Source organism: Taudactylus pleione, unplaced genomic scaffold (assembly GCF_031769625.1).
Source record: "Taudactylus pleione unplaced genomic scaffold, aTauple2 ptg000842l, whole genome shotgun sequence".
Classification (NCBI taxonomy): domain Eukaryota; kingdom Metazoa; phylum Chordata; class Amphibia; order Anura; family Myobatrachidae; genus Taudactylus; species Taudactylus pleione.
The window spans coordinates 4,905,443-4,977,531 of record NW_028285244.1 but is presented as its reverse complement, the minus strand read 5'-3'; the positions used below and the strand labels follow the sequence as shown (position 1 = coordinate 4,977,531).

The 72,089-nt window shown below is 43.7% G+C and overlaps 1 protein-coding gene across 1 annotated transcript; it reads left to right on the top strand.

Annotated features, from left to right (window-relative positions):
- Nucleotides 1-14,258: 14,258 nt before the first annotated feature.
- LOC148474492 (palmitoyltransferase ZDHHC20-like) lies at nt 14,259-68,326 on the top strand. Its single transcript, XM_088458586.1, has 11 exons — nt 14,259-14,364; nt 24,018-24,044; nt 27,621-27,715; nt 29,201-29,323; nt 32,097-32,164; nt 36,402-36,434; nt 36,528-36,648; nt 44,470-44,602; nt 47,607-47,733; nt 53,153-53,242; nt 68,244-68,326. Exons 1-11 carry the CDS (start codon nt 14,259-14,261, stop codon nt 68,287-68,289), a joined length of 969 nt encoding a protein of 322 aa, XP_088314712.1. The 3' UTR covers nt 68,290-68,326.
- Nucleotides 68,327-72,089: the final 3,763 nt, after the last annotated feature.

The window sequence follows — 72,089 nt, the reverse complement described above, 5'->3', positions numbered from 1 at the left end:
TATTAGAAAACAAAAGGTGGAGAAAGAGCGCCTCCTATTGCAATATTATTACGCATCAGTAACCTTCACCAGATGTGGTCACCCTCTTTGTGCATGGGGGTGTACCTTATTAAGTGGAATACACCACTTAAATATCAGCATGAACAACCAAGGGAGTCCTCAAGTTTTAGTTTCTGGAAACCACTCGATATCTCACTTTCCATAGCTGGTAGATTACTGTGACCCTTGTATCCATCCCAGCTGTGTCACCCTTGGATACCACAGTCATAGTAATCTAACATCTATGGAAAGTGAGAGGGGCGGAGGGTAACACCTTGAGCTACCACACGGGGTGACACCAACCCTAGTGACGCCTCTGCCATGGACATCAGCATGCACAGGCACATTAGTAATGACAGGTTCATCAGAATTATCAGAGTATTATGCTTGTGTTTGTTTGTGGTACCAGGGTCAGGTAGATGTCTACTTGAGTAGTGGGAGGTGTATATGGAAAGCTGGCAGGCCTGAGGAGACCTCTTGACAAAAGAAATAGATGCTTCCCTTACCAGGAATTGTCAGAGAGATGCCCAATAGACCACCAGGGACGTCAGTGTTGTAGATGGTATGATGTATGTAGCAGAGAAGAGTGTAGCAGTAGATTTACCAGGCTGAACTGGGTTGTTACTTGATAATAATAAAAGCACTCTTCTTACTTGGTTCTGTAGTCCAGGACACTTGAGTTTCAGATCTTGGCAGAAGTATTTACCAGACCTGGACTGGGTTTTCTCTGTAGTCTGGGATGACAGGACCAGACACAGACAAAACACCGGAATAGATGGTAGCTTTTGAATCTGGCACGGAACCAAGGAAGCAGGAAGGGCTGATATACCTGAGCAGACAGGTGGATTATTTGCACAGGTGTAGCACAGCTTCAGCACACTGGAACAAGCTGCAACTTGAGATTTTTATTATTATTATATTAGTACATTTCATTTATAGGGCGCCACAAGAGGTCCGCAGCGCCGTACATACAGTAAAGGGTACACAGAACATTACATTACAATATAGTAACTAAATTATAAAAAGAGCACAAGTAACAATTAGCAACACAATTCTCCATACACAGTACAGCTGGGAAGGTGAAGGCTGTCATAGAAGTGCTAGAGAAGAAGTCTGTGAGACAGTGGGGAGGAGGACCCTGCTCCTAGGAGCTTACAATCTAGGGGAGGGGGAGACGGACAGATGACACGAGGCATGAGTATGTAGAGGGGGACCTGAGTGCAGTAAGTAGGTGAGGTAGAGATGGCTGAGGCAGAAGGGAGAGAGACTTGGTGACGGTTATGTGGTGCAAGGGTATACTTTGAGGAACAGGTGGGTTTTCAGTGCACGTTTGAAGCTCTGCAAGGTCGGGGAGAGCCTAATCGAGCGAGGGAGCTCATTCCAGTGAAGGGGGGCTGCACGGGCGAGATGATGATTACATAGGAATAGAATGGCATAGATAAGTAGTGCAGTAATAACAAACAGAACTGCACCAGCAGGATAACAATGACAGAAAACTGAGCACAGCTAAGCTTCACTCAGTAAGGACTGAGCTAGACATTGTACTGGCAATGTATGAGACTCAGCAGTTGGAATACAGGACCTCAATCAGAGTTGGTCGTTGCGGCCGCACGGTCGTACGCCACCGATGTTCGCTAAACTGCGCATGCGTAAAGTTCGCATTGCGCGTGCGCAAACTAGCTGCTACGATCAGAAATTTCTCTCTCCTTGAACACAGCCAGGTCGGTAGTTTGAGTGACAGGATGAGGCGTTTGTGGGTGGTAACGGGAAGGTGCTTGAAAACGGGGGAGTGGAGATCCGAATGCAGGCGTGCCTAATTATGCGAACGGCGTTTAATGGGAGTGCATAATTAACAAAGTAATGTCATGGCGCACATGACATGGGTGGTTTGTACACTGACCTGATCGTAATGCTTAAGAGAGGGTAATGTCAACCTTAAACTCTACGACCAGTTCCGATGGTTCCCGATGCTCGCGATTAATCCTTATATCCCAGGAGATGACGTGTGTGGTGAACGAGAAGGGGGCGTTATTTAGTCTTACGGCCGCTTCTTACCCTCAGTCGTTCAGCTAACGATCTCATCTTAGGACCGCAACTTATGATCGCTTCATTTGCATATCCGGCCCCTTTCCCCTACGACCGTGCGGCCGCAACAACCGACTCTGAATGAGGTCCACAGTGCATCCGGAAAGTATTCACAACGCTTCACTTTTTCCACATATTGTTATGTTACAGCCTTATTCCAAAATGGAATAAATTGATTTTTGTCCTCAAAATTCTACATACAGTACCCCATAATGACAACATGTTAAAAGTTTTTTTTTGCGATTTTTGCAAATTTAATTAAAAAAAAAAAAGAAAAGAAATCACACTTACATAAGTATTCACAACCTTTGCTCAATACTTTCTTGATGCACCTTTGGCAGCAATTACAGCCTCAAGTCTTTTTGAATATGATGCCACAAGCTTGGCACTCCTATCTTCCTCTTTGCAGCACCTCTCAAGCTCCATCAGGTTGGATGGTAAGAGTCGGTGCACAGCCATTTTCAGATCTCTCCAGAGATGTTCAATTGGATTCAAGTCTGGGCTCTGGCTGGGCCACTCAATTGCATTCACAGAGTTGTCCTGAAGCCACTCCTTTGATATCTTGGCTGTGTGCTTAGGGTCGTTGTCCTGCTGAAAGATGAACCGTCACCCCAGTCTGAGGTCAAGAGCGCTCTGGAGCAGTTTTCATCCAGGATGTCTCTGTACATTGCTGCATTCATCTTTCCCTCTATCCTGACTAGTCTCCCAGTTCCTGCTACTGAAAAACATCCCCACAGCATGATGATGCCACCACCATGCTTCACTGTAGGGATGGTATTGGCCTGATGATGAGCAGTGCCCGGTTTCCTCCAAAAATAACACCTGGCATTCACGCCAAAGAGTTCAATCTTTGTCTCTCATGGTCTGAAACTCCTTCAGGTGCATTTTGGCAAACTCCAGGAGGGCTGCCATGTGCTTTTTACTAAGGAGTGAATTCTGTCTGGCCACTCTACCATACAGGCCTGATTGGTGGATTGCTGCAGAGATGGTTGTCCTTCTGGAAGGTGCTCCTCTCTCCACAAACGAGTGCTGTAGCTCTGACAGAGTGACCATCGGGTTCTTGGTCACCTCCGAACTTCTTCCATTTATGGATGATGGAGACCACTGTGCTCATTGGGACCATCAAAGCAGCAGATATTTTTCTGTACCCTTCTCCAGATTTGTGCCTCGAGACAATCCTATCTCGGAGGTCTATAGACAATTCCTTGGACTTCATGCTTGGTTTGTGCTCTGACATGCACTGTCAAGTGTGGGACCTTATAAAGACAGGTGTATGCCTTTCAAAATCATGTCCAATCAACTGAATTTACCACAGGTGAACTCCAAACAAACTGTAGGAACATCTCAAGGATGATCAGTGCAAACAGGATGCTCCTGAGCTCAATTTTGAGCTTCATGGCAAAGGCCGTGAATACTTATGTACATGTGATTTCTTAGTGTTTTTTTTTTTTTAAAAGCAAAAATCGCAAAAAACATTTTGCACATTGTCATTATGGGGTATTGTGTGTAGAATTTTGAGGACAAAAATGAATTTAGACCATTTTGAAATAAGGCTGTAACAAAACAAAATGTGAAAAAAAAAGTGAAGCGTTGTGAATACTTTCTGGATGCACTGTATATACCCGGGGTTAGCCATGATTGGATGAGAAGCATCAGATGGTTCCGGCTGTTTAAAATTAGCTAGTGATTGGCTGGATCGATCAGGTGACTGGGACAGCAGTTCTCTGTGACTGGCTGACCGAGCTGCGGCCTAGCAGGCCACAAGCGATGGAGCCTGTGTCTCACTGGGATGACAGGGGACGCCTGGACCGAGTTCAGGGAGCAGCTGGCTGGCCACACCCAGCGGCAGGGGCAACAAGCCCGGGTTGTGACACAGGTACATTGACATGAGCAGGAACATCAGCATTGCGAGCAGTAGTTTTATGAGAAAAGACCAACAAAACATCACAAGGAAGCCAGTCTCTGTGATCCCTTCTCCTTTGTTTCTTAGATTTAGGAGCCTTTACCCAAGACAGTAACAAATCATGGGAGAAGGGAAATGTCTCTCCAAGGGTTGCTGCAAGCACCTGTTCCTCCAGAAATGAGGCCACTTAGGACCTATTAGCACAGGGGTTGGTAACCAAGGACACACACTCACACGTACTGTAGTTTGGCAGTCTTTCCCCTGATTATCAAAGGGGCCATGGCAACAGGAAAGGCCAGAACATCTCCATGCACACAACAGATACGGACTAGTTGTTGGAGCAACAACAACTCTGGGGACAACAAATCCCTTTGTATCAGCGTAGTAGCAGAGCTAGAGTCCACCAAGCCCTCGACCAGTTTATTCATGACTTGCACAAATACCTGTATTCTAGGTGGAAGAGGGCAGGTCTCTACAGCTGTAAAGACACCAGAAAAAAAGCAATCCATTTGTGGACTCGCCCATTTTTGATGCCCACCTTGGCCATATGAGGAAAAACTTGAGCTGGAGTTATTGGGGAAGTCCTCAACTCTGGACCTCCAACTTCTGAAAAACGGGGGGCCATCACCTTCCCTATAGAATGACTTATAGGCCAAAAACCCTCTTTACATGAAGAGAAGGGTGAAGCTGTGGGCCTCAGTTTTCCAGAGCCATCATCTGCGAGGGGTACTGGTGCCTATCTGAATCCATACGTGGGGCACCTTATCCCGAGACAACTCCCGCTGGAGACAGACAGGGAAACTCCAGCATAATTAAAAAAGAAAGGTTCTCCATACCATCCTGTGTCAGCAAGGCATTTTCTACTAGCCGGACAGCTGAATCCAAATTCTGAACTTGATACAGCCGGACCCAGCGAGCAACTTTGGCAGGGAGAGTTCCAGAGTGACCAACTCTACCAGCCTGGCAGAATTATGTTGGTCCGGCTGCAGACATTTAACTGCGAGATTGGCCAGTTTCTGGCCCAGGAAGGCGTGGCCTTCCATCAGGATCATCGGACACAGACCTGAATTTCCACTGGTGCGCTTCTGAATAGGAGCCAAACCGATCCGCTATGGCAGCCTTCACTTGGTCATATATTTCATCTTCCAGGGAGAAGGCTGCATATGCAGCTTGGGCCTCCCCATTAGCAGAGGGGCAATCTGTATGGCCCAGGAATCTTCGGACCATGCTTGCAAGGTAGCACCCCTTTCAAAAGTGGTAAGAAAGGCCTCAAAATCATCTGAGGCCTGCATTGTGGTGCGTACTGGAGCAGTTACCACTGCTTGCTGCTGTTTAAAGATGTCCAACATTTGTTGCAAATGGTGGTCTCTTTAGGATCCCTGGCACAAGACCCATTTTATCCCACTTCTGACACTACAATGTAGCAGGTAAGTTCCAGACAACCAATGGGAGACTGAATGTTGCAAACAAGTAAGCTTTTATTCCAGGCTTGAAAAGGCATAGCCAGTGTAATGGCTTCTTATACACTGCAAACACAGTTCAGGCACCTAATTACCTGTAGGTGGAACCAACACAAAGTAAGCTGGATTAGTACATCACTACACCTGTGTGCAAGCTGTTGGTTCCAATGGTATGTAGTCAGGAAGCCGGCGGTTGAAATGCCGACCGCCGGCTTCCCGACTGTGAAATCCTGGCATGGGATTAACGATAGGCATCTAAATACCGACGCCTATCATCAGCCCTACACCGAACGTAGGTAAGCCGGGTGTCGGGGCCTGTTAGCCACGCGGGGGGAGGGGGGGGTTAGGGTTAGGCCCACCCTGGGGGAGGTTAGGGGTAGGCATCTCGCTGGGGGGCTTAGGTTTAGGTACCCCTGGGGGAAGGTTAGGGTTAGGCACTAGGGGGAGAGGTTAGGGTTAGGCACCCCTAAGGGAGGGTTAGAGGGGGGGAGCGGGGAGGGTTATGATACTTACCAGGCACCGTCAGGATCTTCATCTGCCAAACTTCCGGCGTCTGTATTTAATCCACCGGGTTTAGGTCCGGCGGTATGTCATACCGAATCTGGTTCCAATATGCTCGTCAGTCTAGTGGCCCCAACACTTGCAGACTTTTAAGCTGCTGTGACAAACCCCAAACCTCCACTATCCAAACAACAACCACCCCTCATGAAACTGAACACAGACCCCAAAGCCTCCAGCAAATAGACACACAACTCTACCACAGAGAGACCAACCTCACCCCTCAAATATTATAAATATACCCCACCCATTCACTCAGTGGAGTCCAGAAACACCCCAAAATTGTTACACCAACAGATAACACCCACTCCTGTCCCTTTAACAAATGTGATAATAGTAATTACCACCATACAATAACACAGCAATATAACTAAGCATAGAAAGTGCCCAGTGCCCCCAACCTACAGCAGCCATCACCCTTTACCCCCTGCAGACCTCTTCACACAGGATTATGCCCCCTCATCCACATCCCACAAAAACAAATAACACCCAAGGTGTAATGCAGGTCAGCCCATGCACCCCCTTCTATAAAAGTCACTGCCCCAAATACATTCATCACACTCATGGATGGCTGAGATTGAACCCCCTGACCTGGTTGGCTGGTACGGTTCCATATATGACATATAGATCAGCTTTAGCTGGCTCGCTGGGCTGTGCCCCATGGGGCTCCTACTGCAAGTGCCCCTCCTCTCTGGGGTTCTCCGCAAGGGTTATCCGGGCTGACAGTCAAGAGCAGAACTAATAATGAAACATAAAGCAATACTGAGTATATTGCATGATGTAAAGAAAGTGATTACAGGCTCGCCCACCAAGCCCTGATGTCATAGGAAAGAAAATAAACAGCCTCTACTATATGGGGGGAAAGTAGCCCACTCTACCCATGTACATCACTATCACTAGTGCTGTCATTACACCATAACTTGCCTACTCTCCAGGGGAGTCTCCCATGATGCGATTAGTACTGAATCGCGCCATCCTGGTCCAGCCCCCTGCTTTACAATGCCGGTAATATCGGCAGAGCCGCCATCAGGGGGGGACTGCCGGGACTTGAGTCCCGGGCCCGGACGCTGGCAGAACGGGGGGGGGTGAACCGGCTCCTACTACTCGGGCACAGCCAGCCGCTAATACTGGCCGCCGCCGCAGACCTGGTCCTCTTTAAGTAAATGATGGAGCGCCCGCTCGGGCCGCTCCTCCAGCCGGGCACACAGAGACCTGCCGTCCCCTATGTACAATAAAGACTGTAGTCAGCGCTAGTGACGTCATGACGTCACGTTGAGCTGCTGAGGTGAGAGGTCGGAGGAGCCGCGTTGATTGAGGAGCAGCGTCTGCCGGGGGATGCGAATAGAAGAAGTCAGAAGGAAGAACTCAGAGCCTTCTTCAAGGAAAAAGGTAAGTAAGTCAGAAAATGTTGGGCAGGGCAGAAGGCAGAGCAGTGATTTGGTCTAGTCCAGTCATATTTATTAAACCCAGGGAGAAACAGAATTTAGAAAAAGCTGGGCAGGGCACTGGTCTGGTTACAGTCCTATTTAATAAACCAGGTGGAAAATATACATATGTGTATATACTGTGTGTATGTATATATATATATATATATATATATATATGTTGTATATATATATATATATATGTGTGTGTGTGTGTGTATGTATGTGTCTATATATATATACAATGTGTGCGTGTGTGTGTATATAAATATATATATATATATAATAGTATGTAAGCCCTCCTTTCTGTACTATATGGCTGATCCCACACCCTCTGCTGCTCCGACCGGGCACCTCCTACCTGGATGGGGCTGCCAGAATGTCGGTAAGTATGCCTTACACGCTCCTCCATGCCTGTGAATGCAGAGAGTGAGGTATTAGGACTGGTCTGTGAGTTGTCGAAGCTGGATAATTGGCTGAGACAAGATCAGTTTAAAATGAGACCGCAAGACGCTATTTTGCAAATGGCCCCTAAGCGCCATTTTAGATAAACTCACACTTTAGTACATGTGGCGATATTACTATTAGCATCATGCGATTGTATCTGTGACCGTCGACATAAGTTACGGTGATTCATCAAAAGCCCATTTCATGACTTTACGTAGTTTGGGTGCTCTGGATAAAGGGCCTGATTCAGAGCCGGACGCTATTTGCGGACGCTCGTTCTGAAAAAGGGGCCATATATTTAAATAGAGCGCTCGCTCTTTGCGATCTGTTGACGCCTCTATGTCTGAACGTGCAAACAAAACATGCGCTCGCTATTTTGTAAAGACGCCCCCTGGCCACTCGCATCATACGTCATCTCCGCTATTTATTAGATTAATCGAGTACATCGAAAGGCGTATGGACTGCTCGCTATTCTTGTAGTAGCATTTTCCTACCGCAATCATGCGAGCAGTTCAGACTAAAAGACAATCAAGTGACGTGGTCGATGACGCTGCTTTAATTATGCACTCCCATTAAACGCCCGTTTTGACCGTTTGGCACGCCTGCGTTCGGATCTCCACTACCCGTTTTCAAGCACCTTCCCCTGTTACCACCCACAAACGCCTCATCCTGTCACTTAAATTAGCAGGCATTCGCTATTTTGCGAGCACACAATTTCCGACCACACTGACAAGGTTGGCGCATGCGCATTACGACCCATACACATGCGCAGATGTGCGAACATCGCTCGGAGCGAACGAGCGGCCGCTTACGAGCAGCTCTGAATCAGGCCCAAAGTGTGTATATTATTATAATTCCCCTAAAGGATATATTTCAGAAATGGCTGTACAGTATGTCAAAATTGGATTGCATTAGCTAAACAGAGCAAATGGCACGTGACAACTAGCTTGTGAAGACAAGCTTCATGGACATAACGTCTGCTCTCACTCCAGGTGGCCCTGCTCGAATACAGCAAGAGGGTCGTTTGTAGCACCTTACATTAGCAGGCTTCCTACAATAAAATACCTTCAAAGCCAAGAGTGTTATCTGAGGTTCAGGTCTTGTAGCTGTGCTAATTTGCATTCACACAGGCCCTGGGAGAACAAAGACCAGTATTTTGGAGCCTGAAAAGGGTGGGGGCTGCTGGGGCATGAGCAAGTCATGGAACTATAAGGCTCAGCATTCCACACTGCTAGGTGTTCACTTAGTTTAAGTGAGATTTAAGTGCACCATTTCTCATACACACATTAATACGCACAATTGCGCTGTTAACTAGTTGCATATTAGCGAATGCATAAGATCCTGTATGAAAACGCTGTTTATTAGCTTCATGCGCACGCATCTGCCCCAAGTTAACTAGCGTCTTTACATCACACCCTGCATACTTACACATTACATATTCACATAAAAGGTTTAATAAGCTTTAAAGTATAAGATTTAAGTTTGTTCATTTAGCATAAATGCTGTGAAATAAAGATTATTTGGTAACTAAGGTTTTATACATGATAATAAGAAAATATTTGGAACACCAGCGCTGAATAATGCTTTTTCCTCTGATATTTCTTATTCCCTTTGTCTTCTACTCCTACCGCTACAGTGAAATAACCATCCGGAGGAAAGAAGCAGCCTCATATGCTTTCCGTCACATCCCTAGTCTGCAGCGTGGATGTGTACTGACGCGGCTTTACCTTCCTACCGGAGCGGTGAATATCTTTTTTGAAGAAACCACTTTCGGTTTTCATTTATGTATTCTGAATTAAAGTATGCTGATTTACACACCTGGAGTGGATGCCTATTAAGTCTGGGACTTTGACAGATATCTGGGACTCTACACTCCGAGGTTCTCAAAATCAAAAGAAACCTTGAGGTGAACTCGAGAAAGAATAAAAAGTAAGTCTCAGTGGAATAGAAAAGTATCCATATTTCCACCACTTTGTATCCAGCTTTAAGTATAAAAGAAACCTTTTGTGACAAGCGTGATAGAAACAGAATGTAAGTGTTGTCGCAACGGGGGGATGGTTTCAGCATATGTTGTGGTTCCACACAAAGATACCTTTATATATACATCGGTTAGGATATACATGTAAGTGGATTTTCAATTGAGAAGAAAGGAGTAGAAGACAAAGGGAATAAGAAATATCAGAGGAAAAAGCATTATTCAGCGCTGGTGTTCCAAATATTTTCTTATTATTCTATACACAGAGTATTGGGTGTACTCATATCTGGAATTGTACTGCAGCTGTTTGGTGTTTATAGAGGCGCAGAGTGTGATACTTTGTCTTATTAAGAGTTCTTTATACATGATAAGTAAGCCGTGATTGGTATTGTACTGATGCGTACTCTTTCAACAGTATTCCGGTACCATCAGTGTGGAGATCGCATCATGCATTCTCAACTTATGGACCGCAGAGACTTCAAGCAACAAAATGTACATTATATGAACAACTGTTAGGATGTTGCATGAGGCAGGAAACCAGAGACCCCCAGTTGTTAGAGGCTGGGTTGTGTCTATTTGAATCAACCTGTTAAATGCCTTGTAACATATGCCCTCTCCTTTAGGACCAATGGTATTAGTAACAAAGTTCTCTATTGTGTTGTTTATTTCTGGGGGGTATAAATATGTATGCTCTGACCCTGGGTTCCTAGTTTTTGTGCTGAATGCTGATTGACGAGGGGTTTCTTGCTGATGCCTAACATCTGGACCAGAGAGCGCGGCGTATGTATAATTGTACTTGGGTCTGTATAATCTCTTTGCGCTAAGATTATATGAGGATCATAGTGTGTAACTGTTGTACTTTTACTTGAATAATACTTTGTGCTTTGGAATCACAGATTCTAGGTCTGGAGTCTGTATTTACTGTATGACTGCGTACGCAAATTAGTGTCATCATTAGAGGTTTATAGGTAGGATATTATAAGGTATAGGCAGGGGTATATAGAGGTTCAAAGGCAGTATCCTTAGAGTGCAGAAAGAAGGATATCAAGATGTACCTGTGAGTGCAAAGAGAGGTGTATTAGAGTGTGCCTGTGAGTGCAAAGAGAAGGGTCTCTCTCCATCTCCGCTGACCTCTCACCCAGCCGAGCCTCAATCCCTCTCAGTTGCAAAGGCAGTGAATGCTCGGTAGGATCATGACATCAGAGGGAGCCTCCCAGGACATGCTCAACGAGAGGGGGGGGGGGGGTGGGGAAGTAGATGGAGAGCAGGGGACTGAGGGATGGGAGGAGCCAGCCAACAGGCGGCCCCACAGGTACGTCGGCCCACTCGGAATCTTCCAGGTGAGACCTATGCCACTCCACCCCTGACTCCAAGGGGTAAATTTACTAAGATTTGTGTTTGACTTCTAAACCAAATCGCTGGACATCGCCGAACATTTTAGACTCAAGATCACAAATTTACTAAGCAGCGTATTGGATTGTCTATTTTGATTTGATTTCAGAAATGTGCGAGATCAGTCGAATTGCCTCATTTACAATAGACTTTGCTGAGAAATAGTAGCATGAATCCGCTTACAGGGCCTGATTCAGCATGGATCGCAATTGCAACTGCGTACAAAGACCGGTCGATGGTGCGTAGTGCGTATGCGTCGATGGTGCATTATGCATATGCATCGCAGTGTGCGTGCGTGAGTTAGCATTGCGATAGCTCTGCGATCACGCACGCAGTAAGAATTCCATTGCAGAGTGAGTGACGGGACATCAGCCTTTGGGGGTGGTGACGTGGGAGTGATCGGAGAAACGCAGGCATGCCATTATTTGCCACTGCGACGGCATATGCAGCTTGTGTACTCACTGCTTGCGACGAGAGTTGTAATTTCTGAGACAGGTCTGGGCTGCTGTAATTGTGCGTGAGGGGTCGATGTTACTCGATGGTACCGATGTATACACAGGTTGCAAATAGTATATTTTCGCAGCAGATCTGCATGCGTAATCCCAGCTGCGATCCGTAGTGAATGAGGCCCACAGATTCAAAGCACTGCACAGATTAGTATAATCTGTGCAGGCTTTTGTGTGTAAAGTAGTAATGGAAGGGTTAATGTAAAAAAAAAAAAAAAAAATGTATGTGGGGTCCCCCACCAAAAAAAAGCATAACCAGCTCTGAGCTTGGTCTGGTACTGAAAAAATATGAGATATGGTAAGAACTTATCCTTGTTATCTCTATTTCTACGAAGTCCATAGGGTTCCACAGGATACCTTGGGTATAGGTGTGACGTCAGGACTGACTGTCCATGCTGTTCATCCAGATGTGCAGCCACAGCTGCATGAAGAAAAAGCTTCAGGGGCTCTTCTAGCCCCCACTCCAACAGGTGCACCCGACTCCGGCCGGGCACCAAACTAAACTGAGGTGCCTTGGCTCGGGGGCGGGGTATAGGAGGGGGACCCTAGTGCATCCTGGGAGGCTGAAAGCTTAACTCTATGGTGCCCGATGACTGACGTCACACCTATACCCAAGGTATCCTGTGGATACCTATGGACCCTGAAGTAGAAATCAGGGGTAAAACTATGGTGTGGTCCCCGTTTTTCCAGTAACCAGCACCAGGCTGACCCAGGCACACTGTGTGAGGCCCACCTGCCATAATGTAAGACTGGCCCCATACTTGTAAGCTCAGGGCTGGAAATCATTGGAAAGTGGGGACCACAAAAATAAATTGGGGTCTCCACTTCAGGGGGTCTATCAACTCTGGGCTGAAGCCCAGGGCTCTTCCTCACATGTACTCACCTGTATGTAGATTTATATGCATTTTCAATGCTCCCACCCTTTGCGTGCTGAGGGCCTGGTGCAGTAAGGATCGCTATCGCGTTCGCAGATGCATATTCATACAGAACGCAGCTGCAAAAATATGATAATGCTTCCAAAAGCACCGCCGATATAAAGACACCCACTGCGGCTTTCTCACATCCGTTCACTGTCGATCTACTGTGTAAACATCGGTAACATTGACGCACATCAACCACTCTCACAGCATTTACACCAGGTCTGACCAGCCAAAGACTCTGCAAGTCTCTACGCACACACTGAGCTCTCTGCGTCCAAGCAACTGCGTTCAAAACAGACATGCCTGCGTTTTTCAGACCACTCCCCAGTCACCAACCCCAAACACTCACAGTCTGTCACTCACTCTGCGATGGATTCCTCCGTGCATGCATAGCCACGGGGCAATCGTAGCACACGCGCTTTGCGGCTTATACACATGCGCAATGGCTAACGATCGATCAATCTGCGTACATAGTTGCATTTGCGATCACTGCTGAATCAGGCCCTTAGGTTGCTATTCATCATCTGTATCTGCTCCAGGGGCAGAACTATGGGAGACAATGGAGGCGCCTGCCGCCGGGTTCCAGCTCTGAAGGGGCACCGCCTCCATTGTCCACAACATATTCTCCCCAGTTAGGGCTGTAACTATGTACCCAGAGCATACAGTCATGGCCGCCCAATACATGGCACCCTTTCCCGGCACCTAAGAAGCCACCATTCACTAGTGGAGAGCTTCATTTCAGACCATCAGCTGCTGCCTTCGTCTGTCTATAGCCTGTCTGCATGCGAATTGCACAGTGTCAATTGTACTCTGTGACGGGGGGGCATCACATTATAACTTGCCTCCGGGCGTCTGGGATGAACTTACGCCACTGATCTGCTCTATTACGAAGTGTAACAGACACTCCTCTAAACAGGCGTATTTACACTAATGTCCAACACTCCACCGGTCCCCCCCCCCTGTTCCAATGCCTATGGGTGGGGGCCACCACAATTTAGTTTGTCCGAGGCCCCACAGGACTTAATCACTTAATCTGGTCCTTTTGGAATTTCTGTTTTCATTTAGCAAGAATTTAATTGTCCAGACCAGAGACAGTGAACTCCAGGCCTGCTGCAGTGCAGGCACACCTGGCCATTTATTAGTAAATGAAAAGTATGTTTATATAATTGTAATTTATTACATAAGAGAGTGGGTGTTGCACACAAGCGGAATCATGCTCTTCTCGATAATAAACAATTGGGGAGGCGTGCTAGGGTCTGTTGACGGGTCCTAATACCTCAAAGGCACTAGACACGCCTCTAAAGTAACAAACCCCTGTTTAAAATGGCTTTGATCTGCTAACTTTAAAGTGTAATTACAGTGCCAGTGTCAGTGCCCATAGGCAGTATATAAAGCAGGCTGCCTTTATTCTATGGAGAACAAATCTGAACACCGGCCCAGCCGGCCAGATCTCTGTGACATCACAAAGTGGGTGTGGCCGAGGTCACATACAGCCAGTGCCAGTGATAGCAACTGCTCAGTCAGTAGTTGTTGCTGACAGCTGCGGATCATGGCTCGGCTCCTCCTCCCGCGGCTGCTCCGCTGGATGCCTGTTCTACTTATGTGCCTGGTAGTGTGCTGGTTCTACTACGCCTATGTATATGAGCTGTGCATCTGTAAGTACTGTGCTCCCTGCTGTCCCTACACTGGTACCGGACTCGTGTGTTACATGTGAGTGTGTGTGCAGTACACTGAGTGTGTGTGAATAGTGCAAAGCATTTTCATATGTGTTGATTTGTGTGTATAGTGCATGGTATGTATATGTGTACAGTAGAGTGCATAATATATGTTGTATGAAGTGTGTGTGTCTGTGTAGTACAGTACACACCTCTGAGGGATTTATGGGGCATATTTATTAATTATTGCTGTTATTCGCAACAATAAGAAATTAAGATTTGCAAAAATGTATAAAAAATATGCATGCAGGGACAGATACTCCTAAAGGGCCGCGTCCCTGCTATGTGTTAGATTAGCGATCGCTTCACATCTCTAGCAGGACTCCGCAGCGCTACTACGCATGCACGGTGGCCATTGCCAGGGAGGGTTCCTACGGATCTCTCTCCCAGTATTTTCTGTGGAGTATATCCAACAGGCTACAGCAGCTAACACTATCTGAAGGCTTGTTAACTCCGACAACCTAATAGGCCTCACAGGGGCTGCTTCTTCTATCGGGAATGGAGGGACCATGGCAGAAATCTGAAATATCTCCTTCTTACATACTGCGGATCCTTGATATTTACGGGTACCAGTGCTTAAAGTGGCCATAGAAAGATGGTGGAACTCACCCCTCACCGGCCTTTAACCCCCCCTCCAACGTGGGTGCTACACCCCCAGTCACCCAAGCATAGGGACGAAGGGACAGAGAGAGCAAGGTGATCAAATACAGTCCGAGAAGGGAGATCATATACAGGGGTGGTTGTACAGTGGTCAATGGGTGTTCACATATAAGGGGACAGAGGCCCTGATTCAGAGCTGGACGCTCTGACAGAGCGCTCGCTCTGAATCAGGGCCGTCCCTACTCCTTTTTGGAGCGGCCTCCTGGCCGCCCGCATAGCTGTGGGTGACCACCCACAGCTATAGCGAGCGGCCAAAATGATGGTCGCGATAGGGTCTCGCTGCTGCAAGCCCTGGAGTGCTTTTGGCTCTATCAGAGCCAAAATTACTCCCACTGACATCACTAGTGATGTCAGTGGGGCCGGCCCCAGACGGTAGGCGTTCCCATGGGAACGCCTCCGTCTGGGCAGCCCCGCCCCTGGCACGCCCACCAAAGGGGGCGTGCTGTCAATCACCATCGACAGCACGCCCCCTTTGATGCGAGACCCATAACGACGGCTTGGCCGTCGTTATTCGGGTCTCGTGCATGCGCACGACGGAGCCACCTCCGTCGTGCGCATGCGCACTTGGGCAACATCGACCGCTTGCGAACGCTCGCGAGCGGGTCTGAATCAGGCCCAGAGGGAGCAGGGAAATCACATACAGAGAGGGTGGAGGATACAGTGAAGGGGAGCATTGTAACCTTATCACCTAGGTGTGTAGTGGGGTCAGTCACAATAAACAGCATTATGCTTCCCCCCTCATTATGCTACACAGTAATAATAATGCCCCTTATACATTATGCTCCCCTCTCCTCCCTAGCAGCCTCTTACCTAGCGAGCCGCTCTCTCAGGTCGGGCCTCCCCCCCGCACCCGCATCAGCAGGCAGCCGCTGCAGCACCGGGACTTCAGCCTAATGCCGCTGTCACTGCAATCTGTCGCCGGTCGCAAGCCAATCAGAGGTCGCGGACCAGCAGCCGCTGCTGATTGGTTGCAGGTCCTTGAACTCTGATTGCTTCACGACCGGCACCTATTTCAATGACAGGAGCGCTGTCCAGTGTCTCTCTCTGCTGTGCGGCTGTCTCGGGTCCCCGGAGGCAGGCGGTCAGGGATTGACCTGCCGCAGCACAGCGCTTCCCCTGGGACCCAGACCTTTCCTAAGGTGAGTCCCGATCACTGAATTTGTGACTGGGCAAGGAGTGCGCGCAGAGGTGGGGCAGCCAGAGAGAAGCCAGGTAGTGTCCTTCTTAATCAGGCAGCCGCAGCTGCCTGTACTTAGCTGCTGTGGCCGGGCAAGGTGGGCGGATAATTACAAGTGACGGAACGCAGTTCCGCCCCGTTCCGGCCCACTTTAACCCCTGACGGGTACCCTCCGAGAACGGGTGTTTTTGAGACATATCCCACGAATATTATTTGATAAATAGGCACCTACAGATGTGAACTCCTCATACAACTAGTCAATACAGCGTGAGACACCCAGCACGACTGAGCCGCATCCAGCAGTGTAGCGTACCGACTACCGAGCTTTTCTTTACATTTTGCATTTTACTCATATTGCAAACACAGCAAAACACCACTCAGTGTACTACAGACCCTGGGCTGTGACTTTGACCGCACAAGCAGAGCCGTAATTAGACTTTTGGTGCCCTGTGCCAGAAAGAGCATTGGCACCCCCCTATTTTTCAAATAGGGACATAAGAAGCTCACCCAAAAATAGGCCAAAGCCTTATGGAGAAGGTCCAGGGAGGAGATAGGGGCGGCCAGGAGATTCTGGGGATAAAAGCGGAATCTACAAGTGAGAATGATAATAAACATAAAATTGACAGGCCCAAATAGCGCCCCCTGCCCTGCGGCCCTGTGCCATGGCACTACCCTAGTTATGGCCCCGCGCACAGGAATTAGTTTTAAACTCGTTTAAAGTCGCAGATGAAGCATAAACTTGGCGTGAGAAAAAGCTGTGGCCTCTGCATTGCAGCACTTTGTATACAGATTCAGACACACACAGATGTACAAATGTTGCACATCAAATTGATCAGTACAGTCTAGATAAGTAGTTTTGTCGCTTCCAGTTGTGTTATTTGCGTAAATAAGATGCACAGTTTCAGTGAAAAAGATGCCAGGGTGACCGTGTCGCCCTGACCTGACGCGTGAGAGGGGCTGTTTGGCGAGACTGAAGCTATGGTGTATGGGGACACACCTGTTTGCGTGCATACAACATATGAGTGTTGTGTGTGTACAAATTGTACGTTGCATTTGTATTTAGTTCATATTTGCCTACTCTTCTGGCCTGGAGGCTCCTGAATTTGGATGGTGCTTCCGGGAAAAGCGGAATCGCTGCCTACCCCCTGACCAATCCCCACACACATACACTCCCCTGCAGCATGGGGGGTGGGTGACGCGATTTGCGTTGAATCGCATCATTATGACCCCGCCCCCTTCTTCATAAATACCTTCATTATGTAGCAGAGGTGGGTACACGACGATGCAATCTCTCGGTCACGTCCACGCTCCATCGCTAATGACCAGAAATGTCCCCACCCACACCCCCTATGCTGCGCCACTCCCCCTGCTATGCCCACCAGAATGTCAGCAAGTATGATTTTGTTTTGTATTTAGTAGGTGTACTTATGAGGTATGTACTTAGTAGGTGTACTTCTTATAAGGTATGTACTTAGTAGGTGTACTTCTTATGAGGTATGTAGTTAGTAGGTGTACTTCTTATGAGGTATGTAGTTAGTAGGTGTACTTCTTATGAGGTATGTACTTAGTAGGTGTACTTCTTATAAGGTATGTACTTAGTAGGTGTACTTCTTATGAGGTATGTAGTTAGTAGGTGTACTTCTTATGAGGTATGTACTTAGTAGGTGTACGTCTTATGAGGTATGTACTTAGTAGGTGTACGTCTTATGAGGTATGTACTTAGTAGGTGTACTTCTTATGAGGTATGTACTTAGTAGGTGTACTTCTTATGAGGTATGTACTTAGTAGGTGTACGTCTTATGAGGTATGTACTTAGTAGGTGTACGTCTTATGAGGTATGTACTTAGTAGGTGTACTTCTTATGAGGTATGTACTTAGTAGGTGTACTTCTTATGAGGTATGTACTTAGTAGGTGTACTTCTTATGAGGTATGTACTTAGTAGGTGTACTTCTTATGAGGTATGTACTTAGTAGGTGTACGTCTTATGAGGTATGTACTTAGTAGGTGTACGTCTTATGAGGTATGTACTTAGTAGGTGTACGTCTTATGAGGTATGTACTTAGTAGGTGTACGTCTTATGAGGTATGTACTTAGTAGGTGTACTTCTTATGAGGTATGTACTTAGTAGGTGTACTTCTTATGAGGTATGTACTTAGTAGGTGTACTTCTTATGAGGTATGTACTTAGTAGGTGTACTTCTTATGAGGTATGTACTTAGTAGGTGTACGTCTTATGAGGTATGTACTTAGTAGGTGTACGTCTTATGAGGTATGTACTTAGTAGGTGTACGTCTTATGAGGTATGTACTTAGTAGGTGTACTTCTTATAACGTATGTACTTAGTAGGTGTACGTCTTATAAGGTATGTACTTAGTAGGTGTACGTCTTATGAGGTATGTACTTAGTAGGTGTACTTCTTATAAGGTATGTACTTAGTAGGTGTACTTCTTATGAGGTATGTACTTAGTAGGTGTACTTCTTATAAGGTATGTACTTAGTAGGTGTACGTCTTATAAGGTATGTACTTAGTAGGTGTACGTCTTATAAGGTATGTACTTAGTAGGTGTACGTCTTATAAGGTATGTACTTAGTAGGTGTACTTCTTATGAGGTATGTACTTAGTAGGTGTACTTCTTATAAGGTATGTACTTAGTAGGTGTACTTCTTATGAGGTATGTACTTAGTAGGTGTACTTCTTATAAGGTATGTACTTAGTAGGTGTACGTCTTATAAGGTATGTACTTAGTAGGTGTACTTCTTATGAGGTATGTACTTAGTAGGTGTACTTCTTATGAGGTATGTACTTAGTAGGTGTACGTCTTATGAGGTATGTACTTAGTAGGTGTACGTCTTATGAGGTATGTACTTAGTAGGTGTACGTCTTATGAGGTATGTACTTAGTAGGTGTACTTCTTATGAGGTATGTACTTAGTAGGTGTACTTCTTATGAGGTATGTACTTAGTAGGTGTACTTCTTATGAGGTATGTACTTAGTAGGTGTACGTCTTATGAGGTATGTACTTAGTAGGTGTACGTCTTATGAGGTATGTACTTAGTAGGTGTACTTCTTATGAGGTATGTACTTAGTAGGTGTACTTCTTATGAGGTATGTACTTAGTAGGTGTACTTCTTATGAGGTATGTACTTAGTAGGTGTACGTCTTATGAGGTATGTACTTAGTAGGTGTACTTATGAGGTATGTACTTAGTAGGTGTACTTCTTATGAGGTATGTACTTAGTAGGTGTACTTCTTATGAGGTATGTACTTAGTAGGTGTACGTCTTATAAGGTATGTACTTAGTAGGTGTACTTCTTATAAGGTATGTACTTAGTAGGTGTACGTCTTATGAGGTATGTACTTAGTAGGTGTACGTCTTATAAGGTATGTACTTAGTAGGTGTACTTCTTATGAGGTATGTACTTAGTAGGTGTACTTCTTATAAGGTATGTACTTAGTAGGTGTACGTCTTATGAGGTATGTACTTAGTAGGTGTACTTCTTATAAGGTATGTACTTAGTAGGTGTACTTCTTATAAGGTATGTACTTAGTAGGTGTACGTCTTATAAGGTATGTACTTAGTAGGTGTACTTCTTATAAGGTATGTACTTAGTAGGTGTACGTCTTATGAGGTATGTACTTAGTGGGTGTACTTCTTATGAGGTATGTACTTAGTGGGTGTACTTCTTATGAGGTATGTACTTAGTAGGTGTACTTCTTATAAGGTATGTACTTAGTAGGTGTACGTCTTATGAGGTATGTACTTAGTAGGTGTACTTATGAGGTATGTACTTAGTAGGTGTACTTCTTATGAGGTATGTACTTAGTAGGTGTACGTCTTATGAGGTATGTACTTAGTAGGTGTACGTCTTATGAGGTATGTACTTAGTAGGTGTACGTCTTATGAGGTATGTACTTAGTAGGTGTACGTCTTATGAGGTATGTACTTAGTAGGTGTACGTCTTATGAGGTATGTACTTAGTAGGTGTACTTCTTATGAGGTATGTACTTAGTAGGTGTACGTCTTATGAGGTATGTACTTAGTAGGTGTACTTCTTATGAGGTATGTACTTAGTAGGTGTACTTCTTATGAGGTATGTACTTAGTAGGTGTACGTCTTATGAGGTATGTACTTAGTAGGTGTACGTCTTATGAGGTATGTACTTAGTAGGTGTACTTCTTATGAGGTATGTACTTAGTAGGTGTACGTCTTATGAGGTATGTACTTAGTAGGTGTACGTCTTATGAGGTATGTACTTAGTAGGTGTACTTCTTATGAGGTATGTACTTAGTAGGTGTACTTCTTATGAGGTATGTACTTAGTAGGTGTACGTCTTATGAGGTATGTACTTAGTAGGTGTACGTCTTATGAGGTATGTACTTAGTAGGTGTACGTCTTATGAGGTATGTACTTAGTAGGTGTACTTCTTATGAGGTATGTACTTAGTAGGTGTACTTCTTATGAGGTATGTACTTAGTAGGTGTACGTCTTATGAGGTATGTACTTAGTAGGTGTACGTCTTATGAGGTATGTACTTAGTAGGTGTACTTCTTATGAGGTATGTACTTAGTAGGTGTACTTCTTATGAGGTATGTACTTAGTAGGTGTACGTCTTATGAGGTATGTACTTAGTAGGTGTACGTCTTATGAGGTATGTACTTAGTAGGTGTACGTCTTATGAGGTATGTACTTAGTAGGTGTACGTCTTATGAGGTATGTACTTAGTAGGTGTACGTCTTATGAGGTATGTACTTAGTAGGTGTACGTCTTATGAGGTATGTACTTAGTAGGTGTACGTCTTATGAGGTATGTACTTAGTAGGTGTACTTCTTATGAGGTATGTATTTAGTAGGTGTACTTCTTATGAGGTATGTACTTAGTAGGTGTACTTCTTATGAGGTATGTACTTAGTAGGTGTACTTCTTATGAGGTATGTACTTAGTAGGTGTACGTCTTATGAGGTATGTACTTAGTAGGTGTACTTCTTATGAGGTATGTACTTAGTAGGTGTACTTCTTATGAGGTATGTACTTAGTAGGTGTACGTCTTATGAGGTATGTACTTAGTAGGTGTACTTCTTATGAGGTATGTACTTAGTAGGTGTACGTCTTATGAGGTATGTACTTAGTAGGTGTACGTCTTATGAGGTATGTACTTAGTAGGTGTACGTCTTATGAGGTATGTACTTAGTAGGTGTACTTATGAGGTATGTACTTAGTAGGTGTACTTCTTATGAGGTATGTACTTAGTAGGTGTACTTCTTATGAGGTATGTACTTAGTAGGTGTACGTCTTATAAGGTATGTACTTAGTAGGTGTACTTCTTATAAGGTATGTACTTAGTAGGTGTACTTCTTATAAGGTATGTACTTAGTAGGTGTACGTCTTATAAGGTATGTACTTAGTAGGTGTACGTCTTATGAGGTATGTACTTAGTAGGTGTACTTCTTATGAGGTATGTACTTAGTAGGTGTACTTCTTATGAGGTATGTACTTAGTAGGTGTACGTCTTATGAGGTATGTACTTAGTAGGTGTACGTCTTATGAGGTATGTACTTAGTAGGTGTACGTCTTATGAGGTATGTACTTAGTAGGTGTACTTCTTATGAGGTATGTACTTAGTAGGTGTACTTCTTATGAGGTATGTACTTAGTAGGTGTACGTCTTATGAGGTATGTACTTAGTAGGTGTACTTCTTATGAGGTATGTACTTAGTAGGTGTACTTCTTATGAGGTATGTACTTAGTAGGTGTACGTCTTATGAGGTATGTACTTAGTAGGTGTACGTCTTATGAGGTATGTACTTAGTAGGTGTACTTCTTATGAGGTATGTACTTAGTAGGTGTACGTCTTATGAGGTATGTACTTAGTAGGTGTACGTCTTATGAGGTATGTACTTAGTAGGTGTACTTCTTATGAGTTATGTACTTAGTAGGTGTACTTCTTATGAGTTATGTACTTAGTAGGTGTACTTCTTATGAGGTATGTACTTAGTAGGTGTACGTCTTATGAGGTATGTACTTAGTAGGTGTACGTCTTATGAGGTATGTACTTAGTAGGTGTACGTCTTATGAGGTATGTACTTAGTAGGTGTACTTCTTATGAGGTATGTACTTAGTAGGTGTACTTCTTATGAGGTATGTACTTAGTAGGTGTACGTCTTATGAGGTATGTTCTTAGTAGGTGTACGTCTTATGAGGTATGTACTTAGTAGGTGTACTTCTTATGAGGTATGTACTTAGTAGGTGTACGTCTTATGAGGTATGTACTTAGTAGGTGTACGACTTATGAGGTATGTACTTAGTAGGTGTACGTCTTATGAGGTATGTACTTAGTAGGTGTACTTCTTATGAGGTATGTACTTAGTAGGTGTACTTCTTATGAGGTATGTACTTAGTAGGTGTACTTCTTATGAGGTATGTACTTAGTAGGTGTACGTCTTATGAGGTATGTACTTAGTAGGTGTACTTCTTATGAGGTATGTACTTAGTAGGTGTACTTCTTATGAGGTATGTACTTAGTAGGTGTACGTCTTATGAGGTATGTACTTAGTAGGTGTACTTCTTATGAGGTATGTACTTAGTAGGTGTACTTCTTATGAGGTATGTACTTAGTAGGTGTACGTCTTATGAGGTATGTACTTAGTAGGTGTACGTCTTATGAGGTATGTACTTAGTAGGTGTACGTCTTATGAGTTATGTACTTAGTAGGTGTACGTCTTATGAGGTATGTACTTAGTAGGTGTACGTCTTATGAGGTATGTACTTAGTAGGTGTACGTCTTATGAGGTATGTACTTAGTAGGTGTACGTCTTATGAGGTATGTGTGTAGTGTGCTTCTCCTGGCTGGCTTTACTCTAGTGAGAGATGCAGATTTGACTGCTGGATTATAGAGGACTAATGTTTAAAGCCCCTTAAAAAAAAAATACAGCATGGACAATCTAATAAATGAAAGTTGTCTGGCGGCGGCCATCACCTGTAAAATATACAGTCACATAATTTCAGATTAATACGCTCTTTACTATTATCAGCTATAGAGTGTATCCATGTTTTAGGTCATTATAAGTAATTTTTTAAATGTACGCGAACAAACTGCAAACATTGGCCCTCATTCAGAGCCGTTCGCTATTTGCGGTCGTTCGTTTAAAAACAAGGGGTGGCTATTCAAATGATCCGTACGCACATTGCAGTCTGTTCACACCTCTAAGTCTGAACGAGCGAGCAAAACATACGCTCGTTTATTTGATAAAAACGCCCCCTGGCCGCACGCATCCTACGTCATGTCCGCTATTTATTAGATTAATCGAGTACATCGACCAGCGTATGAACTGCTCGCTATTCTTGTGGTTGGTGTTTGCTACCACAAATTTGCGTGCAGTTCTGGCTATAAAATAACCCAGTGACGTGGTCAATGACGCTGCTGTTTTAAATATACACACCCATAAAACGCCCGTTTTGACCTTTAAGCACGCCTGCGTTCGGATCTCCACTCCCCATTTTCAAACACCTTCCCCTGTTACCACCCACATACGCCTCATTCTGTCACTCAAAATAGCAGGCACTCGCTATATAGCGTACAAAGGATTTTCGGCCGCACTGACTGGTTCGTTCATGCGTACTAAAAAGCGTATGCATGCGCAGATGTGCAATCATCGCTCGGAACGAGCGTACTGCCGCTAACGAGCGGCTCTGAATGAGGGCCATTGGTTTATACTACAGATAGTAATATAAGATTATTTTTGTCTTCCTTTTACTACAGTGACAGTAAAATTAGAAATTGAAAAAGGTAAGTTTTCTTTTTATTTAATTACAGAGCTGGTAAGGTCAGTATGATGTTTTGTATTGTGTAAAATAGTAGATAAGGAATAAAAACACATTTTGTCCTCAAATGAAATAAATAATTATAAAAATGTCTGCAAAAAAACAAATAATAACAGTGACTACACACAAAGCAGAGAGCAGATTAGGGAGAAGGTGCATCCAGCCTTGGAGAGAGGATGAATGACAGAAGCTGATTAGTTGCTTTTGGCAACTTCACTTAGGGCCTGATTCAGAGCCGCTCGTAAGCGGCAGTACGCTCGTTCCGAGCGATGTTCGCACTTCTGCGCATGCGTACGGTTTATAATACGCATGCGTGAACCAGTCAGTGCGGCCGAAAATCGTTTGTTCGCTATATAGCGAATGCCTGCTACTTTGAGTGACAGGATGAGGCGTATGTGGGTGGTAACAGGGGAAGGTGCTTGAAAACGGGGAGTGGAATTAAGAACGCAGGCGTGCCAAAAGGTCAAAACGGGCGTTTTATGGGTGTGCATAATTACAACAGCAGCGTCATTGACCACGTCACTGGGTTATTTTATAGCCAGAACTGCTCGCAATATAGTGGTAGCAAAAACCAACCACAAGAATAGCGAGCAGCTCATACGCTGTTCGATGTACTCGAATAATCTAATAAATAGCGGAAATGACGTATGATGCGAGCGGCCAGGGGGCGTATTTTTCAAATAAACGTCCGCAAGTTTTGTTCGCTCGTTCAGACATGGAGGCGTCAACAGACCGCAAAGAGCGAACGGATCATTTGAATAGCCACCCCCTTTTTCTGAACGAGCGAGCGCTAATTGCGTCCGGCTCTGAATCAGGCCCTTAATCCTCCAAGGCTTGATACTTCTCTCCTTAGGACTAAAGGAGGTTAAGCACTGAGGCCCCCATTTATTGCAATGCTATCTGGGCATGACATTACCGCCCATGATCGCATTGTAATATGCGACCCTAGCACCCGGATATATAATCCGGCACACACAGCGACATGGACCCCGAAAGGAGCCCGTCCCTGCGATGTGCCCAGAGAGCTGCCCGGGCTGCTGCACATGCACGGCTGCCATTGCTGGGGGAGGATTCCCGAGAACCCTCCGCTGGCTAATTGGGCGCGCTGTAGTCCATAGACTACAGCGGCTAACGCCATCTTAAGATGGCATTCGCTGCGGGAGCCAATATCTGGAATGCATCGCATTCCGGATGTTGGTAAATTTGGCAGCATTGCATCCCCCATAGAAACCTATGGGGGAAGCTGCTGCCTGAGGAAATGGAGGGATCACAGCAGGTATCGGCAGGGACGCCGAGAGGGGGGGAGCGGGTAAATATTAACCTGGCCCGGGCTTGCTGGAGGGGCCGGGTAATTTGTACCCGCTCCCCCCCTCTCGGCGCCCCTACCTATACCTGCTGTGATCTCTCCATTTCCTCAGGCAGCAGCTTCCCCCATAGGTTTCCCCCCTCCTTTCTACATCACAGCAGCCCAGCACACACTGCTGTGTGCTGGGTTGCAGTGGGAGACTGCTCGCAGCTGCTGTGTAGCAGCTGGAGCAGTCTCCAATGCCTATGGAGGGAGCAGTCACGCTGATCGCGCTCCCCATTGGCTGTGTGTCGGGCTGAGGGGCTCACAGCGCCCCCTCCCAGCACTTCGCGCCGCTGCTAAAATGTTTTTTCTTCAGTTTATTTTCCATAAGGGAAAATGCCACAATTAGGTCACACCCCCTGTCACCCGGGCCCGGCGCGGCTCTTGGCGGCCCTGGGTATCGGAGATATCTGCTGCGCTCCCTCCTTCATACATCTGGGGTAAACTTTATATTTGAGGATTATACCTCATATATACAATGATAAAAGGGCATCAGGGAATGGGGTAATAAAAAATTTGGGTAAGAAAAAATCTTTAGCTTAAAGTAGATTTTATGGCAGTCAAGAGGGAATGGTCCAGCACAAAGATAGTATGATCTGTAATATTTATGTCTATGAATATGTAATAGTCGTACACACGTGCACTGGTATATGTACATGCCCACAGACAATGAGACATTTCTTTGTTTATGTGATTCAGAAAAAGAATAGATCTGCAGTTATTCAACTTAAACCCCAAAGTGCCAAATTATGTCTTTTGGGGACGATTCAATTTTTTGGGCGCCCAAACGCAATGTGCGCCCAACGGAGCAATTCAATTGTTGCTCCGTTTGGGCGCCCGTGACGCATTTGTGCACACAAAAGCACGGAGTTTAGCCGTGTATAGCAGCTAACCCCATCTAAAGTCCTGCTTTGGATTCCCAAATAGCCGATTTATCGCACATTTCTGCATCGCCACCTCAGTAGACCACGAGCATAAATTTGTCTAACCACGCCTATGTGCGCGCAAATGGAGCAGCAAGTGAATTGCTCCGCCGAGTATCCATTAGTTTAGGCACTCTATAAAACAATTAAATCACCCCCTTTATTGCTCAGGATTATGGGGGTCATTCAGAGTTGGTCGCAAGCGTTGAGCGCTCGCAAACCGACTCGATATTGTCCCACTGGGCATGCGCACGATGGAGCCGGTTCTAGAGACGGACGCTCCGTCGCTAGGGGTCTCTCAGCAGACGTTTGGGAGGCGGGCAGGTGGCGTGCCTGCCCAAATGGAGGCGTTCCCGCCGAAACCCTTGCCGTTTGGGGGCGGCCCCACTGACATCAGCAGTGATGTCAGTGGGGAGCTTCCTGCTCGATCAGAGCATGAAGCTCCCTGGGGCTTACGAGTGCCCAGACCCAACCTTAGGGTCTAGTCGTAAGCCCCGATGGTCGCGATGGTCTTGACCATCGCGACCATCACCCATGTCGGTCGCTAGAGCTGTGGGTATTAACCCACAGCTTAGCGATCGACAAGGAGGCGTTCGTCCAGGATGCAAGTGGCCATCCTGATTCAGTGCGACCACTTACAACTAACGACCGCCTCTGAATGAGGTCCTATGTCCAAAAGGTAAGGATTATGAAAGTCTGTGGCCTTTTTCATTGGGGTTTGGTACACATACATCCATAGGCTACATTGTGGCATCTTCTTAGTGCATCATATATTGTCATAAATGAATATTCCCGTCTCTATCACTCTCTGAGATATGAAGTTTTCTAATTAATACCTGAACATTTAGGCCAGTCAGACTGTGATCCTGACCACAAAGAGCGTTTGTGACCGATGTCTCAGTTTGTGTTGCAATGTCCCATTTCCCCACATATAAAGCTAGAGACGATTACAGGCATTTGGTTACTCTGAAAGAAACTTATTGAAAAGATAATTACCCAAAGCCACAGAAATGCACTTACCCTAACATGGAGATGGCATAAAAATAACTGAGCTCAGTTCATGGTTGACGGTGAGCAAAGGCAGCAAGCTGAGGGTCTCTCTAGGTTTTGGTGGGACTATAAAGCTGCCAGGGATTCTGTAACTTATAGTCCCACAACAGTTGTAGCGTTCCAGGTTTTTCAGGTCTAATGAGTTTATATAAAAAAAATAAAGAAACAGGAATAATCTGTGATAATTTGCCATGTACTAACTTTTGATTTACTATTCCAGTTGCCGACTTGGTGTTCTTTCATCTGTTTTTTACAATGCTTGCGTGGTCGTATTGGACGACGGTATTTACCCGTCCAGCTAACCCACCCAAACAGGTAAATACAAAGTACAATGTACCTCTTTTATTATATATTAACGCCGTGTATGCTGCATGGTGCATATGACATGTTATGTAGAAACGACTGGCGAGATAAGACATTAGCCTTCAAAACTGAACCCTACGACATGGCAAGGGATTTTAATAGCATTCATATGTGGTTGAAGTGCATTTGTAAATACCTGTTCTTTATTTGTGTCTATGAGAAGACCGCTAAATGCATGGATAACACCAGTGGGTATGTTCCCAATGCTTTTCCATCAAAACGAACGGAATCTTAAATGGTGTTGACAAATATTAGCTCCTTTAGATGGAACGAGCAGCATCAAAGCAGCCTGACACAGCTAACACCCAAACCAAACCAAAAATGTGAGTGGGTACAGGGTCACTGGAAATAATGGGTTCCGATACTTTACTTCTCCTTTGTGAGCCGGGCGTATTACTGTTCATGCGCAGTCTGCTGACTAAGGATACCTCTCAGGTACCATTTGCAGACGTTAGTCTATGGGCTACTACAACTGTCGCCATTTGGACATGGCGTTAGCTACCGGGGTCAAGCTCCGGAATGCGAAGCTAAATTCGGCAAATAGGCAGCTATAAAAAATGGGGGATCCCCCTAGATACATTCAGAAGATACTTAATATTTGAGGGTACCCCCCAAATGAGTGAGTTCAGGGGATATCCTGCAAATATTAATAGGCCCCTGTGTCATCTGTCAGCAACTCTTCCTATATGACATGTGATAGTACTTAGGGGGTGATGTATCAAGCAGTGAAAAGAGTAGAGAGGAGGACCAATGGAGAAGTTGCCATAGCAACCAATCAGCTTTGAGGTAGCATTTATCAAGTACATTCTATAAAATGATACTGAAGGTAGAAGCTGATTGGTTGCTATGGGCATCTTCCACTTGTCCACTTCCTCATTTTTTTCACTGCTTGATACATTAACCCCTTGGGGCTCTATTCATCATCACTTAATTTCTACAAAAGCAGGTGAAAATTAATATTCATCAAAAGGGTAAAGCAGGAGATATCACCTGCTTGCCGGAATGGCCCGCCGTCCCCATACACTAGTATGGGGACAGAATTCATCCAGCTCACAAATTACAATATTTTCGTGGGCTTGATTGCGGGAGCATTCGCCATCTTCAAATGCAAGTGCTCCCGCTACCTGCTCCTTCCCTATGAGAAGGAGTCCCAGTCGCTAAGAGGGATCCTTTTATTTCCCTCCATTCCTGTCCGGCTCCTTCCACCGGACATTGGACATACAGGTCACGCATGCACACTTTTCTCACTACTCTGGATAAGCTGTCTCCGCGCCCGAGTAATGATGAATTGCTCCAGGGCTCGTGTCGAGTAGGAACTTAAATTATCGGCGTCCGATAATTAACATATTGAATAGAGCCTTTATTCTATGTTAGTCACACAGTAGTGTTTGCTCTCACCAGCCATCTCCCTAATGTTATCCTGTGTCTCTCCTTTAGTTTCTGTTACCCCTGTATGACAAGGAGCTGTACCAGAAGGAGGAACGGCAGGAATACAAGCAGGATATTCTCACACAAGCTGTTAAATGCATGCCCATCAATATCATAGCAGGTACAGTAGGGGCAGAGTCGGATTACACAGTGCCCGGGGCCCCCTCTCTTAGGGATCCCTCCAGCTTTGATTACAGCTGTAGTTGTGCGAGCTGTAGAAATTGAAAGGGAGAGGGGTCAGGGGGCGGGGCTACACAGCACTGTGTACTCTGTGCCATCAGCTGCTTGGGAGAGAGGAGGCAGGAGCAGCTGCAGACAGTGGGCCTAAATTAGCCTTGGATACTACGCTGATTTGGTTGCAGCTGTCCGATGGTTTCTAACTGCAGCGTAGCTGTAGTGTGCATGTGCCGAGATGCTGCTTTGGCTTCAAGTCACAGTGTGGGGGAAGCTGCAGTCTAATTTACAGGCCATTTGGGGTAGCTGACTATAAGGAAAGTCTAAAATGCTGGTGTATTGACACTTTACTTGTGGTGGGAAATCTGAGCAACCTATAGGTTGCTCAGATGTCCGATGTTTACTGCGATGTTGCCATTGATGATGCGATGCTGCGTTTTTGGACACAGGTAGTGGATCAGAGTAGCGGAAGGTGGGCATCTCATTACATCACCTTCAGCATTATCATAATTTTTTTGTGCTTCGCTGTGGCCGAAGACGCATCACTGACATCACTTGCTTCCACCTCTGAATCCGGCCCAGTGTGCAAAGTCATTATGTAAGATAAGGAGGGAGGACACAATATGTATATGTGTATAAGTGTGTGACCATATGTATGTGTGTGACTGATTGATGTACAGTATGTGTATGACTATGTGTGTGATAGTATGTATATACAGTATGTGTATAAGTGTGTGACTGTGTGTGTGACTATATGTATGTGTATAAGTGTGTGACTGTATGGCAAACTTGCCAACTTACAGGCTACTCCCTCCGGGAAACCAGGTTGGCTTAGCAGAAGAGGTGGGTGGTGTTGCGGCAAAGTGTGCGGGAGTGATGATGCAATTGCATCATAATGGTCCCGTCCCCTGCTACATGATGCTGTGATTACCAGCATTGTGAATCTGGGCATGATGATGCAAACCAGCAGGAATTGTGTCATCAGCCATTGGGACCGCCAACTTCACTAAGTGGACGGGTGGCGGACGGCTCCGGGAGACTTAAAGAAAAATAGGTGCACCCTGCGCAAAAAACTCATTAGGGAATGATTTAGAAACAAATATGTTCAATTGATAATATAAAATGAATTATTGATATCCCCACCAGATGCAAGATTCTTGAATCGATCTTTTGAATAAATGAATAAATAAATAGATAAAAAATAATAAGTCCAATGTCACCATTAATAATGAATAGGTGCAACAAAAAGAAGAATAGGTCCAATTTAAAAAAGTTTCTTCATAATAACATGGTAAACGTCTTTCTTCTATAATATACTGGTCTGCCCAAAGTCACATAAGCCACTCAGTTTCCTCTTCAAACACTATGGTACCTCTTGTTCCTCAAATATAAAAACAAGGGAAAATCGCAATAGTGTAATACAGTAATTTTATTTAGAGTGACAATTTAAAAGTGATTGAACATATTTGTTTCTAAATCATTCCCTATTGAGTTTTTTGCGCAGGGTGCACCTATTTTTCTTTGTGTCTATTTAGAGTGTTTTTTTGGGTGTACACTTTGCACCTTTGCAGCATCATTCTCATATTCGTGAAGCGCTTGGATTATTAACATTTGTTTTGTGGCTCCGAGAGACTTGCCCACCCCGCTGGGCAGCCGGGAGTGCCACTTGATTTCCGGGAGCCTCTTGGCCATTACATAAGAATAGGCAAGTATGCTGTATGTGTGTGACTATATGCATGCGTATAAGTGTGCGACTGTGTGTGACTGTACATTTGTGTATGTGTGTGACAATATGTATGTGTATAAGTGTGTGACTGCACATATAAATATGTAAATGTGGGTGACTGTTACAGTATGTGTTTGTGCATAAGTGTGTGACTGTATATATGTGTGTGACTATGTATGTATGCATATACCTGCAACCATAGCAATTTTGGTGAGACAGTCCTGTATTTTGGGTACTACTGTCCCACCTGTGGGCTGGAGGAAAGGTAGGGAGTGAATGTTTTCACCTGCTGTGTGCGTGAGGCTGGGGGCAGCCCAGCAGCTGTAGAAGCTATCTGCATGCCCCCAGCGTGAAGTAAAATGGGGGCGTGACATCTGGTCACGCCCCCTGTTCATGTACACACAGAAGGATCGAGCAATATGACCCAATCTCCGTGTCTCAAATGTTGCTTTTTAGGGCCCCGCAGTCTTAAGTGCCCTGGCCCCCCAAAGCCTTCATCCAGCTTTGAGAGGGGGGAGCTGCTGTGCTCTAGAGACTTTCCTTTAATTTCTAAATGTACTTAGCACAAAGCAATATTACCGGGTATTTCAGTAGTAAATCTATGTGGTGTGAAGTAAAATGAGCGATGGTACCTGGGTGCGTTCCTGTTGAGCCACCATGCGGACATTGCTGAGAAGTGATCGGCCTCTGTGTATGAGGTGACATCTGGCTGAATTGATGACATAGTAATCACTAAACCCTCTCTGTATTTTAATTTGTATAATTGAGAATAATGTGCGGCCTGTGAAGCCTGTCCGGTTGCCTATTTCTGTTGTCCAGTCAGTGGCTTTGTCATTATATAGTAAATTACATTGGAATTTGGAGGATACCTCTAATTCATTCCATTGTCAGAATAACACCTGCTGAGGGAAGAACACACCTACGGTAATCTCACATAAACTCCGTCTTTCTCTTGCTGTACAGTTGGGTTTTATGCATTAATCTTTGTTTTCTCCTAATATAGAGATCAGATATTGTGAGAAATGTCAGATGATTAAACCCGATCAGTGTCACCACTGCTCCACCTGTGACCTGTAAGTCCACAAATCTTCTAATTATCTGCTGATAAACTATAGATAGATAGATAGATAGATAGATAGATAGATAGATAGATGTATACATGTGTGTAAGCGTATGTGTCCATATACAGATGTGGTCGAATGTGTTGATTCCCTTCGATGAAAAAAGTACAGTAGAACCCATATTTTTTTTCTGGAATAACTTGAAACTGTGAAAAGTAATTGACATCCATTGTAGTTTATTCCATATATAATAGAAATCAGACTTTGCATTTGAATAAAAATGATGGGACCCTTAACCCAATATTTTGATGCACAACCGTTAGAGACAATCACTGCGATTTCTGTAGCTCTCATTGCAGGGGTGTTTTAAGACAGGAGGCGGCCCGTGTGCAGCCTCTGTTTGGGCCCCCTCCTCTCTGTCAGCGCACAAAGCGCTCTAGATTCTGGCTTCATGCCAGAGTCTACTGCGCATGTGCCGGCCTTCGGGAAAATGGCGCCCGCGCCTGCTTTCCCAGGGACATCTTTTTTGCGCACACACAGATCACTGTGAAAATGTCCACCGCCATTTTCCCAGTGAGCGTTTGCTGCTCCGCAGTGCCGGTCTGGTGCTGCGGAGCAGCACTTCGGAATCTGCAGAGAGGTAAGTATAATTTTAACTATAGGTGCAGGGTATGCAGTGTGGGCCCCCTGGACCCAGGGACCCGTGTGCACCGCACACTTTGCACCCATTATATAGACGCCTATGTCTCAATGAGACTTCTGCACCTGTCAAAGGGTAGTTTGGCCAATTTTTCCCAAGCACATTGCTCCAGCTGTCTCAGATTTGATGGGTGCCTTCTCCAGATTGCATGTTTCAGCTCTTTCCATAGATCTTTGATAGGATTCAGGTTATGGCTCATAGACAGCCAGTTCCGAATAGTCCAATGATTTGCTCTTATCCATGCTTGGGTGCTTTTAGCTGTGTGTTTTGGGTCATTATCCTGTTAGAGGACCCATGATCTGCGACTGAGACAGATCTTTCTGACACTAAGCAGTATGTTTCGCTTCAGAAACCCTTGATAGTCTTTAGATTTCAAAAATATAGTAAGATAGTCCCTTTTATAGAGTGCACATTCATCTTGCAAAATATAACACTTAAAATAAAACATTTATTGGTATACAATACATTAATAATTATCTTGGAATTATAACATATCATTAAACTTCTGCTAAATAAAATAGAGATAGTAAGGAGAAGACATTTAAAATAAGGCTGTGCACTGTCACAAAATCCCTATAGTTAAATAGAGCCTTATAATAAATATATTTTTTCCAGATACTGATTGTGACAAAAACACTGGGAAAGCTGTTCATGGGAGATATATATGACCCCGGTTCTTAACTTCTGTGTGGTGATTATACAGGAAATGAGCAGTCTTGATTGCCAGACCACCTGTGAGAGGCTGATAAAAGGTGTGCAGGTTCTCTGGGCAGTCTCTCAGTACCTGGGGAGCAGGCTGACAGACCTGTTGAGAGACACTGCTATGCAATTCTGTTTTGTGTGAGTTAGACATTAGGTCCTCCAACCCTTAGAGAGGGAGATTTATGTAAAGTTAATGCCGAACAGTTCAGGATTTATTTTTATATTTTATTTAGTTTGTGCTGTGAAATAAAACTAGCTGGAATGATGTGACATTATTCAGCTACTACAACAGAAATGTTACCGTTTACACACAGGAGACGGCACCCCTTGACCTGATCTTGTGACACATAACTGTAGCACATCTATGGGTAGAAGAAACCTCTGTTAGAATTTTTTTTACCCAGGATCATCAGTATATTTTAGTGGTAGTGGAATACACTACCAGATACCTGGAAGCAATACCATTGCACAATACATCAATAAAGATAATTGCTAGGAAACAGTACATGTCTTTAGCAGAGTGTGAACACCAAAGGAAATCCTATATCATCAGGGTACCCCTTTTATGACAAGAATCATGAAAGAGTTGTGCCATCTGTTTGAGGTTAATCATCTAAAGACCTCCGTGTATCACCCTCAGAGTGATGGTTTAGTGGAGAGGTTTAACAAAACTCTAAAGAATATGATCAAGCAAGTGGTGGATAAATATGGTAAAAATTGGTATTATTTGCTGGCAAATTTATTGCTGGTCATTAGAGGGGTACCGCAATTTTTAACAGGGTTCTTGCCTTCTAATTTGCTGTATGGGTAACACCCAAGGGGATTGCCGGATATTGCATGTTTCCTAGATGCAGGAAAGAATAACTGCAGTGGTGCCAATAGTGAGAGATCAAATGGAACAGTCCCAACAGGCACAACAAAGGGTGTATAATCACAATGCCGAATTATGCCCCTTTGCTCCTGGGGACAGAGGACCTCATTCAGAGTCGGTCGTTGCGGCCGCACGGTCGTACGCCACCGATGTTTGCTAAACTGCACATGCGTAAAGTTCGCAATGCGCCTGCGCAAACTAGCTCTTACGATCAGAAATTTCTCTCTCCTTGAACACAGCCAGGTCGTTAGTTTGAGTGACAGAATGAACCGTTTGTGGGTGGTAACTGGGGAAGGTGCTTGAAAACGCTGTCTCTCCAGCCACCAGACTGCCACTATATCTACAGCGGCGGGGGGAGGAGGTTTTACCCGGCGGCTGCTCCATCTTCTATGCAGCCACCGGGCTATCTCTAGCTACGGTGAGGATAGGCGGAGGGGAGAGGAAGATTTGCCTCGCAGCTGCTCTGTCCTGGAGCACCGTGGGCTGTCTGTCTGATTTGCCCGGCGGCTGCTCCATCTCCTTTACATCCGCCGGGTGAGGGGGGCCGCCGGCACGGGGCTGCCTGAGCACTGCTTCCAGCAGTGATCGACACAGGGGTAGGATCAAGGGAGCAGAGGGATCGGGAGGTCCCACTGACATGGGCGACTGCCGGAAGTTAACTTCCAGCAAGCCGCCCACTGGGCGTTTCTGACTGGTCGTATCTGATAAGACCATGTCAGGGAAAGCTCAGTCTGGTATGGTCGTATCTTGTACGACCATACCAGGCAAGTGGTTAATATAGTGAAATAATGAATTCCTAATGTTAAATAGTAGGTTAATCAAATATAATTATGTATTGTTTATTTGCAAAGTAGTATCACGGTTTAATGTTCTTGAAATCTCATTGTGCACTGCACACGTTCAAGGCAACCCGTGCTAGATACATAAAAGCAGTCCCAAAACATAACCGTACCTCCTCCATGTCTCACACTACACTATGTATGGTGATTTTTTCTTTGAAAGTTTCATTTCTTTAATCTGTTAACACAGAGCTGTGTGACTTGCCAAAATGCTACAGGACACTCTCCCAGAAGCATTGTGGCCAGTACGCATCTTAGCAAATTCCAGTCTAGCTTTTTTTTCATAAGTGAAGTTCTCCTGGGTCATCTTCCCTGGAGCCCACTGTCGTTCAAATAGCGTCGGGTGGTGCGATCAGACACTGGCTTACCATGACCTTGGAGTTAAGTTTGTATCTCTTTTTAAATTATCCATGGCTTTTTTTCTACCCTTCTCACTATCCTTTAGTTTAATCTGGGGTCAATTTTCCTCTTGCACCGCATCCAGGGAGGTTGGCTACAGTCCCATGGACTTTAAATTTCTTAATACCTGTAATATTTGCAGCTGTAGTCACAGGAACACCGAGCTGCTTGCAGATGGTCTCATAGCCTTCACCCTTAATGTTTGTCTATAATTGTCTTTCTGGTCTCCTCAGACTACTTTCTCCTTTGCTATCTCTGGTCCATGCTCAGTGTGGTGCACACGATGATACCAAACAGCAGAGTGACTAGTTCTCTCCATGTACAGGATGCTGAATGACCGATTAGAAGATTGAAGACATGTGCGATGCTTATGCAAGAAAACATTTAGTTTGAAATATCGCTGTAATCCAATTATTTATTATCGTTTCTAAGGGGTACCACCAAATCCGTCCAGGCCATTATTTATCTCTTTTCACAGAGATTTTGCTTTATTCTGTGACATAGAAAAGGCATGCAGGTTTACTTTACATGAGACTGTAGCTTTTAATTGCATCACTTTTCAGGAGGAATGAAGCATTGTTTCAATGAGCTGTAACAAATTTGTCCATGTCTGTAAATATAAATATTTGACAGTTTGTAGGATGCTGCATATTGCACTTTGTTAGTAAGTAGCTGATGACCATTTGCATTTAATGTATAAATAAACATGTCTGATTTTTTTTTTTTTTTATCTTGCAGCTGTGTCCTGCAGATGGACCATCACTGCCCCTGGTATGTGCGGGTTATATACCCTCTCAGACTGTCTGCTCTACTTTGTGTTTGTTGCTTTTTCTAAAAAAAAAAAAAGTCTTGTTTGAATTACAGGGTGAATAACTGTATTGGATTTACAAATCGCAAATCTTTCCTGCTGCTGCTGCTGTACTCCCTGCTGTACTTCCTCTTCATCTCTGCTACAGTATTATATCACTTCATAAGATGCTGGCCAGTAAGAACTTTCTGTTTCCTTCAGTGATGTATTTCTATTTATGTTACATTGATCTATTAGTTGTTGCTAAGCTTGTTTATTACCTTATATGTTTTCAAACCTTAATACCCCTTTCAGACAGAAAACCAAATTACTGGGTCATACATTTCTACCCGTAATTTGCTGGGTACTTGTGAACTTTATGGAATCATTGCAGAGAGAACCCAATGAATGTTTTAAATGGTACTTGTGTACTTTACGTACACAACTACCCGAAAGTTGTCCCCACCTAAAGAAGAAAGTTGTCCCTTCGCGGGCTCACTGCGTTAGCCACGCTTCGAGCTCGGCTCGCTACGCTCGCTACATGGTTATATTCCCCCTCTATGCACACTTGGATGGTAGGGAATGACGCTGGACACTGGGAATGATGCTGGACACTGGCTGATGACGTCAGGGTCCCCTACGTGAAGGGGATTTAGACATTACCATGACTGATAATAATAATGAGTGTAGGACACTTAGGTTCTCTCTGCAATGAGTCTGTAAAGTACACAAGTACCATTTGCTGATCGAAATTCCCGGGACTTTGACCCAGGAATTTACCAGGGTTGGAGAGCCGGGAATTTAGACCCGGGTTGACCCTTTCAGACAGAAGAAATACCCACGTTAATCAGCAAATTACTGGCTAGAAATGTATGACCCGGTAATTTGCTGTTATGTCTGAAGGGGTGGGGGGGTACAGGCAGGGAACGGCAAAACAACCCAGCGCGCAAATGCCGGGTAAAAGCCGTGGGGGTTTTTGCCTTTTCCTGTCTGACAGTGGTATAATTGTTTATTTTAGGCAGCTAAGTCAGGCCCTATGTTGTGTCCTTAGGTGTGTCCATATGTGCCCATGTAATATTACCACACAATCAGGGCCTGATTCAGAGATGGGGGCTAATGCAATTTTCATGCAGATCGAGCGATTGTTTGCCGTTACGCATGCGTATACACCGCACTGCGCTGCGATCACATTGCGATCACGCACAGAGGAACCATCGCAAAGTGAGTGACAGACTGGCAGCATTTGGGGGTGGTAACGGGGAGTGGTCTGAGAAACGTAGATGTGTCTGTCCGTTTAAACGCCATCACATGGGCATGCATAATGCTCAGGTGATCTTTGCTAACATTAGTGTATTTTCGCAATTGCGTTGTGTACGGAAACGCAGTTGCTATCTCATTAGCGTCCATCTCTGAATCAGGCCCACAGTCAGACCTAGTGACAGGAAATTTAGGACAGTGGGCCTGATTCAGTGGGCTGAGTGCTCACAACCGGGTCGATAGTGGCACAGAGCCGGCTCCATCGTGCGCATGCGCGAGACCCGGACAGCGACGGGCAATCTCGCACCAAAGGGGGCGTGCTATCGATGTTGAGTGACAGCACGCCCCCTTTGGTGGGCGGGTCGGGGGGGTTACTGCCCAGACGGAGGCGTTCCCATGGGAATGCCTACCGTTTGGGGGCGGCCCCACTGACATCACATGTGATGTCAGTGGGAGAGGTTTCGGCTCTGTTTGAGCCGAAAGCTCTCTGGGGCTTGCGGCCACGAGACCCTACCACAAGGGTCTTGTCGCAAGCCCGATGGTCGCGATGGTCTTGACCATCACGACCATCATCCTGGCAGCTTGCATTAGCTGTGGGTGGCAACCCACAGCAATGCGAGCGGTCAAGAGGCCGCTCCATAAAAAAAAAAAAAGACGCCCTGATTCAGAGCGAGTGCTCTGAATCAGGGCCCGTGTCCCATGGGCACACATGCCCAGAGCTCATCATATGGTGCTCACCAGGCACCACACTGAGGTGGTGTAACGTTACCTCTGTGATTAGCTGCGCAATGCTAAGGTTGTACTTCAATCATTGGGCGAGATGCATCACGCATCACATTTTGAATGCAATGCGTCCCGCTGATGATCACATGCATAGCGCCAATTATTAACGCCGTATGCATGAAGATTTGCGATTAAAGCCACAAAGGACAGTTCTTCTGATAAGGGCTGTCCTTTGCGGTGTGAGGACTAGGTTTATGAGCCGCAGGGGACACTGGAAGGGATCCTATTGGATACCTCTCAGGGAAGACTCCCATAAAAAGCCCATAGTCTCCAATTAGGCATGCAATCTATAGATGACGACAAAAACTGCATTTTTCAGAGGTTTGATCGCATTTTTGATAGTGCATCCTGCCCATTGTGTTAAATGGACGCAGAGTGAGGCGCTTGTATTACCTAAATTACTCAGCACAGCCGTATACTGTATATAAATGTCTGTTTATAAATGCCATATAAAATCCTTTACAATCCTATCACATGAAGCACCACATGTTCCTATGTGTGGCCTGGGGTTACTGACATTGTGCATTTGTTTCTTGGGACAAATTGCACAGTTACATGATAGCACATAATGGGTGGCCTTGTCTATGAGGACCTTGGTGAACTAAAAATCCCATCTTGATGTGTTGACTGAACATAATTGAAATTCAAAATGATGATTCTAAATGCGGCTAATCAGTAAAGTCTAGAGAAAATGAACAGATGAGATATGCATTCAGTAAATAGATTAATAGGTATTTCTTTTCTGCCGCACAGTTGGCCAATTTTGAAGAGTGAGGACAAATGCCTAAAACCCTGGTTTGAATCTGTAATGTGGGGCCAGTGGAGTCCACTTCTATGACTGTATCAACTATCAACTAATGTCTGAGTTGTCCAACTGGCAGCTTATGTTACTTACAACAGCTTATCTAAGAAGTATTATTAAGCATAAAACACTCTAAGGGATCAATCCCATTAGGCGCGAATTGCAAGTAGCAGGTTTGCTTCATGAAACTCGCAGACTTCACACAAATGCGCACTACCGAGAATTGTCCAATCCAGTTCACTGTCAAATGCGATGTGAGAGAAGTGCATGAAAAAGTGGGGAGACCATCCTGGACCCCCCAAAATTATAAATTTTGTTTTTCTTTTTAATGAATGGGATTCTAACAGTAGTTTTATTACCATTTGCTGTGGTGCAAAGAACTCCTTGTCTCTTTCATTAATCAGCTCGCAATTTGTAGATGAATATCAGTGTAATTCTTCTGGAAGTATTCTCTGGAAATATGCATGTCTCTATTGTTCTGGAGATAATTAGGGGGCTTATATATATACAAACAGAGAAACAAACAGCCTCAATGAGGTTTCACAGGATCAACCCAACGAGATCGGCCTTCTAATGCCTCAGGGGACTTCTTCAGGGGAATATTTTTGCTTTTGCTGGTACTGCATTACGTCCTGTTTTAGCATCAGCATGGACTAATAAAGCTGTAGAAAAATGGACTGAACATTTATCATAGGGATTGCAGTAAGGTGTCCCTAGAGCAGACTAATTGCCTTTACTGGATCAAACTACGGATGCATTAGCCTATTTGGGTGATTTGGTAATGGAGACTTCTCTCAGTCTTTCTAGAATTTCTGCCCTTGCTATAACAGCAAGGTGCATGTTATGGCTCAAATATTGGAAGGCAAATGCAGAGTTTAAAAAAGCTTTGGGGGCTTTTCCATTTTTGGGTTCTGTTCTGTTTGGTTCAGGCTTGGACACTATAATTTCAGATGCTACTGGAGGTAAAAGTAAATTTTTACCAGTTATCCATCAATCAATGTGTTTGTTCCTTTTTTAAGTTCTATTCGTGGGAGAGGAGTACTGAATAAAGGATTTGTGGCAAGCATCAGAGGGGAAGGCAGGTAGGCCACTGTCGCACTGCAGCTCCCAAGATGCCTGAAAAACAGTCTGCATGATGGGATCTTTCCCCGCCCAGCTTCTAAGGTGGTGGGGGCCTCTATGCTTCCTTCTCAGTCAGTGGATGGCTTCCACATCCGATGAGTGGGTATTAAATATAAACGGCAGGGGCTATATAATAGATATTTTGGGTCTTCTGCAAAAATGTTTCTTGGCCACTCCAAGATCCTTTGAAAAGCCAAGGTCTTCTCGGTGCAATGCAGGATTTGCAGAACTCAGGAGCAGTAGTTACAGTGCCAACAGAATAGGAAGGCTTAGGCTCTTATTCTAATCTCTTAGTTCTGAAACAGGATCTTTCATTCAGTCCCATCCTAAACTTGAAAACCTTAAATTCGAACTTGAATGTAAAAAGGTTCAAAATGGAGTGGAGTGGTAATGCTCCATCTTCATTTTCAGGACTTGTGGAATCCAGTGGAAAGTCTTGAATACTATCATTCAGGCTCAGGAAGTTCTTCGGGGACATCCAATTCACATTCACTCAGACAATGCAAAAGCAGTTGCATATATAAGTCACTAAGACAGGACTCTGGGCCTGATTCAGAGCCGGACGCTCTGACCAGAGCGCTCGCTCTGAATCAGTGCCCTCCTCCATGAAAATGGAGCGGCCTCCTGGCCGCTCGTATAGCTGTGGGTGACCACCCACAGCATATGCGAGCGGCCATGATGATGGTCGCGATGGTCTTGACCATCGCGACCATCGGACTTGCGACGGAGACCCTGCGGTAGGGTCTCCCTGCCTCAAGCCCTGGAGTGATTTTGGCTCTATCAGAGCCAAAATCACTCCCACTGACATCACTAGTGATGTCAGTGGGGCCGACTTCAGACGGTAGGCGTTCCCATGGGAACGCCTCCGTCTGGCAGGCACGCCCACCAAAGGGGGCGTGCTGTCAATCAACATCGGCAGCATGCCCCCTTTGGTGCGAGACCCGGAGCGATGGAAAGCCTGTCGCACCCCGGGTCTCGCGCATGCGCACGACAGAGCTCCCTCCGTCGTGCGCATGCGCAGTGGGGAACATCGACCCGCTTGCGAGCGTACTGCTGCTCGCGAGCGGGTCTGAATGACCCCCTCACAGTCCACTGGCAATGTAGGAAACAATAAAAATCTTCAGATGTGTGGAAATGTATGTACCGGCAATCTTGGAAGTCGAGAACTGTAAGGCAGATTACTTAAGCCATCACGCCATTCACCCAGGAGAGTGGTCACTTTATTCAGTGGTGTTCAGACAACTGATTCAGAAGTAGGGTCAGCCGGATGTAGATCTAATGGCTTCAAGGTTCAACCACAACTTGCCTATGTACGGAGCTCGATCATGAGACGCTTAGGCATCTGTAGTTGAAGCCATTTCAATTCTGTGGAATTTTCATCTAGCATTTCCACCTATCCCAAAGATTCAGCGAGCTCTCAATATCAAGAAACAACGCACACCAGTGACACAATAATGGCCTCAGCTAGCATGGTTCAACGAAGTTCTCAGTCTATCAGTAAATCTTGCATAGTCTCTTCCAAAAAGGACGGATCTACTAAGTCAAGGACCGTTTTTTAACCAGGACTTTGGTGGAATTTAAAGGCATGGTTATTGAGGCCATGATCTTATGTGCCAAAGGTTTTCTGAACAGGTTATTCAAACTATAATAAGTGCATGAAAACCTATATTGTCTAGAAAATATCATAGATTATGGAGAAAGTACATTTCTTGATGCAAAAAGAAAAAAGTACATACATCTGCATTTAAATTATCTAGACTGTTATCCTTTTTACAAGAGAGTCTAGACAGTGGATTAAGGCTGTCTTCTCTAATTGTTCAGTTATCGGCCCTTTCGTTGTTTATTCAGAGAAAATTACCAAACATTCCTGAAGTTCAAATTTTCTATCAAGATGTTATGTACATTCAGCCATCTTATATCCATCCTTTTCCTCCATGGGATCTTAAACTGGTTCTAAAAGCTTTACAAATAGCTCCACTTGTACCACAAGAATCAGTAGACTTCAAATTTGCAGCATGGAAAGTAGCTTTTTTACTAGTCATAGCTTCACTGCAGGACTCGCGGCTCTTTCTTGTTGTTCTCCATACTTGTTATTTCACCAAGATAGGGTGGTCCTACGTCTCAGACCAACTTTCCAACCTAAAGTTGTCTCTAGTTTTCATCTAAATCAGGACATAGTGTTACCAGCATTTTCTACAAATCTGTCTTTGAATGCTGAGGCTTTCTCTTTGTTGGATGTAACGTGTGCTTTACTTCTCTATGTGAATAGATTAGCTTCTGTTAGAAAAACAGTCTGTTGATCCTATATGATGCACAAAAAAGGGGCTAGCCAGCCTCAGCAATTTGTTGCTAGATGGATTACATTGTTAGTACGGCAAGCATATATCGGAGGGAATCCCAGGGCCAGATCGGTGGGAGCCTTCTGGGCGGCACGGTATAGGGTTTTGGTGGAAAAGTTATGCTGAGCAGCAACCTAGTCTACCATTCACACTTTTACATAGTTTTATCGTTTTAATGTGTTTATGGCTAAGGAAGCCAGCTTTGGATGCAATGTGTTACAGGTAGCTGCGCCTATAAGTCCCCACCCTTATGGAGCCGCTTTGAAAACTTCCTAAGGTGACAGTGTCCCTTAGATAGGATGAAAGAGGATTTTTGTTACTGTCAAATCTCTTTCTCTAAATCCATCTGTGGAACATTGCGTTCCCACACTTCTTTTCTGCTATCATTTTAACTGTTTAAGTTAGTTGTGTTTGGTTGACTGTTCTTGGTTGAGTGATTGTTCTGTCCTTCTCTGGACTTAATTAACTTCAAACTGACAGTTGGAGGCAAAGTTCAGGCTGTAGGAATGTAATGGGGAGGAGCCAACACCACAAACACACCAGTGAAAGGCCCAGAACAGGCTCTCTGGTCAAAGTTCTGCCCGGTGCACTCCGGCTTGAGTTCCGACCGAGACTCCAACCACTCCATTAGGCATCCTAGACCAATTGCCACCCCTCTGTGAAGTTTTAATCCAAATCCATCCAGTGGAAGCCACAGAATAGGCTCCCCGGGTCAAAGTTCTGCCCAGCGTACACCAGTGGGAGGTCCGACCGGGACCTCAACTTCCTAGTATGACTTCTGGGATCCAATGTTACCACTCTGTGAAGTTTCATCCAAATGATGTGATGACATTAAAATTCATCCAGTGGAAGGCCCATAACAGGCTCCCTGGGTCAATATTCTTCCCAGCGTCCCCGTGTCAAAGTTCTGCCCAGCGTACAGCAATGGGAGATCCGACTGAGATCTCAACCCCTTAGCATGTCTTCTGGGATCCAATTAAGTTTTTGTCCAAATCCATCTAGTGGAAAGCTCAGAACAGGCTCCCCGGGTCAATGTTCTACCCAGCGTACACCAATGGGAGGTCCAACCGGGAACCTAACCCCCCTAAAACATGGACAGAATCCAACTGTACCACCTCGCGTTGGTTTCATCCCAATTGGTGCAGGGGTGTCCGAATGCAAACAAACAAATGAACCAATGAATTTTATATATAAGATGGTATCAGAAAATGCTAACTCACTGTGATGGGTGACATGTAACATATTATGACTGGAAGATTATGTATATATCATCTAGACCCTTCTTCCTTACATAGGCATTACTAATAAGGAGGGTAAACTCTTGCAATAAGATGATGAAATAGGTAACTATAGGAGGGATTATGAATATTTAGCTTTTGCTGACATGTCATTGTAGGATTCCTAACCTTATTACACACAGAGGGTGACATCTACTTAAACTGTTCCACGGGAATTTTCATGAAAGCCCGCAAAATCAGGTCTGACACAACATTTTGAGGGCCACATCCGCTCTAAATACCACTCCTTGCGCAGTTTGTGCTCCTCCTTAATGGCTTGCTTGGCCCCTACTCGTCTTCCTTTTAGAATTACATTTAAAATGTTAGAATATGTGATCTGTAATGCACATGTGTGGTTTTATTATCTATGTTTCCATTTACCCAGAAACTGGGCAAACTAACTTCTTCAGTATGAATATTATTTTCCTCCTCATTGCAGAATGGGACTCTGACCCTTCGAGAAAAACTCAACATCATCTCGCTGTTCTTGGTGTCCGTCATGTTCTTCATGAATATCCTGTTCTTCTTACACTACCACTGCTGGCTCGTAGCGAAGAACATGTCCACTATAGGTAATGGCATTAATGAGACGTCCCGACCAGTGATGCCAAAGTTTTTATTGGGACAGTAAAAGGGAACCATGGGTTTTATATATTTATTTTTTGGGAGCCAAAAGTACCTACAGATAATTATGTAATAATAGATCATTGACATAAAAGCATAGTGTGACAGGATGGACTTATTCTGCCACCCTGTCTGTTGCTGTTTATCCATGGTTTTAACAATGTGGGTTTGCTTTTACCATCCGTAACCTTGGTTCTGGGCCAGCAGACAGTCACTGATTGCAAGAGTCACCTGTTCACCAGGAGAGTGGTGAGTGCCACCACATGACTCCTTTGCCACGACCTTATAATTTCTGTGTGTGGTGTATAGCTGCTGCAACACCTCTTAGCTGGTGGTGACTGTGGCTGGTGCCTCTTAACCACTTACTTAATATTAGCGGTGCAGGCATAGGGTTGATTTTAGGCTTTAGGTTAAACCCAGGACAACCAAGGAATAGATTAGAATGTTAGTTTTTATCTGTACGTAACATGATTACAGCAGATATTAAGGGGTAAATTTACTAAAGTGAGACTTTTTGGAAGGGTCACAAGCCGCCGTACTGCGAATGCAGGGTGAGGCGAACGCCAGGCAAATGTTCGCTGAAGCTCCTCCTGCCTCCTGTCCGTCATTTCGGCATCTTTCTTGGATTGGTTTCGGCTTCCTCCTGGTGCTTACGCTGCTCTGATGCCAGTGATAAAGTTTTCGTGTTTCCTGTTCTGGCATTGTCTCCTGTTATCCAGTCAAGCTCCAGTTCTCCTGTTTGAAGATTTTTATACTGCCGTTTGTGCCATCCAGGCGGCACAGTTCGTATTCCATTTTCCAGCCGTTTGTATCATCTAGGCAGTGCAGACAGCATTCTGTGTCCCAGAGTGTGCAGTCCTGCATACGCCGCTTGTGTCAACCCGGCGGCACAGGTCACACTACAGTCTCCAAGCGTGCGCAGTTTGCTTATGCTGCTTGTGTCAACTCGGCGGCACAGGCCACAACTCCAGCATCAGCTGCGTGTGTCAACCAGGTGGCACAGGCCGTATCCAGCTAAGCTTACCAGCCCTCAAGGCTGCTACACAAACCAGAGGCTGCAACCCGGCCCAAAGGCCACATCCAACCAAGCTTACCAGCCCTCAAGGCTGTTACACAGCCCAGAGACTGCAACTGGGCCCCAAGGACGCATCCAGCCAAGGTTACCAGCCTTTAAGGCTGCATCTTGTTCTTTGGCCCATTGGGCACAACTTGTTTAGAATTCCAGCCTTCAAGGCTGCTGCAGGACTCAATACCTCAGATCCTAACAAGAAGTGGGTTTTAGAAGAGATGTTGCCCATAGCAACCAATCAGATTCTACTTAACATATACCTAGCACCTTTTAGAAGATAATAGTTATAATCTGATTGGTTGCTATGGGCAACATCTCTTCTAAAACTCACTTCTAAAAACTCTCACTTTAGTAAATTTATCCCTAAGCGTGGTGCAGGATCTTGTAGGAAAGTAGCGTTTATTGCTCATATAGCCCTTAAAAGGACAGTGGTAGTGATGATATATCCAAGGTTACGAGATGGTACAACATAATACAACACACATACATAGAGGACTCCCTGGTAAGCATTCAATGAGAAGAATGCAGTGGTCAAGGTAACACCATCTCATACTACATACTTATTTTACACATGATTTCCTATTTCAGTCTTACACAAACTTGCTGCCCTCATAAATTGCAGAGCTTTCATACACTGTATGCATTTATAGGCACGGGTACTGTCTCCTGCCGACCGCTCAATCAGATACCTTGTTCTGGTGGTCAGCTCCCTGGCTACCAGATCAGTGTGCCAGTCCCCAGACACACAGCTGGGATAGACATGGGCGGAACATTGGGGATGAGGCAAGAGTCTTCCCGTAGCGAGGGAAGCCGGTTCAGAGTCGATCCTCCACTGGTGAGGGAGGCCGCTTTGCGGGTTCAGCGTTTGCCCAGTCTTTTCTGTGCCCACACTAGACCACCAAGGATAGTAATTAAACCAGGGTACTGCGTGTGGTCCAAACAGGTCCCTGTAGGTCAGCCAGGGGTAGGAATGTTATCCTGGTTAACTCCTTCCCACCCTTTGGCGCACCCCCTGCTCTAAGCTGCTTGCCAAAGATTCCCCCTTCTCTCCCCCTCTCTAGAGATGCCGGGCAGCCATCTTGCTTTTTAGGACTGTTGGCTCCACAGAGAGGGACACCGTTTCTGCCTCCCCTATACCTACCACCACCGGGTGCCAGGTTATATTGTTCCAACTATCTCACCTGTTGGTGATAGTGGAAGTTTAATCTTTCTGTCTTTATCTGTGTGAAAGCAGACTGCTTTACCATTATTTTCTTTCTTTCTTTTCCTTTCTACCCTTGTTTCTTTGGTAAAGATTAGTTTATAGCGCATTGTTTCACTGTTTACGATAACACTCCTACATTATTGGTGCTGTTATATTGGTTTTTAAATAATTTTGTTTATTTACTGTGATTATCTTTACACTTAGTGCTCCCACCTGTTACCAACCCACTTTAAGTGCCCTGTGACTATATACCTGTACGTATATATATTCTCAATTCTTGGCCCAGATAACTATGTCGGCCAAGGGGAACTCCTGGAGAGGGGCACTTCTGTGCAGAACACCAGCATCTGCAAAGAGTGTCAGGAAAAACTTTCTTCCTCAGCACAGGATCAGGATGGCCTCGCAAGCCGGCCAGTCTGAGTAAGCGGAGGCTGCCATGTACCATCGCATCGATGGTCGCAATGGTGATCCCAGGCAGCGACCTCCGTCGCAGTGCTGGGATCGCAAATGCAATGCAGCCAGGGGTGTCATACTGCTGCATTTGCATAATAGCAAGGATCACAACTGCAAAGCTGCCTGCGTGCATACATCATATATCTATAACCTGCGTGCAGCTTTGCATTTTATGCGCACCAGTTTTTGAAAACTTCTCTTGATTTCTATATTACTCTCAATGCAGACGCTGTCCAGGCTTATTCTGCTGAGCCTTGTCCACAAAGAGAATGTTTTCCACTCTTCATAAACAAGAACTTCAGAGAAATATTTGGCATGGAAAAAAAATTTTGGCTGCTGCCTATATTTACAAGGTAATCTGGTAAAGTATAATATCACAGGGCAAAAAGTAATGACAGTATTTTTATATTAGGACTGTAGTTGCAGGTTGCATATGGAGCCCAGAGCAGAAGAGGGCTTACAGCTCCAGCCCCATCCACCCAGTGCAATCTTTTCGTGTTGCACCCTCCTGACGTCAACACGAAAAGATTTAGGGGTCTATTTACTAAGCAGTGTTAGGAGACAGAGTGAAAAGTGATATGGGTCCAGCCAATCAGCTCCCAACTGTCATTTTTCAAACACAGCCTGTGAGATGACAGTTAGGAGCTGATTGGCTGGCACCTTATCACTTTTCACTCTGTCTCCTAACACTGCTTAGTAAATAGACCCCATAGTTTTCATGTGAAATGCAAAAGATCCACGTAAAGTTGTCCATGAGAAAAACAGTCTCCACTTAGGTCAATTCCAGCTATGTTAAGTGTCTGTCCCTGTGTTTTATTTATTGTCATGCCAGAGTCGGACCTAGAGAGTGGTGGGCCCAGGTGCAAGAATATGTTTTGGGCCTCCCTATGCAGTGCCCCCAGTAGTGGCCCCCCCATGCAGTGCCCCCAGAAGTGGTCCCCCTTATGCATTGCCCGCAGTAGTAGTCCCCCTATGCAGTGCTCCCAGTAGTAGTCCCCCCTATGCAGTGCCCCCAGTAGTGGTCTCCCCTATGCAGTGCCCCCAGTAGTGGTCTCCCCTATGCAGTGCCCCCAGTAGTGGTCCCCCCTATGCAGTGCCCCCAGTAGTGGTCCCCCCAGTTGTAACCCCCCTATGCAGTGCCCCCAGTTGTAGCCCCCCTATGCAGTTCACCCAGTTGTAATCCCCCCTATGCAGTGCCCCAGTAGTAATCCCCCTATGCAGTGCCCCAAGTAGTAATCCCCCCTATGCAGTGCCCCCAGTAGTAGCCCCCCTATGCAGTGCCCCAGTAGTAGCCCCCCTATGCAGTGCCCCCAGTAGTAGTAGTCCCTATATAGTGCCCCCAGTAGTAATCCCCCCTATGCAGTGCCCCCAGTAGTAGTCCCCCTTATGCATTGCCCCAGTAGTAGTCCCCCCTATGCAGTGCCCCCAGTAGTGGTCTCCCCTATGCAGTGCCCCCAGTAGTGGTCCCCCCAGTTGTAACCCAGAGTCAGACCTAGAGAGTGGTGGGCCCAGGTGCAAGAATATGCTTTGGGCCTCCCTATGCAGTGCCCCCAGTAGTGGCCCCCCCATGCAGTGCCCCCAGAAGTGGTCCCTCTTATGCATTGCCCGCAGAAGTAGTCCCCCCTATGCAGTGCTCCCAGTAGTAGTCCCCCCTATGCATTGCCTCCAGTAGTAGTCCCCCCTATGCAGTGCCCCCAGTAGTGGTCCCCCCTTTGCAGTGCCCCCAGTAGTGGTCCCCCCAGTTGTAGCCCCCCTATGCAGTGCCCCCAGTAGTAGCCTCCCTATGCAGTGCCCCCAGTAGTAGTAGTCCCTATATAGTGCCCCTAGTAATCTCCCCTATGCAGTGCCCCCAGTAGTAGTCCCCCCTATGCATTGCCCCCAGTAGTAACCTCCCCTATGCATTGCCCCCAGTAGTAATCCCCCCTATGCATTGCTCCCAGTAGTAATCCCCCCTATGCATTGCTCCCAGTAGTAATCCCCCCCTATGCAGTGCTCCCAGTAATAGTCCCCCTATGCAGTGCCCCCAGTAGTAGTCCCCCCTATGCAGTGCCCCCAGTAGTAATCCCCCCCTATGCAGTGCCCCCAGTAGTAATCCCCCCTCTGCAGTGCCCCCAGTAGTAATCCCCCCTCTGCAGTGCTCCCAGTAGTAATCCCCCCTCTGCAGTGCTCCCAGTAGTACCCCCCCTCTGCAGTGCTCCCAGTAGTAATCCCCCCTATGCAGTGCTCCCAGTAGTAATCCCCCCTATGCAGTGCCCCCAGTTGTGATCCCCACTATGCAGTGCTCCCAGTAGTAGTCCCCCCTATGCAGTGCCCCCAGTAATAGTCCCCCCTATACAGTGCCCCCAGTAATAGTTCCCAGTAGTAGTCCCCATATACAGTGCCCCCAGTAGTAGTCCCCCCTATGCATTGCCCCCAGTAGTAATTCCCCCTATGCAGTGCCCCCAGTAGAAGTCCCCCCTATGCAGTGCCCCCAGTAGTAATCCCCCCTATGCCGTGCTCCCAGTAGTAGTCCCCCCTATGCAGTGCCCCCAGTAGTAGTCCCCGCTATGCAGTGCCCCCAGTAGTAGTCCCCCCTATGCAGTGCCCCCAGTAGTAGTCCCCCCTATGCAGTGCCCCCAGTAGTAATCCCCCCTATGCAGTGCTCCCAGTAGTAATCCACCCTATGCAGTGCCCCAAGTAGTAGTCCCCCCTATGCAGTGCTCCCAGTAGTAGTCCCCCTATACAGTGCCCCCAGTAGTAGCCCCCCTATACAGTGACCCCAGTAGTGGCCAGCCCCCCCATACAATGCCCCAGTAGCGCCCCCCCTATACAGTGGCCATAGCAGCAACCCCCCCACCCTATAAAGTGCCCCCAGTAGCTCATATGCTGTGCCAGTGCCCCCATAGTACCACCTCCTCCCCTTATGCTGTGCAAGTGCCCCCTTACACAAACAAACAAAAAAACATACAACTTACCTAATCCCCGCTCCTGCCGCTGTCCGGATGCTCCTCCCGGCCTGCTCTCTCTCTGCACCATGGGATGAGAGAGACGTCATGACGTGACGTGTCTCCCATCACCCGCTGCAGAGGGAGCCAGAAGACGGAGCTCATGAGTGAGCTCCAGCCGGCTCCCTCCGTGGACGACGCAGCAGCCAATGAGAGTCTGTCTGACTCTCATTGGCTGGCTGCTATAACAAACACACAGCCACCGCTGGCAGCTGTGTGTTTGTAAAGTGTGTAGGGCAGACCGCTCTCACTGCGTTCTGCTCTACACTTGTGGGGCCCGGGGGGTCTGGCGGCAGTGCAGGAGTGGCTATGGGCCCCTGCACCACAGCGGGCCCCGGTGCAATGCACCAGCTGCGCCGCCGCTAGTTCTGCCCCTGTGTCATGCCATAAGCAGACTCTTACCGGGATTTGGACTTGTTTGAAATGAAAGAATCGTTTTTCACATAGATGAAATAGGAACTGTGAAAAAAAAAGGAAACATTGAAATGTTGTATCAGTAAACAGGGCTTACATCAATTTTTCTGTAGAAACCAGATAATACGTATCACTCTATATAGTATAAAGTCCATCGATGTGATATATCTTTAGCGGTTTAGGCAGCATGAGCTAAGAAAGCGCTAGGATGTCCGTTTTTTCATGGACTTGCTTCGCTAAAATAGTCACTGCTTTGCCCTCTTTTGTCATATATTAATATTTCATACAACTAAATGTTCCTTCGATAAATACTCTATAGAATAGTGAAAACTGCATCAAAATCCGTCCAGTGGTTCTCGAGATTAGCCCGAACAGACAGACGCCGTGCGTGTGTGTGTGTGGTCTCTGCATTATATGGTGGTCATTGCGACACTGTGCATTATATGGTGGTCACTGCGACACTGTGCATTATATGGCAGGCACTGTGACACTTTCTGCATTACATGGCGAGCACTGCGACACTCTACATTACATGGCAGGCACTGCAACACTCTCTACATTACTTAACGAGCACTGCACACTCTTCATTACATGGCAGGCACTGTTACACTGCATTTATTGGCAGGCACTGCACACTCTGCATTATATGGTGGGCACTGCAACGCTTTCTGGATTATATGGTGGGCGCTGATGGTCTCTGTATTATATGGCGGGCACTGCAACGCTCTGCATTATATGGTGGACACTGATGGTCTCTGTATTATATGGCTGGCACTGCGATGCTCTCTGCATTATATGGCGGTCACTGTGAAGTTATCTGCATTATATGGTGGTCACTGTGATGTTCTCTGCATTATATGCCGGTCACAAAAATGCATTAATTGGTGTATGCCAATCATGAAAATGCTATCAGTATTGTATGGTAGCAATTAAACAATGCTCTGAGTATTGTCTGGCAGTCACTAAAATGCTCTCTGTATTGTATGGTGACCACTAAAATGCTCTCCATAATGTCTGATTGTCTGACGGTCACAAAGTCCGCGATCGTGGGGGGCGGGGCTTGGCAATGGGGGGGGGGGAGGGTAGCAGCGGTGGCCGGTCGGCGCATGCGTGGGGCACTTATCACTGTATTTTTTTGCGAAAACATCGTGATAAGGCTCCGGAGGGGATTCGCAGGGACAGAGCTTTCTCGCAAGCTTTGTCCCTGCAAGGGATTTGTAGTAAATCCCTGTGATATTGCCTGAATTCGCAATGCGAATTCACTCGGTAATATCACACTACAATCTGCATTACAAATGCGGATTGTAGTAAATAGAGCCCATTGTGTTATTCTTTATTCTGGAAAAAAGAATGTTGCTAAATGGTGAGAAGTTAAAAGCTTTTTAGAAGTTATTTTAGGATGTTTTAGGTTTTTGGTGCAGCGTTGGAGTTCTTATTGCAGACACGGTCGCTCTGCTAATTTGCCAACACTTTGGAGTAGTTGTGTGAAATGGGAAAGAGACTGGTCTTGCTTTAGGTAGAAAATGACATTTAACACACACAATGTCTATTCATTTATTATATTTGTTTTTTTTATATTTGGCAAGACCCAAATGAGAACTTAAGGAGATAGAACAGAATCATTTAATGTGAGTGTGTCATTGTTCTGGGACATACTTAATGACTTTTCTAAACTTCTCTCTGGGAGCAGCCTGGAGAGGAGATGCTGCTGACAATTTCGGGGGGCGGGCCGGACTGATAAACGATAAATCAGCACTAATTGAGGCGATTTGCATAATTTTAGCCGTGCCCCCTAACACGGACATGCAAATTCCCCGGAAAATCTCTCCATCCTGCCTACTTCCTTAGAATGTGGGTGGGATGCAGGAGGTCTGGCTACTTATTCCAGCGGTGCGGGGGGCTTCCAGAAGATTCAGTAGGCAAGTATGCTCTGGGATCCTAATAGAGGGTTTTGACAATAGAATGTATTACATGTCTGACAGACTCCACTTGGGGTCCAAAACCCACAGGTTACGTACTTCCGACTTGGTGCAACATGCAAATCTGGTCACTTACATTCAATAGAGAATGACTGGCCTTGGATTTCTTACTATTAGCACTGTTACTGGGATCATAAAGGATAATACCACCCAGAACTGAACATTCCTGGTTCTAAAAGGTGACTTATTCTGCATTGTGGGTCCCAGGTATCCAGCTTTTTGACACATTGCACCTAATTCGGCTCTGCATGCTCCTGCCCCTAACAAAGTAACCAGTCCGGCAGGGGCGAGGAGAGTGTGGCACACATCACTGGGCTGTCCTCACTCCTGTAATTATCCTTCATATAGTGCCAGCGCTCTATCTAATAACTGATCTGCTCTATCTTTTCCTGCAGCCTGGGAGACGGATGTTCCTTCCAAACACGCCTTGTGGTCGGCGATCTTGAGGAAAATGTAGCTGCCGTACAGAGTGATTCTGCCACACAGTATGTATCTCAGAGGCTGGTACTATAACTCACAATTCATTTTCTTGCACAAGTTGCTCCAAGGGAAATACTATCTAAATTATAGCTGTAATAGATGGTGCTTGTATGTGATAGAGCTGTGCCCATGTGACTATCTTATAGCATGAGCATCCATGTTATTCCATGCTGTTATTTCTGTACACCAGCTGAGATGCTCATATTATACCAGCAATGCTATTTGGAGCGACCTGAGCCACAGTATAAAAGGACACATCTTATCCTATGCCTGTATCATTATATACCGGCATAGTTACTTATAATATATTATATCTATATCATTACACACTAGAGTATTTACTCTGCCTATGCCTAATTCAGCACTGTACGTAATGCCAGTGTTTACGGATTTCAGTAAACCGCACATGCATCTAAGTCGCACTGCATTACTGCAGTCGTACGCAGCGACTTTTCACTTGCAGTGTGATCGACAGTCATGGAGCGTTTGGGGGAGGTAACGGTGAGTGTTGGCAAAGGATGCAGGCGTGTCGCGACCGTGTAAAGGGGGTGTCTGCGATCCCGTATACAAAATGTATGGCTTCGGTGTCTCGGATCCTGTTGCCATTCTCCAGGATCCTAAACTCGCTTGAGACCGTGACAATCAAATGATCTGCGACCGATGTACGCAGATGCTATGCAAAGTCGCCTGTTGGCAGCTCAGATCATCTCCTGGCATCTGCGACATTTGCATATGTTTGCATAACATCTGCGTACACAGATGCTCCAGTGCCGGCATTACAGTACAACTCTGTATATGCCCTATGTCTGTATTATCCTAAATCAGCATAGGTACTCATACTAACAATGCCTATATCACTCTATACCAGCATAGGTACTCATACTAACAATGCCTATATCATTCTATACCAGCATAGGTACTCATACTAACAATGCCTATATCACTCTATACCAGCATAGGTACTCATACTAACAATGCCTATATCATTCTATACCAGCATAGGCACTCATACTAACAATGCCTATATCACTCTATACCAGCATAGGCACTCATACTAACAATGCCTATATCACTCTATACCAACATAGGTACTCATACTAACAATGCCTAAATCACTCTATACCAGCATAGGCACTCATACTAACAATGCCTATATCACTCTATACCAGCATAGGCACTCATACTAACAATGCCTATATCATTCTATACTAATACTAACAATGCCTATATCACTCTATACCAGCATAGGCACTCATACTAACAATGCCTATATCACTCTATACCAGCATAGGCACTCATACTAACAATGTCCACATCATTCTATACTAATACTAACAATGCCTATATCATTCTATACCAGCATAGGCACTCATACTAACAATGCCCATATCATTCTATACTAATACTAACAATGCCTATATCATTCTATACCAGCATAGGCACTCATACTAACAATGCCCATATCATTCTATACTAATACTAACAATGCCTATATCATTCTATACCAGCATAAGCACTCATACTAACAATGCCCATATCATTCTATACTAATGCTAACAATGCCTATATCATTCTATACCAGCATAGGTACTCATACCAACAATGCCTATATCATTCTATACCAGCATAGGCACTCATACTAACAATGCCCATATCATTCTATACTAATACTAACAATGCCTATATCATTCTATACCAGCATAGGTACTCATACTAACAATGTCTATATCACTCTATACCAGCATAGGTACTCATACTATACTAACAATGCCTATATCATTCTATACCAGCATAGGCACTCATACTAACAATGCCTATATCACTCTATACCAGCATAGGTACTCATACTAACAATGCCTATATCATTCTATACCAGCATAGGTACTCATACTAACAATGCCTAAATCATTCTATACCAGCATAGGCACTCATACTAACAATGCCTATATCACTCTATACCAGCATAGGTACTCATACTAACAATGCCTATATCCCTCTATACCAGCATAGGTACTCATACTAACAATGCCTATATCACTCTATACCAGCATAGGCACTCACACTAACAATGCCTATATCACTCTATACCAGCATAGGCACTCATACTAACAATGCCTATATCATTCTATACTAATACTAACAATGCCTATATCACTCTATACCAGCATAGGCACTCATACTAACAATGTCTATATCACTCTATACCAGCATAGGCACTCATACTAACAATGTCCACATCATTATTCTATACTAATACTAACAATGCCTATATCATTCTATACCAGCATAGGCACTCATACTAACAATGCCCACATCATTCTATACTAATACTAACAACGCCTATATCATTCTATACCAGCATAGGCACTCATACTAACAATGCCCATATCATTCTATACTAATACTAACAATGCCTATATCATTCTATACCACCATAGGCACTCATACTAACAATGCCCATATCATTCTATACTAATACTAACAATGCCTATATCATTCTATACCAGCATAGGTACTCATACTAACAATGCCCATATCATTCTATACTAATGCTAACAATGCCTATATCATTCTATACCAGCATAGGTACTCATACTAACAATGCCTATATCATTCTATACCAGCATAGGTACTCATACTAACAATGCCCATATCATTCTATACTAATACTAACAATGCCTATATCATTCTATACCAGCATAGGTACTCATACTAACAATGCCTATATCATTCTATACCAGCATAGTTACTCATACTAACAATGTCTATATCACTCTATACCAGCATAGGTACTCATACTATACTAACAATGCTTATATCATTCTATACCAGCATAGGCACTCATACTAACAATGCCTATATCACTCTATACCAGCATAGGTACTCATACAAACAATGCCTATATCATTCTATACCAGCATAGGTACTCATACTAACAATGCCTATATCATTCTATACCAGCATAGGTACTCATACCAACAATGCCTATATCATTCTATATCAGCATAGGCACTCATACTAACAATGCCTATATCATTCTATACCAGCATAGGCACTCATACTAACAATGTCCACATAATTCTATACTAATACTAACAATGCCTATATCATTCTATACCAACATAGATACTCATACTTACAATGCCCATATCATTCTATACTAATACTAACAATGCCTATATCATTCTATACCAGCATAGGCACTCATGCTAACAATGCCTATATCACTCTATACCAGCATAGGTACTCATAATAACAATGCCTATATCATTCTATACCAGCATAGGTACTCATACTAACAATGCCCATATCATTCTATACTAATACTTTCAATGCCTATATCATTCTATACCAGCATAGGTACTCATAATATACTAACAATGCCTATATCATTCTATACCAGCATAGGTACTCATACTAACAATGCCTATATCATTCTATACCAGCATAGGTACTCATACTAACAATGCCCGCATCATTCTATACTAATACTAACAATGCCTATATCATTCTATACCAGCATAGGTACTCATACTAACAATGCCTATATCATTCTATACCAGCATAGGTACTCATACTAACAATGCCCACATCATTCTATACTAATACTAATAATGCCTATATCATTCTATACCAGCATAGGTACTCATACTAACAATGCCTATATCATTCTATACCAGCAAAGGCACTCATACTAACAATGCCTATATCACTCTATACCAGCATAGGTACTCATACTAACAATGCCTATATCACTCTATACCAGCATAGGTACTCATACTAACAATGCCTATATCACTCTATACCAGCATAGGCACTCCTACTAACAATGCCTATATCACTCTATACCAGCATAGGTACTCATACTAACAATGCCTATATCATTCTATACCAGCATAGGCACTCATACTAACAATGCCTATATCACTCTATACCAGCATAGGCACTCATACTAACAATGCCTATATATCTCTATACCAGAATAGGCACTCATACTAAGTAACAATGCCTATATCACTCTACACCAGCATAGCCACTCATACTAACAATGCCTATATGATTCAATACCAGCATAGGCACTCATACTAACAATGCCTATATCACTCTATACCAGCATAGGTACTCATACTAACAATGCCTATATCACTCTATACCAGCATAGGCACTCATACTAGCAATGCCTATATCACTCTATACCAGCATAGGCACTCATACTAACAATGCCTATATCATTCTATACCAGCATAGGCACTCATACTAACAATGCCCACATCATTCTATACCAGCATAGGCACTCATACTAACAATGCCTATATCATTCTATACCAGCATAGGCACTCATACTAACAATGTCCACATCATTCTACACTAATTCTAACAATGCCTATATCATTCTATACCAACATAGATACTCATACTAACAATGCCCATATCATTCTATACTAATACTAACAATGCCTATATCATTCTATACCACCATAGGCACTCATACTAAGAATGCCTATATCACTCTATACCAGCATAGGTACTCATACTAACAATGTCTATATCACTCTATACCAGCATAGGTACTCATACTATACTAACAATGCCTATATCATTCTATACCAGCATAGGCACTCATACTAACAATGCCTATATCACTCTATACCAGCATAGGTACTCATACTAACAATGCCTATATCATTCTATACCAGCATAGGTACTCATACTAACAATGCCTAAATCATTCTATACCAGCATAGGCACTCATACTAACAATGCCTATATCACTCTATACCAGCATAGGTACTCATACCAACAATGCCTATATCCCTCTATACCAGCATAGGCACTCACACTAACAATGCCTATATCACTCTATACCAGCATAGGCACTCATACTAACAATGCCTATATCATTCTATACTAATACTAACAATGCCTATATCACTCTATACCAGCATAGGCACTCATACTAACAATGTCTATATCACTCTATACCAGCATAGGCACTCATACTAACAATGTCCACATCATTCTATACTAATACTAACAATGCCTATATCATTCTATACCAGCATAGGCACTCATACTAACAATGCCCACATCATTCTATACTAATACTAACAACGCCTATATCATTCTATACCAGCATAGGCACTCATACTAACAATGCCCATATAATTCTATACTAATACTAACAATGCCTATATCATTCTATACCAGCATAGGCACTCATACTAACAATGCCCATATCATTCTATACTAATACTAACAATGCCTATATCATTCTATACCAGCATAGGTACTCATACTAACAATGCCCATATCATTCTATACTAATGCTAACAATGCCAATATCATTCTATACCAGCATAGGTACTCATACTAACAATGCCTATATCATTCTATACCAGCATAGGTACTCATACTAACAATGCCCATATCATTCTATACTAATACTAACAATGCCTATATCATTCTATACCAGCATAGGTACTCATACTAACAATGCCTATATCATTCTATACCAGCATAGTTACTCATACTAACAATGTCTATATCACTCTATACCAGCATAGGTACTCATACTATACTAACAATGCTTATATCATTCTATACCAGCATAGGCACTCATACTAACAATGCCTATATCACTCTATACCAGCATAGGTACTCATACAAACAATGCCTATATCATTCTATACCAGCATAGGTACTCATACTAACAATGCCTATATCATTCTATACCAGCATAGGTACTCATACCAACAATGCCTATATCATTCTATATCAGCATAGGCACTCATACTAACAATGCCTATATCATTCTATACCAGCATAGGCACTCATACTAACAATGTCCACATAATTCTATACTAATACTAACAATGCCTATATCATTCTATACCAACATAGATACTCATACTAACAATGCCCATATCATTCTATACTAATACTAACAATGCCTATATCATTCTATACCAGCATAGGCACTCATGCTAACAATGCCTATATCACTCTATACCAGCATAGGTACTCATACTAACAATGCCTATATCATTCTATACCAGCATAGGTACTCATACTAACAATGCCCATATCATTCTATACTAATATTTTCAATGCCTATATCATTCTATACCAGCATAGGTACTCATAATATACTAACAATGCCTATATCATTCTATACCAGCATAGGTAGTCATACTAACAATGCCTATATCATTCTATACCAGCATAGGTACTCATACTAACAATGCCCGCATCATTCTATACTAATACTAACAATGCCTTTATCATTCTATACCAGCATAGGTACTCATACTAACAATGCCTATATCATTCTATACCAGCATAGGTACTCATACTAACAATGCCCACATCATTCTATACTAATACTAATAATGCCTATATCTTTCTATACCAGCATAGGTACTCATACTAACAATGCCTATATCATTCTATACCAGCATAGGCACTCATACTAACAATGCCTATATCACTCTATACCAGCATAGGTACTCATACTAACAATGCCTATATCACTCTATAACAGCATAGGTACTCATACTAACAATGCCTATATCACTCTATACCAGCATAGGCACTCCTACTAACAATGCCTATATCACTCTATACCAGCATAGGTACTCATACTAACAATGCCTATATCATTCTATACCAGCATAGGCACTCATACTAACAATGCCTATATCACTCTATACCAGCATAGGCACTCATACTAACAATGCCTATATATCTCTATACCAGAATAGGCACTCATACTAAGTAACAATGCCTATATCACTCTACACCAGCATAGCCACTCATACTAACAATGCCTATATGATTCAATACCAGCATAGGCACTCATACTAACAATGCCTATATCACTCTATACCAGCATAGGTACTCATACTAACAATGCCTATATCACTCTATACCAGCATAGGCACTCATACTAACAATGCCTATATCACTCTATACCAGCATAGGCACTCATACTAACAATGCCTATATCATTCTATACCAGCATAGGCACTCATACTAACAATGCCCACATCATTCTATACCAGCATAGGCACTCATACTAACAATGCCTATATCATTCTATACCAGCATAGGCACTCATACTAACAATGTCCACATCATTCTACACTAATTCTAACAATGCCTATATCATTCTATACCAACATAGATACTCATACTAACAATGCCCATATCATTCTATACTAATACTAACAATGCCTATATCATTCTATACCACCATAGGCACTCATACTAACAATGCCTATATCACTCTATACCAGCATAGGTACTCATACTAACAATGCCTATATCATTCTATACCAGCATAGGTACTCATACTAACAATGCCCATATCATTCTATACTAATACTAACAATGCCTATATCATTCTATACCAGCATAGGTACTCATAATATACTAACAATGCCTATATCATTCTATACCAGCATAGGTACTCATACTAACAATGCCTATATCATTCTATACCAGCATAGGTACTCATACTAACAATGCCCGCATCATTCTATACTAATACTAACAATGCCTATATCATTCTATACCAGCATAGGCACTCATACTAACAATGCCTATATCATTCTATACCAGCATAGGTACTCATACTAACAATGCCTATATCATTCTATACCAGCATAGGTACTCATACTAACAATGCCCACATCATTCTATACTAATACTAACAGTGCCTATATCATTCTATACCAGCATAGGTAGTCAAACTAACATTGCCTATATCATTCTATAATAGCATAGGTACTCATACTAACAATGCCCACATCATTCTATACTAATGCTAACAATACCTATATCACTCTATACCAGCATAGGTACTCATACTAACAATGTCCACATCATTCTATACTAATACTAACAATGCCTATATCATTCTATACCAACATAGATACTCATACTAACAATGCCCATATCATTCTATACTAATACTAACAATGCCTATATCATTCTATACCAGCATAGACACTCATACTAACAATGCCTATATCACTCTATACCAGCATAGGCACTCATACTAACAATGCCTATATCATTCTATACCAGCATAGGCACTCATACTAACAATGCCCACATCATTCTATACCAGCATAGGCACTCATACTAACAATGCCTATATCATTCTATACCAGCATAGGCACTCATACTAACAATGTCCACATCATTCTACACTAATTCTAACAATGCCTATATCATTCTATACCAGCATAGGTACTCATACTAACAATGCCCACATCATTCTATGCTAATACTAACAGTGCCTATATCATTCTATACCAGCATAGGTACTCATACTAACAATGCCTATATTATTCTATAATAGCATAGGTACTCATACTAACAATGCCCACATCATTCTATACTAATGCTAACAATGCCTATATCACTCTATACCAGCATAGGCACTCATACTAACAATGCCTATATCACTCTATACCAGCATAGGTACTCATACTAACAATGCCTATATCATTCTATACCAGCATAGGTACTCATACTAACAATGCCTATATCATTCTATACCAGCATAGGTACTCATACTAACAATGCCCGCATCATTCTATACTAATACTAACAATGCCTATATCATTCTATACCAGCATAGGTACTCATACTAACAATGCCTATATCATTCTATACCAGCATAGGTACTCATACTAGCAATGCCCACATCATTCTATACTAATACTAACAATGCCTATATCACTCTATACCAGCATAGGTACTCATACTAACAATGCCCGCATCATTCTATACTAATACTAACAATGCCTATATCATTCTATACCAGCATAGGTACTCATACTAACAATGTCTATATCATTCTATACCAGCATAGGCACTCATACTAACAATGCCTATATCACTCTATACCAGCATAGATACTCATACTAACAATGCCTATATCACTCTATACCAGCATAGGTACTCATACTAACAATGCCTATATCACTCTATACCAGCATAGGCACTCCTAATAACAATGCCTATATCACTCTATACCAGCTTAGGCACTCATACTAACAATGCCTATATCACTCTATACCAGCATATGCACTCATACTAACAATGCCTATATCACTCTATACCAGCATAGGCACTCATACTAACAATGCCTATATCACTCTACACCAGCATAGCCACTCATACTAACAATGCCTATATGATTCAATACCAGCATAGGCACTCATACTAACAATGCCTATATCACTCTATACCAGCATAGGTACTCATACTAACAATGCCTATATCACTCTATACCAGCATAGGCACTCATACTAACAATGCCTATATCACTCTATACCAGCATAGGCGCTCATACTAACAATGCCTATAAATTTCTATACCAGCATAGGCACTCATACTAACAATGCCCACATCATTCTATACCAGCACAGGCACTCATACTAACAATGCCTATATCATTCTATACCAGCATAGGCACTCATATTAACAATGTCCACATCATTCTATACTAATACTAACAATGCCTATATCATTCTTTACCAGCATAGGCACTCATACTAACAATGCCTATATCACTCTATACCAGCATAGGTACTCATGCTAACAATGCCTATATCATTCTATACCAGCATAGGTACTCATACTAACAATGCCCATATCATTCTATACTAATACTAACAATGCCTTTATCATTCTATACCAGCATAGGTACTCATAATATACTAATAATGATTGTATCATTCTATACCAGCATAGGTACTCATACTGACAATGCCTATATCATTCTATACTAGCATAGGTACTCATACTAACAATGCCCGCATCATTCTATACTAATACTAACAATGCCTATATCATTCTATACCAGCATAGGCACTCATACTAACAATGCCTATATCATTCTATACCAGCATAGGTACTCATACTAACAATGCCTATATCATTCTATACCAGCATAGCTACTCATACTAACAATGCTCACATCATTCTATACTAATACTAACAGTGCCTATATCATTCTATACCAGCATAGGTACTCATACTAACAATGCCTATATCATTCTATAATAGCATAGGTACTCATACTAACAATGCCCACATCATTCTATACTAATGGTAACAATGCCTTAATCACTCTATACCAGCATAGGTACTCATACTAACAATGCCCACATCATTCTATACTAATACTAACAATGCCTATATCATTCTATACCAGCATAGGGACTCATACTAACAATGCCCATATCATTCTATACTAATACTAACAATGCCTATATCATTTTATACCAGCATAGTTACTCATACTAACAATACCTATATCTTTCTATACCAGCATAGGTACTCATACTAACAATGCCTATATCATTCTTTACTAGCATAGGTACTCATAATATACCAACAATACCTATATCATTCTATACCAGCATAGGTACTCACACTAACAATGCCTATATCATTCTATACCAGCATAAGCACTCATACTAACAATGCCCACATCATTCTATACCAGCATAGGCACTCATACTAACAATGCCTATATCATTCTATACCAGCATAGGCACTCATACTAACAATGTCCACATCATTCTATACTAATACTAACAATGCCTATATCATTCTATACCAACATAGATACTCATACTAACAATGCCCATATCATTCTATACTATTACTAACAATGCCTATATCATTCTATACCAGCATAGACACTCATACTAACAATGCCTATATCACTCTATACCAGCATAGGTACTCATACTAACAATGCCTATATCATTCTATACCAGCATAGGTACTCATACTAACAATGCCCATATCATTCTATACTAATACTAACAATGCCTATATCATTCTATACCAGCATAGGTACTCATAATATACTAAGAATGCCTATATCATTCTATACCAGCATAGGTACTCATACTAACAATGCCTATATCATTCTATACCAGCATAGGTACTCATACTAACAATGCCCGCATCATTCTATACTAATACTAACAATGCCTATATCATTCTATACCAGCATAGGTACTCATAGTAACAATGCCCACATCATTCTATACTAATACTAACAATGCCTATATCATTCTATACCAGCATAGGTACTCATACTAACAATGCCTATATCATTCTATACCAGCATAGGCACTCATACTAACAATGCCTATATCACTCTATACCAGCATAGGTACTCATACTAACAATGCCTATATCACTCTATACCAGCATAGGTACTCATACTAACAATGCCTATATCACTCTATACCAGCATAGGCACTCCTATTAACAATGCCTATATCCCTCTATACCAGCATAGGCACTCATACTAAGTAACAATGCCTATATCACTCTACACCAGCATAGCCACTCATACTAACAATGCCTATATGATTCAATACCAGCATAGGCACTCATACTAACAATGCCTATAACACTCTATACCAGCATAGGTACTCATACTAACAATGCCTATATCACTCTATACCAGCATAGGCACTCATACTAACAATGCCTATATCACTCTATACCAGCTTAGGCACTCATACTAACAATGCCTATTTCATTCTATACCAGCATAGGCACTCATACTAACAATGCCGACATCATTCTTTACCAGCATAGGCACTCATACTAACAATGCATATATCATTCTATACCAGCATAGGCACTCATACTAGCAATGTCCACATCATTCTATACTAATACTAACAATGCCTATATCATTCTATACCAACATAGATACTCATACTAACAATGCCCATATCATTCTATACTAATACTAACAATGCCTATATCATTCTATACCAGCATAGGCACTCATACTAACAATGCCTATATCACTCTATACCTGCATAGGTACTCATACTAACAATGCCTATATCATTCTATACCAGCATAGGTACTCATAATATACTAACAATGCTTATATCATTCTATACCAGCATAGGTACTCATACTAACAATGCCTATATCATTCTATACCAGCACAGGTACTCATACTAACAATGCCCGCATCATTCTATACTAATACTAACAATGCCTATATCATTCTATACCAGCATAGGTACTCATACTAACAATGCCTATATCATTCTATACCAGCATAGGTACTCATACTAACAATGCCCACATCATTCTATACTAATACTAACAGTGCCTATATCATTCTATACCAGCATAGGTACTCATACTAACAATGCCTATATCATTCAATAATAGCATAGGTACTCATACTAAGAATGCCCACATCAATCTATACTAATGCTAACAATGCCTATATCACTCTATACCAGCATAGGTACTCATACTAACAATGCCCACATCATTCTATACTAATACTAACAATGCCTATATCATTCTATACCAGCATAGGGACTCATACTAACAATGCCCATATCTTTCTATATTAATACTAACAATGCCTATATCATTTTATACCAGCATAGTTACTCATACTAACAATGCCTATATCTTTCTATACCAGCATAGGTACTCATACTAACAATGCCTATATCATTCTTTACTAGCATAGGTACTCATAATATACCAACAATACCTATATCATTCTATAACAGCATAGGTTCTCATACTAACCATGCCTATATCATTCTATACCTGCATATGTACTCATACTAACAATTCCTATATCATTCTATGCCAGCATAGGTACTCATACTAACAATGCCTATATCATTCTATACCAGCATAGGTACTCATACTAACAATGCCTATAGCATTCTATGCCAGCATAGGTACTCATACTATACGAACAATGCCTATATCATTCTATACCAGCATAGGTACTCATACTAACAATGCCTATAGCATTCTATGCCAGCATAGGTACTCATACTTACAATGCCTATATCATTCTATATCAGCATAGGTACTCATACTAACAATGCCTATATAATTCTATATCAGCATAAGTACTCATACTATACTAACAATGCCTATAGCATTCTATAACAGCATAGGTACTCATACTATACTAACAATGCCTATATCATTCTATACCAGCATAGGTACTCATACTATACTAACAATGCCTATAGCATTCTATACCAGCATAGGTACTCATAGTATACTAACAATGCCTATATCATTCTATACCAGCATAGGTACTCATACTAACAATGCCTATATAATTCTATATCAGAATAGGTACTCATACTATACTAACAATGCCTATATCATTCTATACCAGCATAGCTACTCATTCTAACAATGCCTATATATATCAGCATAGGTACTCATACTAACAATGCCTATATCATTCTATACCAGCATAGATACTCATACTATACTAACAATGCCTACATCATTCTATACCAGCATAGAAACTCATAATACACTAATAATGCCTAATCATTATATACCAGTTTAGGTACTCATAATATACTAAGAATGCCTATATCATTCTATACCAGCATAGGTACTCATACTATACTAACAATGCCTATATCATTCTATACCAGCATAGGTACTAATAATATACTAACAATGCCTATATCATTCTATACCAGCATAGGTACTCATACTATACTAACAATGCCTATATCATTCTATACCAGCATAGGTACTCATACTATACTAACAATGCCTATATCATTCTATACCAGCATAGGTACTCATACTATACTAACAATGCCTATATCATTCTATACCAGCATAGAAACTCATACTATACTAACAATGCCTATATCATTCTATACCAGCATAGGTACTCATACTATACTAACAATGCCTATATCATTCTATGCCAGCATAGGTACTCATACTAACAATGCCTATATAATTCTATATCAGCATAGGTACTCATACTATACTAACAATGCCTATAGCATTCTATACCAGCATAGATACTCATACTATACTAAGAATTCTTATATCATTATATAACAGCCAGGTGCGTCTGAACGGCGCACGACCCATTCCTCTCCTCTCCCCTCCTCCCTCCCTCTCTCTTACCAGAGCGGCGGCTGTGGACGGTCAGGAGCTGTACTTTATGGCAATAGACTGCACTGCACGGAGAAGGAGGAGGTATAATGTGCTGTGTTTTAACTTAAAGACCGCACATTACACCTCCTCCTCCATGCGGTGCAGGGTCCATGCAGCCTATTGCTATAAAGCACAGCCCTTGATTGTCTGTGGCCGCCGCTCCCTTCAAATGTTTAAGGGGGGGGTGACCCGCCCCCTTGTCCCATCCGACTGTTCCAACGCCCATGGTAAGAGCATAGGTTCTCATAATTACTAACAATGCCTATATTATTCTATAACAGCATAGGTACTTATAGGGGGGGTTCAATTGTTTTATGAGGCACGCTAATTAGTGGCGCCTGATCGAGGAATTCAATTGTTGCTCCAATCGTGCGCAAATGCTCAAGGTGGAGACATTTCTGGTTTCTGGAGGTGGTGAGCAGAAATGTGCAATAAGTTCTGGTTTTGGATGGCAAACTGATTTACATGGCTAAACCCAGTCTATTTGGGCGCGGCAAGCGTTATAATTAATGGGCACCCCGAACAGTTGAATTGCGCCCACTAATTATTGCAATGCTTAAAACAACTGAATTCTACACATAATATACTACAGTGCCTATATCATTTATATACCAGCATGAGTACTCATAGGGGTAAAGCCAATACATGGCTAATTGTCAGCGCTGCCTGATTCAATTAACTGCGGGAACCTACGCGCTAATCCCTGGAGGCAGAATTTTTCCTTGGAGCCTCAGGACCTGTGAAGAAAAATCCACATTAGAATGCACACTCTGTATATTAAGGCATGGGGAAACCCATAGATTCCAGCACTTTGCTCTGTTTCTATGGGTTAGCACGTGTTAACCGATGGTTTACAACACTGGGAAATTAATTGAATAGCTCTGGGTATGATACCAGGAGCTTTTCCTTGAGCGGCAAACTCTGCACCTAATATGCTAAAAATGCTTAGTCCTGTTATACTATTCTAACCTCCAGTTTTATTTCCTGCAGCTTGCTGGACAAGGGTCCTGTGGATGTCCAAGGTGCCCTCCCATGAGTTTGGAGCTGCCAGGGAGCTGGTTCTCTGGAGCGGCCCTTTCCTAATTCCCGGATCTAGTGCAGCCTTCCTCCCATATTACACCAGCAAATCACCTGCCATCACTTTCTCTTTGTGACTCATTGCAACACTCCTCTGTGCTATGTGTCCCCCTCTTCTACCCTGAATGCAGTGACTAAAAAGGGAACGGGGGTTCCTTCCACTGAAACCGCCATCTTGAAATTGAACAGACAGCTTCCCTGCTATACATACCCGGCTGGGTATCCATTGTTCGTGGAGGCTGATTACGCTTAGTGCCATCTCTGACCTGCTGGGCTGCCTTGGAGGACTCCTGGGCTTGCCTGAGTGTGAGGAGACGCTTCCCCTGCTGGACACTGGTTACCCGACCTGCCAAAGAGAGACTTCCTGACCTGCAGTATTTGTGCTCACTGGTTCCTCCAGTGTCCTGACACCTTTGTGTCATTGTCCTTGTAAATATATGTCCTTTTCCCCAATCTGCCGATGAGATTATTTGAAACTTGAACTACTGGAATGGTGGCAGGTGAGATGATTTTCACCTTTGTTGTATATCATCTCTATTTCACTGTTTGCTGATTACACCTACAGTTCAACATCGTCCTATCCTTTGCAAGGGGCACTCAGGCATTATGGCCCTGATTCAGAGCCGGACGCTCTGACCAGAGCGCTCGCTCTGAATCAGGGCCCACCTCCATTAAAATGGAGCGTCCTCCTGGACGCTCGTATAGCTGTGGGTCACCGCTTGACCATCGCGACCATCGGACTTGCGAGTGAAACCCTGTGGTCGGGTTTCTCAACCGCAAGCCCTGGAGTGATTTTGGCTCTATCAGAGCCAAAATCACTCCCACTGACATTACTAGTGATGTCAGTGGGGCCGGCTTCAGACGGTAGGCGTTCCCATAGGAACGCCTCCGTTTGGCAGGCACACCCCCGGCACGCCCACCAAAGGGGGCGTGCTGTCAATCAACATCGACAGCACGCCCCCTTTGGTGCGAGACCCGGAGCGATGGAAAGTCCGCTCCGGGTCTCGCGCATGCGCACGACGGAGCTCCCTCGTATGTCCCATGTACTTTGTAAGGCGCTGTGGAACACTTGTGGCGCCATATAAATAAATGATGATAATAATAATACACACCTTAACTCATAATGAAGGAACCTCTCATTACCAAGTATTGCTAACCATTACAGATTCTGCTAAATAACTGGCTACTAGAATTGGAATTATGCGGTGTCTCAGCAAACTGCCTGAACTTCCAGAAAACAAGGACAAATCTTCCTTGGGATAAACTGCACAGGAATAATATACTGTCATGCAGCGCAGGAGCCCAGCGGCTGCTTACAGGGTTTTACTTTTGCTGCTTTGTGCGGCTTCTGCTCTCCCCTCACACTTACTTTCTCCTATCACTCCATATGTATCTGTTGTCTGGTGTCTTGCTCTCTCTTATAGGGCTGTGCATGTGACTCCTGCAGGGCGTTGTACTTGTAGTAAGCAGTAATGTGATCACTGCTATCACCGTGTCTATTTAGATTCTATGATTTTTGTCAGCTGCCAGAGTATTATGCTGGGTACACACTAGACAGATATATCTGCAGATGATGTTTGTTCGTACACACGGTACAACCATTACCTGTGTTCAGTGTGTAGGATATATCTGTCAGTGTGTACCCAGCTTAAAGCACACACCTATACAATCATCGGGCTGTTCATCCAGTATCGAGAGTACGGCCGTTGGATTGTATAGGTGTGTACACTGTCCCGATGCAGGAGCATTAGCCGATAAACGTCTTTTAACGCTCCTGAAACGGTCGGGAGTGGGAGGTCGCGTCTTATGTACTGTTTAATATTTATCAGTTTGACCTCCCGATCCCATAGAAGCCCGTACACAATGTGCTATGTCTGCGCAGTGTGTACATGGCTCACAGTCAGCTGACGGGGTCACACTGGGGACAGACTGCACGGCTGATCGGGACAGTTTTATCCAATCAGCCTGCAATCAAAAAAGTGTGTACTCAGCATAAGGATGCACAGCTTACTCCAGCATACCTTGTGTGTTTGTATCTGCTGGCTTTTGTGTTCTCACTATCTCACTAGAGATGTGCGCCGACCCCCGTGTTTTGGTTTTGGATCTGGATCTCCCCTGGTTTTGGATCTGGATTGGTTTTGCCAAAACCTCTCCTCCGTGTTTTGTTTTCGTGTTTTGGATCTGGATTTTTTCTTAAAAAAATAAAAAGCTAAATTCACATAAAATGGGCCTTTTTTTGTTCCTACAGTATTAATAACCTCAATAACATTTATTTCCACTCGTTTCCAGTCAATTTTGACCACCTCACTATATTGATTTTTTTTTCATCTAGTTATCTAGCCAAAAGGTTGCATTCAGCTTGCTGGCTCAAAACTGATTGATATAATTATTAATAGAGTTGAGGACTGTGCAAAGATGATGGTTGGGACACCCTTGAGGATTGAAGAATTGATAGTTGATATTTGGTGCAGCCCCTGGCTGTTAAATTGATAATACATTAATTTAAATATAAATAATTGGTTCTTAAACCAACCACAACATTAATTTAAAATGTCAGGCAGCAATGCCCCAATCAGCACATAATGGAATGGAAAAAGCGCAAGATGGAATAGTCCTTGGGCCCTGACACCCACCCACCCTTATGTTGTATACTAAACAAGACAGTTTAACAAACCAATCATTTCAGCGACAAGGACTGGCAATTGTGGCTGAAATGATTGGTTTGTTTGGACCCCTATAAAACAAGCTGCCAATGTGCATTGGACATGGAAATGAAAATGATCCCATACACAAACTGGCTTTACATTACTAGTTGTCGTCATCCTCGTCCTCAAAAGATGAGAAAACTATTGCACCTCTATAGCGCTCCCTATAGGACAAATTCACATAAGGACAGAGCACCCTGTGAAAATATCACACCAAACGTGAACATAATATTATCATCTTCAGGGCAATATATTATCATCTTCAATATCAATATTATATGGACGTAGGCTTTCCCCATTTGTTACCATGGAAACCCGCTGTGGAACGCGGATATACCAATCCTTTGGACCCGCGTCATGGAGTGAAATTAACTTCTGGACTTTGGGACGCAGCGGCAGCGTGACGTGTGGCAACACATGGAGTGAGATGAACTTCCGCGTCATGGAGTGAGATGAACTTCCGGACTTTGGAACGCAGCAGCAGCGTGACGCAGGCGGAACGTGATGGATCACGTGACCGGCGGCAGCTGTGCACATGCGCAGAGTGCGGGACTTACCGATTAGCGGTTGTTTAGTTAGCAGGTGTGTTGTATTAGTGTAGGTATATATTAGGTCTGTTTCACATCCAAGAGCTATGCTTCTGATGAAGGACCGTTAGGTCAGAAACGCGTTAAGCAGCTCACTTGGAGATCGTTTTTCCTGCTGTCCCAAAGAACTGGAGGACCGTGGTTGTCTTTTTCCTTTCCAGACGGGGTATCCGGAGACCTAGTCTGTATACCATCTGGCTTTTCAGACTCAGGGACCTGCTATATGCCTTGGGAGATACATTGATATGCCTTTATTTCTTCTATGTTTGTAAGTGTAACCACTATTAAACCCTTTAACATTCAAAGGACTACTACACTATATATTCTTTTCTCTCCTGTGTATGTATGTTCCCTACTGGATCTATGTATCAAGTCCCAAAGGAGTGAAAGGTTACCGTATCAGCTGTAATATTGGGGACTTTCATATGTCTCTATAGGTGACTATATCTTGTCATTTTGTGTGATAT

Excerpts from the sequence above, each read along its gene's own strand:
- LOC148474492 (XM_088458586.1), top strand. The coding sequence starts at position 14,259 with ATGGCTCGGCTCCTCCTCCCGCGGCTGCTCCGCTGGATGCCTGTTCTA. Across the intron at positions 24,045-27,620 it reads AAAATTAGAAATTGAAAAAG|TTGCCGACTTGGTGTTCTTT; the intron begins GTAAGTTTTCTT and ends TTACTATTCCAG. Across the intron at positions 27,716-29,200 it reads CAGCTAACCCACCCAAACAG|TTTCTGTTACCCCTGTATGA; the intron begins GTAAATACAAAG and ends TCTCTCCTTTAG.